The 67,334-nt window shown below is 58.0% G+C and overlaps 7 protein-coding genes across 8 annotated transcripts in view; 3 read left to right on the top strand and 4 right to left on the bottom strand.

The window, feature by feature from the left end:
• Window positions 1–1,190: 1,190 nt before the first annotated feature.
• On the top strand, window positions 1,191–21,434 carry ARHGAP35 (Rho GTPase activating protein 35). The gene is made up of 7 exons (XM_032207145.1): window positions 1,191–1,216; window positions 9,233–13,116; window positions 16,848–16,992; window positions 19,310–19,387; window positions 20,184–20,315; window positions 20,828–20,933; window positions 21,035–21,434. The coding sequence occupies exons 2-7, from the start codon at window positions 9,421–9,423 to the stop codon at window positions 21,393–21,395; spliced, it is 4,518 nt and encodes a 1,505-aa protein (XP_032063036.1). The 5' UTR covers window positions 1,191–1,216; window positions 9,233–9,420; the 3' UTR covers window positions 21,396–21,434.
• A 3,975-nt stretch (window positions 21,435–25,409) lies between these two features.
• TMEM160 (transmembrane protein 160) lies at window positions 25,410–28,029 on the bottom strand (the record flags this gene model as incomplete). Its single annotated transcript, XM_032207146.1, is given in 4 exon segments — window positions 25,410–26,287; window positions 27,112–27,204; window positions 27,923–28,008; window positions 28,010–28,029. Coding segments are annotated over 4 exon segments (438 nt in total), but the record flags the coding sequence as incomplete, so codon positions are not given.
• Window positions 28,030–28,322: 293 nt separating this feature from the next.
• Window positions 28,323–28,842, bottom strand: SDHAF1 (succinate dehydrogenase complex assembly factor 1). Its single transcript, XM_032207147.1, has one exon. The coding sequence runs from the start codon at window positions 28,816–28,818 to the stop codon at window positions 28,348–28,350; it is 471 nt and encodes a 156-aa protein (XP_032063038.1). The 5' UTR covers window positions 28,819–28,842; the 3' UTR covers window positions 28,323–28,347.
• On the bottom strand, window positions 28,840–32,307 carry TBCB (tubulin folding cofactor B). Its single transcript, XM_032207139.1, has 6 exons — window positions 32,170–32,307; window positions 31,457–31,600; window positions 30,342–30,438; window positions 30,048–30,239; window positions 29,490–29,562; window positions 28,840–29,401 (listed from the first exon to the last, which is right to left on the bottom strand). The coding sequence occupies exons 1-6, from the start codon at window positions 32,305–32,307 to the stop codon at window positions 29,287–29,289; spliced, it is 759 nt and encodes a 252-aa protein (XP_032063030.1). The 3' UTR covers window positions 28,840–29,286.
• A 1,553-nt stretch (window positions 32,308–33,860) lies between these two features.
• Window positions 33,861–35,878, top strand: POLR2I (RNA polymerase II subunit I). 2 transcript variants are annotated; one of them, XM_032207142.1, is made up of 6 exons: window positions 33,861–33,946; window positions 34,166–34,220; window positions 34,327–34,400; window positions 35,057–35,131; window positions 35,576–35,627; window positions 35,717–35,878. In XM_032207142.1, the coding sequence occupies exons 1-6, from the start codon at window positions 33,888–33,890 to the stop codon at window positions 35,777–35,779; spliced, it is 378 nt and encodes a 125-aa protein (XP_032063033.1). In that variant the 5' UTR covers window positions 33,861–33,887; the 3' UTR covers window positions 35,780–35,878. The 2 variants fall into 2 exon arrangements, with proteins under 2 accessions (XP_032063033.1, XP_032063034.1); XM_032207143.1 differs by lacking the exon at window positions 35,057–35,131.
• Window positions 35,879–46,906: 11,028 nt separating this feature from the next.
• LOC116501543 (olfactory receptor 10H1-like) lies at window positions 46,907–47,830 on the top strand (the record flags this gene model as incomplete). Its single annotated transcript, XM_032207144.1, has 1 exon — window positions 46,907–47,830. A coding segment is annotated over exon 1 (924 nt), but the record flags the coding sequence as incomplete, so codon positions are not given.
• A 17,436-nt stretch (window positions 47,831–65,266) lies between these two features.
• LOC116501541 (ATPase family AAA domain-containing protein 2-like) overlaps window positions 65,267–67,334 on the bottom strand; it is a gene marked incomplete at its 5' end in the record, with an annotated part of 26,337 nt that continues 24,269 nt past the window's right edge. The window contains one exon of the mRNA XM_032207140.1: window positions 65,267–65,524. Coding sequence (XP_032063031.1) covers window positions 65,267–65,524 — 258 coding nt within the window. The remainder of the gene's footprint in view (window positions 65,525–67,334) is intronic.

Consider the following 67,334-nt stretch of genomic DNA (forward strand, 5'->3'; position numbering starts at 1 on the left):
CCCAATGCTCCCCCAAGGCCCCCCCCATAGGGGCAGTACAACAGGGACCCCCCCCCAAACGTCTCAGCCCCATGGGGCACCCAGACATCCCCCTATAGGGACCCTATAGGGATCCATGGGGCAAACCTGCTTGGGGGGGGGTCCCTGGGGCACCCCAATGCCCCCCCTAAATCCCCCCCATAGGGACACTGCAAAGGGGCCCCCCCCCCAAAACATCTCAACCCCATGGGGCACCCAGACATCTCCCCTATAGGGACCCTATAAGGACCCTATAGGGATCCATGGGGCAAACCTGCTTGGGGGGGGGGGGTCCCTGGGGCACCCCAATGCCCCCCCTAAATCCCCCCCATAGGGACACTGCAAAGGGGCCCCCCCCCAAAACATCTCAGCCCCATGGGGCACCCAGACATCTCCCCTATAGGGACCCTATAACGACCCTATAGGGATCCATGGGGCAAACCTGCTTGGGGGGGGGGTCCCTGGGGCACCACAACGCCCCCCCGCAAGGCCTCCCCCATAGGGACACTGCAAAGGGGACCCCCCCGGGCCCCCCCCAGGCGACGGCCCCACACAGCCCGCCCCCATAGCACCCCCCCGGTGCCGTGTCCCTATGGGATCCCCTATGGGGAGGGCTCCGCAGCGCCCCCCCCCGCCCCCCGCCCCCCATCCCCCCCCCCGGCTCCTCACCATGGCGCTGCCGTCCCTGCCAGGCCCCCCCCCTTCACACCCCGGCGCCCCCCCCACAAAACACCGGATATCCGCCGTGCGCGCGGGGCCCGCCGGGACGCGTAGTTCCGAGCCGCGCCTCGGACTACAACTCCCAGCACCCCCCGCGCGCCTCCCCCCCACCCTTCTCGGGTGTGGGGGGGGGACCATGCCCGGCGGTGTAGAGCGGCGCCCTGCGCATGCGCGCACCCGGCCCCTCCCCCTGGGTGTGCGCAGGCCCCGCCCCCCCCGCCCCTCCCATCCCATTCCCCGCGCATGCGCCGCCGCCGCCGCGCGCCCCCGCGCGCGCGCCGCTGCCCGCCGCCCCCCCCCCGGCACTGAGGGAGGAGGAGGAGGAGGAGGAGGAGGAGGAGGGGGGAGGGGGAGGAAGGCGCCGCCGCCGCCATTACAGGCCCAGCCCGCCCCGGCGGCCCCGTGGGGGGGGAGATGGCGCCGCCGCCGCCCGCCCCCAGCCCCCCCGGCACGGCCCCGCGCCGCCGCCGCCGCCACGGTAAGGAACGGGCAGCGCCCCCCCTCCCCCACGTTAACCCCCCCCTCATCACCGTTAACCCCCCCCCCCTCCCCGTTAAACCCCCCCCCCCCAACCGGGAAGGAACAATGGGGCCGGCCCCACCCCCGCCCAGCGCCTGGGGGAGGGGGCACCGGGACCCCCCCGCCCCGCCCCCCCTCCCCCCCCAGCATCATCATCATTTGGGGGGGGGGTCGCAGGGCGAGGCCGTTTTTAGGGGAGGGGGGGGTGGGGGGGGAACGGGGACCCCCCCCCCCTCAATCACCCCTCTCCGTTAATGGGGGAGGGGGAAGGAGATTTCCCCCCCCCGTGGCTTGGGGGGGGGCGATTTGGGGAGAGGAGACCCCCCCCTAAACGCCCCCTCCCCCCTTTAGGACCCCCTTTTAGGGCCCTCCCCTTTAAGATCCCCTTTAGGACCCCCCCCCTTTAAGGACCCCCCCCTTTAGGACCCCCCCTTTAAGATCCCCTTTAGGCCCCCCCTCCTTAAGGACCCCCCTTTTATGGCCCCCCCTTTAGGACCCCCCCCCTTTAGGACCCCCCCTTAAGGACCCCGCTTTTAGGACCCCCCCCTTTAACCCCCCTCCCCTTTAAGCCCCCCCCTTAAGGACCCCGCCCCTTTTAAGGTTCCTTTAAGCCCCCCCCATTTAACCCCCTCCTTATTAAGCCCCCCCCCAAAAAAAATCCCCCCCCCATTCCCTTTAACACCTCCCCCAGCTGGGTGATGTCTGGGGGGGGCAGCTTTAAACCCCCCCCCAATTATTTTTTTTTGGGGGGGGGCTTCTCCCATCCTCCCCCCCCCCCCCCAGCAGCTGCCCTTTAGCTTAAGGGGACCCCAAAATCCTGGGGGGGGGGGGGGCACAGACAGAGGTGCCCCCCCCAGATGGGGGCTGTGGGGGGGGGGCAGCCCCCGTTGCCCCCCGGATTCGAGGCCCGGTATTTTGGGGAGGGGGCTCAAGGTCCCCAAAGACCCCCCCCCATAAAACAAAAAGCCCCCAGAGCTCCGTGCCCCCCCCCCTTAAACCCCCCCCGGGGGCTCTGCGGCCTCCCTCCGGCCCATCCGGAGGCCTCCGGGAGGCTACTGGGAAGGTACTGGGAGGCAACTGGGAGCCTACTGGGGGGCTACTGGGAGGCTCCGTGCCGGGGTCTCCCCCCCGTTTTGACCCCCCCCCGGCTCCGCTCTCCCTCCGCGAGGCCGCGGCCCCCCCTGGTGCCCCCCCCACCCCAAGGCGGGACCCTCCCCCCCGCCACTCGTTTTCCTTTCATTTCCAGCGATTTTGGGTCCATTTCTGTTTTGTTTTTTGTTGTTTTTTTTTTTCCCCCTCCGGCCTCCTTCCGAAACGGGGCTCGGGGGCACCGGGGGGGGCACCGGGTCCTGGGGGGGCACCGAGTCCTGGGGGGGCACCGAGGGGGGGTGGGGGGGGGCGAGTGCAGGTGCTGCGGGCTGTGTGCTTGGCCCTAAATCCTACAATTTGGCCCTAAAACCTGCCCCTAAACCCTAAAACCTGGCCCTAAACCCGAGCCCTAAACCCTAAAACCTGACCCTAAACCGGGACCGGAGCCTCCACCGGGAGCCCGGCCCCCGCAGGGCGACGTTTTCCTTTCGGGAGGGGGGATTTTAAGACAACTAGGGGGGTTAAAATCCCTTTTTTTCTGTTTTTTACCCCATTTCGGGACGTCTCGTCCCCACCCGGGGGGCTCCTTCCCCTCACCCCCAGCCCCACACTGGGGGGGGGGGGCGGCACCGGGAGGTCCTGGTGCTGCTTTTGGGTCCCGCGAGGTTTTTTGGTGCTGTCCCCTTATTTACATATTTATTGATTTTACCGTTTCCCCCCCGTTTTGCACCAAAACGCCCCGCTTCCCTCGGGGCTGCGAGCGGCTTTGACCGAAACGCGGCGTTTTGGCCCCAAATCGCCTTTCTTCCCCGCGCCCTCGGTGGCTCTGAGCTCCCGCAGGGCTCTCTGCTTTCCCACCTTAAAAAAATCATAAAAAAAAAGGGATTTTCACCCAAATCCCTGTTCCTGGGTGAGGCTTTAGGATGTGGCACGGGGTCTCCTGGCTGGGTCCTGGGTGTTTGGGATTTATCCTGGGTCAGGATTTATCCCGGGTCAGGATTTATCCCATATATCCCGGATTGGGATTTGTCCCGGATTGGGATTTATCCTGGATTGGGATTTATCCCGGGTCAGGATATTCTGGGTCAGGATTTATCCCGGGTCAGGATTTATCCCATATATCCTGGACTGGGATTTGTCCCGGATTGGGATTTGTCCCAGATTGGGATTTATCCCGGGTCAGGATTTATCCCAGGTCAGGATTTATCCCATATATCCCGGATTGGGATTTGTCCCGGATTGGGATTTATCCCAGATTGGGATTTATCCCGGATTGGGATTTATCCCAGGTCAGGATATTCTGGGTCAGGATTTATCCCAGGTCAGGATTTATCCCATATATCTTGGACTGGGATTTGTCCCGGATTGGGATTTATCCCGGGTCAGGATTTATCCCATATATCCTGGATTGGGATTTGTTCCGGATTGGGATTTGTCCCTGCTCCACGCGGTGTTTTTGGGGGCTGATGGGGTGCCCGGGGTGCTCCACGGAACCCGGACCAGAAATTTGGGATTGCTCCGTGGGACAGGGACCAGAAAATTGGGATTGCTCCTCAGAACAGGGACCAGAAATTTGGGATTGCTCCATGGGACAAGGACCACAAATTCGGGATTGCTCCGTGTAACGTGGACGAGAAATTTGGGATTGCTCCACGGAACAGGGACCAGAAATTTGGGACTGCTCCACCAAACGTGGACCAGAAATTTGGGATCGCTCTGTGGGATGTGGCCCAAAAATGGGGATCGTTCTGCGTAACGTGGACCAGAAGTTTGGGATTGCTCCGCGGAACAAGGACCAGAAAATTGGGATCGCTCCCGTGTAACTTGGATCAGAAATTGGGGATTGCTCCACGGAAGATGGACCGGAGAATTTGGGATTTCTCCATGAAACCTGGACCAGAAATCGGGGATTTCTCCGTGTGCCCTGGACCAGAAGATGGGGATCACTTCGTGTAAGGTGGACCAGAAATTGGGGATTCCTCCCCCAAACACGGACCCGAAATTGGGGATTTCTCCCTGAAAAGTGGACCAGAAATCGGGCATTCCTCCCCCAAACACGGACCCGAAATTGGCATCGCCAGCGGGCGACCCGTGGCCACGGGGCCGAGCTTTGTGCATCTGCCCACCCCGACCTCACGAAAATCCTCCAGAAGAAGCAAGCAGAAGCCCCAAAACCCGATGCAGGACCCCATCCACCCCGCTTGGCCCCGTTAATTACCCTCCGAGCTAATTGGAGCGGCCCGGGACGGGGACCCCGTGCCGAGGGCGCAAGGCAGAGCCGGGGAGGGCAAACTAAAAACCCCTAAAGCTCTCTTTAGGGCTTTTCCCCCTCCGACGGGGGGGGCATTTTGGGGAACGCTTTGGGGTCTGCAGAGCAAAACTCCCCCAAAACCCAGCCGTGACCCACGGGGTCGCCGCTGTCTCAGCCCCTTCGCCCATCCCCTCGCCGAAAACCCCGCTCCGGCGAGGTCCGACCGCAACCCGGCGCTTTTATCATCATTATTATTAATTATTATTATTTATTTTTTTTTCGTACTTGGATTTTAACGACCCAGCTGGGGAGGTTTTGGGGGGGGGGGAGAGAGTCCAGGCCGCCTGGCCCCCCGCCAGCTCTTCCACCATTTAAGCTGGGAGCTATTTCGCAGCCCTCAGATAAGGCGGCGGGGCCGGCCTAACCCCCGAAATGCCTGAGATAAGCGAGCCTCGGCCCCGGGACACCCGGCACACGGGGACCTCCCGCGGCCCTAAAGCCCCTAAAGCCCCCCAGGATGGGTTTTGGGGGCTCCCCAGGGGCTCTGGGGGGGGGTTGGAGAGGCTCCGAGCGCGGTGCCCGAGCCCTGGTGAGGATCCCGATGGGTTGAGGACCCCGGGGCTGGGGTTGTTGGCTCTTGGGGCCGTCGTTTTCCCTCTTGGGGCCGTCGTTTTTCCTCTTGGGGTCATCATTTGGCCGTCGTTTTTCCTCTTGGGGTCATCATTTGGCCGTCGTTTTCCCTCTTGGGGTCGTCATTTGGCCATCGTTTTCCCTCTTGAGGTCATCGTTTTCCCTCTTGGGGCTGTCCTTTTCCCTCTTGGGGTCGTCATTTTCCCTCTTGGGGTCATCGTTTTCCCTCTCGGGGTCATTGTTTCCCTCTTGGGGTTGTCATTTTTCCTTTTGGGATCATCATTTTCCTTTTTTTTTTTTTTTTTTTTATCAAAAATGAAATCAGCTCTCCCTCCGCTGAGCCGTGAACCTGCTGCGGGACGGGGCTGATCCCCCTGGGGGACGTGACGTGGTCCCGGTGCGCCTCGGCTGCTTACATTTAAAATATCTACCCCAAACCCTTCATTTTTTGTGTTTTTTTTCCATAAAATGATCCCTCCAGCGGGCACACGCACGGGACGGGCGGTTCCGTGCCCCGCTCCCCCGGCAGCTCCGTGCTCGGGCACGTGGGTGGCAGGAACTCGGTGTCCTTGAGCCGTTTTTGCCCTTTTTTCCCCCAATTTCCCAGCGGGATCGCCGCTCCTGCCGATATTCCAGCCCTGTCACCTCTCCATGCTCGGGACCAGGCGCCTGTTCGTGTCCTGGGAGAGCCCAAAACACAAAAACTCGCAGCTCGTGTTGGAAAAACAAACAAAAAGCAGCACCAAAACCCCAAATTCAGGGTGCCTGGAGCTTCTCCCACGGCGGGCGAGGCGAGGGCGGCCGGTTCCCAGCTTTCAGGTGTTTGAGGCTGGAAAACACCTTTTATTTTTCCTTTTTTTTTTTTTTTTTCCTTTTGGGTCTGCTGCCAACATTTGGAAAAAAAAAAAAAACCACCCCCACACACCCCCCAAAAAACCTCGGTGGGGGATCCGTGAGCCGTGCTGGATTTTTTTTTTAATTTTTTTTTTTTTTTTTTTTCCTCCTTCCTCGTCCTCCCGCGTCACCTCTCCGCCCGGGCTGCTCTGCGGGGAGGGTATTCCAGCGTAAATGAGTAACTCCTGACTCAGGCTTTTAGGGCAGAAAACGAAAGCGAGCTCCTGCGGCCCTCGGGGGGGGGACACCGGAGGAGGGAGCAGCGCCCAGCGGGGACCCCAAGACGCCGCGCCGTAAGGATGGGGAAGGGTCCGGGGGGTGGCCGAGGAGCCCTTGCGGGGCTCCAGGACCCGAGGCTGGGGGGTTTTTAGGGGCGAGCTGTCCCCCCGTCCTGCCTCCGGGGCGATCCGTCCGTCTGCTTCCCCGCCGCGGGCAGAAAACCCGGCGGCGACCCCGCTCCCCGAACCTCAATCCCCCGTTTTTAGCCCCAAAACGGTTTGGAGCCGATCGGCAGGGGGAGGGCGAGCGCCGCTTCCTGCTCTCACCCAGCCCGCCGTGATTTACGTTTATTATGATGCTGCTGATGATTTTTCTCCCCGTTTTCTGCGTCTGATCGGCACGATTTGGGGGGGCGAGGAACCCCGACGGCGCCCGGTTTGGGCGTCTGCCCGGCGGGGGCCCTTTTGGCGAGGGAAACCGAGCGGGACGAAGGCGGCGACGGCGCTGGAGGAGGTGCCCGGCGAGCTGCCCGAGCTGCTCTTGCCTTTTGCTCCCTGAGCCCGTTCGTGGAAACGCTTTTGCAACCGGCTGCCGAGCCCTGCCCACACCAGGAGCTCAACGGCACGGTGACATCGGGGAGGGGAGGGGGGGGACGGGACACAGCCGAGGACCCTCCCTCTCCGCGTATATCGGGGATCTGGAGCGCGGAACCCACCGGATCCCTCCCGGAACCGATCCTCAGCTTCGCCGTTGGTGGCTATTTTGCCAAAAAAAAAAAAAAAAAAAGTCATCGGGAGGGCAGCGGGTTGGGGAGGGGGGTGTTTTCGCGCCCCCCCCCCGCCTTCGAGCAGCCCATCTGCTGCAGCAGATTAAAGCGTTTCGGCCCCAGATGCTCTCGGGGCTCCGATGGCTCTGCCCAGAGATGCCGCTGACCCATTTCGGGCACCCGCTGCGCCCGTGGCACGGGAAGAAAAGTGAGGAGAGAGAGAGGAAACCCACGCTGGTTCCTGGGTTAACGTGGGAAACGGGGCGGTCCCTGCGTCAGCCTGCCTTCTCGGGGTCATTTTTAAAGGTTTTGGTGGTTTTTAAGAGAGTTTGGTGACCCCTTGGCAGGATTACGCCCAGAGGGGCGTCGGGTTGGACAGCGCGCCTCGAGGAACAATCCTAAATTTCAACCCCCCCCACCTCTAGGTTTCGTCGTCCCTCTGCTGAACCTTCCCATCCAGGAAGGCCTTTCGTTTTGGGGCAAATCACAGATTAATTGTTAATCAGACAGCTTCCAGCTCGGGGCTCTCCGGCAGCTCCCCACGGATGAACGGCGCCGCTGGGAACCCCTGGGCACGGGGAAAGACGAAAGGCTCCCCGAGCTGCTCCTCGCCCCGTCCTGCTTTCGGGGGGTTGGGGGGAAGTGAAAGGGGACCGCCGCCGCCGTTGTCACCGCTGTGGTTTCCTTTTGGCAAAGTCTTTCCGCAGCTTTCGCTTCACCGTCGGCGCCCCTCGGCTGCCCGCAGCCCGACCGCTTCCGCACATCGCAGCCGCAGAGGCCGACGTGATTCCCACACCCCAACCAAAACCCTAAAATTGCCTCGGTTTCTCCACAAAACTCGGCGCTTTGGGACCCTGTGGAGCACGGGGGAGGGGGCTCCTGTACCCCGGAGAGGATGGAGGAGAGCAGCAGCACCCCAAAACGGCGCCGTGAGGCCGGGCACCCCCCCCCCTGCACCCGATTCCCCGTGCCCCGTCCCCAAACGGGGAAAAACGGTGAGGCTTGAGGAAAATCGGGGTGCTCCCCCAGGAGCTGCGGGGAGGCCGCGCGAGCCCCGGCCAGCCTCCCAGGGAGTAGCTGCATTCCTTCAAATTCAGCGATGAGTAATTATTCAAAAATAATTAAGGGTTTGACAGCTGCTCGGCAGCATAGTTTACATTGCACCGGTGCTGCGGTTGTTCCGCCCTTTTGCCCGCCGGAGGCTCGCCCCGAGGAGCGCCACGCGCTGCGGATGAGTGGTGCTCCTGCAGGAAGCATCGTGCTCGGGGGGGAGCCGGAAAGGGCGGCAGCACCGAGGGCAGGATCCTAAACCCCCCAAATCCCCACGTTTTGCCCCGATTCCTCCCCTTTTCCCCCTCCTCGCAGCCTCCGGAACCGCGCGGGCCCGTGGCTCTGCCGCCGGGGGCGACCTCGCCGAGGGGTTCGGCGAAGGGCTCGGGCGTTGGGGTAGGTTTTTGGGAGCGTGCAGCGGCGTTTCGGGTTTGCAGCAGCCTCTGCGTGTTGTGCAACCCAGCCCGAGGAGAAGAGAACTGGAAGAACTGCCTGGTCCGGCCACCCCAGCGGGCGCAGGAGAGCCCCGGCTCCCCGGCAGGGTGTCATCTGCATGCAGAGTTAATTCGCCTTTTCCCCGAGCTGCAAAACCCTTTCTGCTCTCGTATTGTAAAACAAACGAGGGCCAATTGCCGCGTTTTGAGGGCGCTAATTGGGATCCAGGGTGCCAATTGGGATCCAGGGTGTTAATCGGGATCCAGGGCGCCAATTGGGATCCAGGGCGCCGGTTGGGAGCGCTCCTTCCTCCGAGGAAGACGCGGCCGCCGCGGCTCCGAGCGCACCCGGGGCTCCTCCGTAGGGTTTTATCCGGATCCTTCTCCTTCTGCCTCTTCCTTTCTAAACCCCTCTGATCCTATTAGACCACGCCGCGGGTGAGAGAGGTAATCCCGCCGGTGGAAGTGGGATCAGATACTCAGCCGCTTGCTCGCCGTCGAAGAGCAAATCCAAACCTCTCATTTCGCTCCTCGCGCTTCATTTTTGGGGCTCAAATCCCAAGAACGGGGTGGCGGGGGAAGGAACGGGGCACGGGTTGAGGAATGCTCGGCGCTGACGCTCCTCTCTCTCTTTTCTCCTAGGGGTGAACGTCGGCCGCCCGACGCCGGGGATCGGCGAGCACTGAGCCGCTGCCGGCGCGCGCGGTATGGGCACGAGGGATTTCCTCGCCCCGGCGCCCCGCCTGGCCTGAGAGCTGCCCCCGCCGAGCGCCGCAGCCGCGAACCCTAATCCTCTCGGAAGCGGTGGGCTGGGACAGGATGTGCGGACGATGATGATGGCAAGAAAGCAAGATGTTCGCATTCCCACCTATAACATTAGCGTGGTGGGGTTGTCGGGGACGGAGAAGGAGAAGGGGCAGTGCGGCATCGGGAAATCCTGCCTGTGCAACCGCTTCGTCCGGCCCAGCGCCGACGAGTTTCACCTGGACCACACCTCGGTCCTCAGCACCAGTGACTTTGGGGGAAGGGTCGTCAATAACGACCACTTCCTCTACTGGGGGGAGGTCGTGCGCTCCCTGGAGGACTGCGCCGAGTGTAAAATGCACGTGGTGGAGCAGACGGAGTTCATCGACGACCAGACCTTTCAGCCGCACCGCAGCACGGCCCTGCAGCCCTACATCAAGCGGGCTGCGGCGACCAAGCTGGCGTCGGCTGAAAAGCTCATGTACTTTTGCACTGATCAGCTCGGGCTGGAGCAGGACTTTGAACAAAAACAGATGCCGGACGGAAAGCTGCTGGTCGATGGCTTTCTTCTCTGCATTGACGTTAGCAGGGGTATGAACAGGAACTTTGACGATCAGCTGAAATTCGTTTCCAACCTTTACAATCAGCTCGCGAAAACGAAAAAGCCCATCGTGGTGGTCCTGACGAAGTGCGACGAGGGCGTGGAGCGGTACATTAGGGATGCACACACTTTTGCCTTAAGCAAAAAGAACCTCCAGGTGGTGGAGACGTCGGCCCGATCCAACGTCAACATCGACCTGGCCTTCAACACCTTGGTGCAGCTCGTCGACAAAAGCCGGGGGAAGACAAAAATCATCCCCTACTTCGAGGCTTTGAAACAGCAGAGCCAGCAGATCGCCGCCGCCAAGGACAAGTACGAGTGGCTGGTGAGCCGCATCGTCAAGAACCACAACGAGACGTGGTCGAACGTCAGCCGCAAGATGCAGTCCTCGGCGGAGTACCAGGAGTACGTCTACCTGGAGGGAACGCAGAAGGCCAAGAAGCTCTTCCTGCAGCACGTCCACCGCCTCAAGCAGGAGCACATCGAGCGCAGGAGGAAGATTTATCTCGCCAAGCTCCCTCAGGCGTTCGATGCCCTCATCCCGGACCTGGACGAGATCGATCACCTGAGCTGCGTGAAGGTGGAGAAGCTCCTGGAGGCGAAGCCGGACTTCCTCAAGTGGTTCGTGGTCCTGGAGGAGACCCCCTGGGACGCCACGAGCCACATCGACAACATGGAGAACGAGCGCATCCCTTTCGACCTGATGGAGACCCAGCCCGCCGAGCAGCTCTACGAGGCTCACCTGGAGAAGCTGAGGAACGAGAGGAAAAGGGCGGAGATGAGGAGGGCTTTCAAGGAAAACCTGGAGACTTCCCCTTTCATCACGCCTGGGAAGCCCTGGGAGGAAGCCCGCAGCTTCATCATGAACGAGGATTTCTACATGTGGCTGGAGGAGTCCATCTACATGGATATCTACAGCAAGCACCAAAAACAGATCATCGAGAAGGCCAAGGAGGAGTTCCAGGAGCTGCTCCTGGAGTACTCGGAGCTCTTCTACGAGCTGGAGCTCGACGCCAAGCCCAGCAAGGAGAAGATGGGCGTCATCCAGGACGTGCTGGGAGAGGAGCAGCGCTTCAAAGCCTTGCAGAAGCTGCAGGCCGAGCGGGACGCCCTGATCCTCAAGCACATCCATTTCGTCTACCACCCGACGAAGGAGACGTGCCCGAGCTGCCCGGATTGCATCGACTCCAAGATCGAGCAGCTGGTCAGCTCCTGCTTCATCAGGCCCTCCGAGCGCAACCAGAAGAACTTGCTGTCGGACGCCAACATCGACAGGATCAACCTGGTGATCCTGGGCAAGGACGGGCTGGCGCGTGAGCTGGCCAACGAGATCCGGGCGCTGTGCACCAACGACGACAAGTACGTGATCGAGGGCAAGATGTACGAGCTGTCCCTGCGGCCGATCGAGGGCAACGTCCGGCTGCCCGTCAACGCCTTCCAGACGCCCACCTTCCAGCCCCACGGCTGCCTCTGCCTCTACAACTCCAAGGAGTCGCTCTCCTACGTCGTGGAGAGCATCGAGAAGAGCAGGGAGTCGACCATCGGCCGGAGGGAGAACCACTTGGCCCACCTCCCCCTCACCCTCATGCTGGTCAACAAGAGAGGGGACACGAGCGGCGAGACGCTGCACAGCCTGGTCCAGCAGGGCCAGCAGATCGCGAGCAAGCTGCAGTGCGTCTTCCTCGACCCCGCCTCGGCCGGCATCGCCTACGGCCGCAACATCAACGAGAAGCAGATCAGCCAGGTCCTGAAGGGGCTGCTGGACTCCAAGCGCAACCTCAACCTCGTCAGCTCCACCTCCAGCATCAAGGACCTGGCGGACGTGGACCTGCGCATCGTCATGTGCTTGATGTGCGGCGACCCCTTCGACGCCGACGACCTCCTGGCGCCCATCCTGCAGTCGCAGACCTACCGGCCCTCGCCCTGCGGCAGCAGCAGCTCCATCCTCCTCGAGCTGGCCGTGGGGCCGCACAGGCGGCGCCTGGAGCTCTCGCTGCTCTCCTACCACTCGTCCTTCAGCGTCAGGAAAAGCCGCCTCGTCCACGGCTACATCGTCTTCTACGCGGCCAAGCGCAAGGCGTCCTTGGCCATGCTCCGTGCCTTCCTGTGCGAGGTGCAGGACATCATCCCCGTGCAGCTCGTGGCCCTCACCGACGGCGCCGTCGACATCCTGGACAACGAGCTGAGCCGGGAGCAGCTGACGGAGGGCGAGGAGATCGCCCAGGAGATCGACGGCAAGTTCACCGCCATCCCCTGCAGCCAGCCCCAGCACAAGCTCGAGATCTTCCACTCCTTTTTCAAGGACGTGGTGGAGAAAAAAAACATCATCGAGGCCACCCACATGTACGACAACGTGGCCGAGGCCTGCAGCACGACGGAGGAGGTGTTCAACTCGCCGCGGGCGGGCTCGCCGCTCTGCAACTCCAACCTGCAGGACTCGGAGGAGGACATCGAGCCCCCGACCTACAGCCCCTTCAGGGAGGACACGGCCGTGCCCGCCCTGCCCAAAGACCACTCGAAGCTCTCCATGGAGCTGGAGGGGAACGACGGCTTGTCTTTCATCTCCGTCATGAGCACTTTTGAAAGCAAGCTGAACAACAAAGTACCTCCTCCGGTGAAACCAAAGCCCCCCGTGCATTTCGACATCACCAAGGGGGACCTCTCCTATTTGGAGCAGGGGCACCGGGACGGGCAGAGGAAGTCCGTGTCCTCCAGCAGCTGGCTGCCCGCGGACGGCTTCGACCCCTCCGACTACGCCGAGCCGATGGACGCCGTGGTCAAGCCGAGGAACGAGGAGGAGAACATCTACTCCGTGCCCCACGACAGCACGCAGGGCAAGATCATCACCATCCGCAACATCAACAAGGCCCAGTCCAACGGCAGCGGCAACGGCTCGGACAGCGAGATGGACACGAGCTCGCTGGAGCGGGGCCGCAAAGTCTCGGCCGTGAGCAAGCCCGTGCTGTATCGGACGCGCTGCACGAGGCTCGGCCGCTTTGCCAGCTACCGGACCAGCTTCAGCGTGGGCAGCGACGACGAGCTGGGGCCGATTCGGAAGAAGGAGGAAGATCAGAGCTCCCAAGGGTATAAGGGCGACAACGCCGTTATCCCCTACGAGTCGGCGGACGGGGAGGACCCCCGGCGGAGGAACATCCTGCGCAGCCTGAGGAGGACGACGAAGGTAAGGGGCGCGAGCGAGGACGGAAACCTCGGGAAGTCTCCGAGCTGAGGGCAGAAATCGCTTTTTTTTTTTCTGCTGGTTTTACTGGGAGGGAGCTCAGCTGCTGCTGGCGTGGGCTGCGGGAGTCCTAGAACCCTCGAATATCCCCAGGTGGAAGGGACGCACGCGGATCACCGAGCCCAGCTCCTGGCACCGCACAGCTCTACCCCAAAATTCAGAGCCTATAACTAAGAGCACAGCCCAGAGGCTTCCTAAACTCCGACAGGCTTGGTGCCGTGACTACGTCTCTGGGGGAGCCTGTTGCGTTTAAAAAAATAAATAAATAAATGCTGTTTGTCCTCTAAGAGAACAACGGCTGGATTTGGAAGCAGTTGGCTGAATTATCACAGCCGAAACTTGAAGGCGTTATCGTTGGAGTCAGTGAAGTCTGCAGTCCTTAACGTTTTTGGTTACTCCCAGTCGCTTCCGAGGGGGTTCTCCCCATGCTCATTACGGGTGTCCCCTCTGAGAAGTGACAATTAGCTGACAAGCTCCAAGGAGCTGCGCTCGGCTGGGCCAAAACGTGCCCGTGTCCGCCTTGTAGGGCGTAAAGTGGGGTCAGCGTTACCCGAGGGGCGTCGCGGGGCGAGCACCTGCAGCACCCCTGCAGATAAAAATAGAAGTGTAAAAATAAAAGTAAAAATAAAAATAAATAAAAGCAAAAATAAAAGCAAAAATAAAAATAAAAATAAAAATAAAAATAAAAATAAAAATAAAAATAAAAATAAAAATAAAAATAAAAATAAAAATAGGAGAGCAATTAAGAAGTGGTCACGGCAGGTAGAACTGGTGGTGGCGCGTGGCTGCCCTGCTTGGGGGTTCTTTGGTGACAGCATAAATCCAGCTCGAGGTGACATAATTCTGCTGCTGTCCGTAAGCCTTCCAGCTGAGGCTTTTTCTCCCTTTTTCAGACAGAAACCTCTCCGTCCTGGGGAGGGAAACCCGGTGCTGCTTGGCTTTCCGGCAGGAAAGCCGAAAATCTCCGTCCCGCCAGCGCAGCCAGCTGGGCTTCTCCGCTGGGGGCAGCCTGGGTGTAACCAGGCTTTGTGGATGGTTTTTACAGGGGGATTTCGAGGTTTTTTGAGGCTTTTTAAGCCGTTTTGGTCCTGGTGCTCGCCCCCTGGGTGAAGGTGACCCCGACACCGTCGGCTGGAGCTGCCCTTTATGGGCTCTGTTGGCAGCGGGGTGGAAAACCACGAGGTTTATCTCCGCGGTTCCTTATCAGCCCCGGCGTGTTTGGCCAGCCCGACCCAGGCGTTCCGTGACTCTGCAGAAAAACGGGGAATTTCGGGGGGAAACAGGAGGTGCAGCCCAAAACACAGGGACAGGAGCGACCCCGAGGGCGGCTTTTTGCTGGAAAAATGCCCATTTTCGGGTCCCAGCTGCCAACATCAGTTGAAAGTTGCGCATTTGAAGCTTTTCAGCCCAAACTCCCCCTTTTTAACTCCCGTTCCTGTGAAGAAAATATTTTCATTGATGGCAGAGGCGAAGCCGGAGGAGGAACTGAGCTAAATATCTCCTAAATATGCCCCAAATTTGGGTATTTTGGGAGTCCAGAGCTTCCGAAAAAGCAAAACCGTGCTCGGCCGCCTGGACCCAGCAGAGGGAGCAGCGGGAGCTGCCGGCGGAGCCCGCTGCAAAAGCAATTAAGGAAATTAAAAGGCATTATTAATTTCCATTGGAAACGGAGGGCAAGCAGCTCTTAAATAGTCACCAAACAGGAAAAAGCAAAGCAGCTTCCAAAGGCGCTGCCCTGCCCGGGTTTGGGGATCCCCAAATGCCCCCCGAGCAGTAATTTGGGTTTTATTCGCCCCCCCCCTGTTTTGGTGACTCTGAAAAATTCCTGTTTCTTGATTTTTGACTTGGTAGCGCCGGGGTCAGCCTGCACAGCACCATCCAGGGCAGGAGCAGAAATGCTTTTTTTTGGCAGCAAACGCTGAAATTTTGGCTAAACCAGACAAAATCTGTGAGGACCGAGAGCGGCGGTGGCAGAATTTAGCCCCGTACCCCTAACAAAGCACTTCAGACCTCCCCAAAACCCCTCCGTTTCGCCACAAATACCCCGTGTAAGATTCTCCCACCACAAATTGCACCTAAATCCGCAGAATTTGGCCCAAAAGCCCAATTCAGGCGGATATTTGAGGTCCTTGGGCTTTCCAGCACTTTCGTCCCTCTCCGTGGGGCTGGGGAGCGGATGCTGCAGCTGACAGCAGTTCCCCCCCAGTCTGTTGTGTTTTTTTGTTTTTTTTTTTAATTTTCCTTCTTCCCTCGATGACTCACTTGATAATTAATTTAATCAGCGGGCAGATTTCCTTTTCCCTTTCCCCCCCTCTCCTTCGGGTCCGACGCGCCGCGGGATGCGCTGCGCACGCCGGGGCCACGGCGGCCTCAAGGCTTGAAAGGGTTGGCGACAACGAGGCCGTGCTCAGCATTTTCCCCAATTTACCAATTAATTGGTAAATTCTCAGGGTTTGCTGGCATTTCCTTGTGGCCAGGCACCGGCACACTCCTCCAAACATAAAAATCCCTCGCTCCAGCCGTGTCCTGCAGGAAACCCAAACCCCTCAGGGTTTGGTGGCACCGGGGGTGCTTTCACCTACAGCTCGCCAGCAGGACAAAGTGCAAAAAAACACCACGGAACAGACAAAATAGGAGATATTTTTACTTTTCTAATCACAAAACTAGGAGATCTTTTAATCACAAATGTGCACCTGATGGCCGTGATTTCTCCCCAGATCCCAGCCTTCATTTTTCACCCTAAAACACCGCGGCGCCGCCCTCCCCTGGCACCTGCAGTTCTGCAGGAATAAGTCCCCCAAAATGATCATTTTTTAATAAATCTCTTTCTAAGAAATCCTTCCCATTTTCTAGGCTGGAGCCTGCGTGGTGGCCGGTACTGCTGAGCTCGGGCTGAAACAGCACCGGGGTTTCTTTTGGGTCACAACAGCAGCATTTTGGGATCGGTCTGAGGATGCATTCCCTACGCCATCCCAGCACGTTGAACCAGCTTTCCATCCCCCTTTTTTTCCCCAATTTCTCCCTTTTTCTGGTGGTTCCTTTCTATGCCTTTCCCAGCAAATGCTCAAAAGGGCTTTTCTAGCAAAAAACCATGGCAAAACACATATTTATAGGAAAAACAGCATTTCTTTTCCACCAAAGACAAACCCCAGGAGGTGCAGCATTAGGTGTGGGCGAGCATCACTCCAAAAGATGAGATTTTCAGCAAAAATACACCTGGTTTCCCTTGAGGGGCAGCTCCGAGCTGATTTGGGGAGGAAAACCCCAAAACATCGCCGCGGTTGGACCTGGGCCTTAATTCCCTGAAAGCTGATGGCAAATTTTGGAAAGGTCCCTGCAGGTTTGTTCGTTTTCCCCAGGTGCCCTTTTCCCCTCCTGCCACCTGTTTTGGGGAAAAATGAGCTTAGTAACAGCAACCCACTCCAAGAAACGTCGTTTTCATCATGGATTCCCTTGGATAGGTCCTAGCGAGGATTTGCCGTGATAATTAGCAGTAATTAATCGAAGGTGCGATCCTGACTAACTGCAGGACGCTTTCTCTCTCCTCGTGGAGCTGCTCGGGGCTGTGGCAGCAGATTTCTCCTTTCTTGAGCCCAAATTTGCTGCTTGTGAATAAGCAGGAGGGGTTTTTTTTTTGGGTGTTGACCCTAACCCCGCTCCGCTTTCTCCTGCAGAAACCAAAGCCCAAGCCTCGGCCGTCCATCACGAAGGCGATGTGGGAAAGCAACTACTTCGGGGTGCCTCTGAGCAGCGTGGTGACCCCGGAGAAACCCATCCCCATCTTCATCGAGAGGTGCATCGAGTACATCGAGGCCACAGGTAGGAGCCTCCTGCGGGGCCTGCTGGGCTCTTGGCGGAAGGTTTTGTGCTCTGGAAACTCAGCAGCACGCCGGTGGCCCTTGGAAAACTTCCTTCTGCCTTAAAACTCAGGGTTTTGGGGTTTTTTTTTTGGAGAGATTTTACCCTCGGGAAGCAGGACGGGTGGCACGTCGTTCTCCTGCGTGTAGCAGGTGACTTCAGAGCTTGAAATATTTTACATTTTCTACCTGTATTAAAAAAAAAATCACCCAATTAAACGTCGTGGATGAGGGGGCTTGTGCTCTTTTTATTTTTTTTTTTAGGATAAAACCAGAACCTTTGGGCATTTTGGGGCATTTGGTTGGCTGCACACCATTTTTGGCAGTATTTGGTTGTTTTCAGAATTAAGGATTTTTCACAATCCCAGCAGAAAGAACTGGCTTTGGAACTGAAGCAACCTGGCAGCGCTGCTTTTAAGAAAAGCAAACACAACGCTCCCCAACACTGATTAAATGCTCCCGTTTTTTGTGTTTTTTTTTGTTTTTTTTTTGGGTATTTCCCACCTGACTCGTGGCAGAGCAGAAATGGGCATTTTTTTTTTTGACCCCGGACCTGCAAAACAGACTCAGCGCAGAGAAATGAAAGCGATTTATTGCATCTTGCTGACAGATCGGGGCGGTGAAAACTAAAATCAAACAAAAACCACCCTGCAGGAGGCGATGGGGTCGGCCAGGCGAGCCCGTGCTGGCTTTCCATTTCCAGCCCCTGCTTCCTTCGGTTTCTGATCCCTCCTAGCAGGACTCCTCCCGCTGCTTTCCCAGGGTGAGAAGTGAGATGAATGGGCCTGGTGTTTCCTCTTGTAGGCATGCATCACTTTAAAAACCCCTTTTTGACCCCCAAAATCTGCTCCTGGAGCAGTGGAGGTGCTGCTCAGCACCAGCCACCTCCGGGAGCCCTGCAGCAGCAGCCACGGGAGCGGGGTTCACTAAAACCCTCTCTTCTGCCCTCAATTTCCACATTGGCTCTCCCTGTGTTCCTACTAGACATGGGCGAGCAAGCTGGCATGTGTACTTTCACCAGCATGGTGAAAAACTTGTTTTTTTTTTTTACCATTAACACCAGAATTTCTGGTTTTAAAAGCCTTCAGTAAAGCTTTTTGGCACGCACGCCCGAAGCGCCCCCCTCCAAACCCTCTCCAGCTTCTGCCTTGATTTCTCAGCCGAGGGTGGGAGGCTCTGCTCTGCCTCTTTTCCTCCTCCTCGGGGGAAAACTCAGCTCTGGCTGTAAAATCAGAGCCCCAGCACATCCCGGGGCTGGCTGATATTCCCAAATCCCCGTGCTGGGGGGCTCCTCTGGCCGGCGGCGCCGCGCGGAGACGCTGGAGGAAAGCTCGGGGCCGGGCGGCCGGTGTGAAAACAGGATCCGAGAGGATAAACACGGAAGGGGATTGCAGGAAATAATCGAGTCGGCTTCTAAACAGCGGCGCTGCCCCGCTGCTCCTGCTGGTGGCGGCGAATTCACGGCGTGCTCTGGGAGCCGTGGCTGCCGCAGAGCCGAAACAGCAAAGAAAATGCCCCCAAAAGCCCCCGACCTCGCGTCCAGGATGCCCTGCCAAGGGGTTTGATCCATCAGCAGCCAATCTGCAAGCAAAGGGGCTGCCAGGGCCGGCCTTGGGGTGAAAGATGGAGATTTTGGCTCGCTATGCCGCCGCCGAGCTTATTTGGAATTCCAGCAAGACAAACGGTGGCAGCTGCTGCTGGGGTTTTTCAGCACGACCAAACACTGAGCCTTTTGTGTCCAGCCCGGGGTTCGACGGTCCTCGAGGCTGGTCCATTAACCTCGTTTTCCTTCCCCGAGGAGGCAAATTGCTTTCTACGACAACAAGGGCGTCCGCGCCGGCTTTTTAGCAATTAGAATTTAGCTTGGAAGCGGCGCGGGGCAGGAGCTCTGCGCCCCAGCACCTGCGGTGCCCCTGCCACCATCTCTTGCACGTTTCCCAAGGTGATAATTCGGCACGTCCCCTGCTCGGGTTGTGCTTTTGGCTTCAATTCCAGTACCAGTGGGTTTGGGGAGGGCCCGCAGGCTGCGGGTGTTGGTGCAACCCCAGGGAAATCTTGTGCCCGCTGCCAAAGAGCAGCTGTGAGGGTTGAAAATCAATGCACGGGGGGAAAGGTGCACGGAAAGGGGTGCTGGAAGCCAGCTGGGACAGGATGGAAGAGGGGAAAGCCAGCAGGGTCTGTGCTGGGGCTGTCCCCAGAACGCGAGCTCGGTGTTTTCTCCCCAAAGTTGCCCGTTTCCACTTGTCCGTGCGCTGATTTTGGCTCTTTTTGCTCTGCAGGGCTGAGCACCGAAGGCATCTATCGCGTGAGCGGCAACAAGTCCGAGATGGAGAGCTTGCAGCGGCAGTTCGACCAGGGTAACACCCGCACCCTAAACCAGGGCTCTGGCTGTGGTGGGGCTGGCTCTGTGCAGTAAAATTGGGGACACCCAAAAATCTGTGCTCGGAAAAACCCCGGCTCCCCCCTTAGGGCAATGATCCCACAGCAAGGGGAGTGTGTTTAGGAGGGATTAAAACCCATTTTAACAGATGAAAACCCATTTTAACAAGGATGAAAACCCATTTTAACAAGGATGAAAACCCATTTCAACAGATGAAAACCCATTTTAACACATAAAAACCCATTTTAACACATAAAAACCCATTTTAACACATAAAAATCCGTTTTATCATGTGTGGACCGCAGCCGCATTAAACCACGGTGATTTTTACAACCCAGACAAACCTGATGGGTCTTCACCTGGTGTTTGCAGCACTGGGTTAGGTTCCAATAACCAGGTCTGGGCATCAGGAGTGTCCATACCCCACGTTTTTCTGGGTTTTGCTTCCCAGAAGCCCGGTTTTATCGTTTTCCTTGTGTGCTCTCCTTCAGCACCCAGTGGCTCAGCCGCTGGGGATCACAAGAGGTTCATCATTTATTAAATGAACCAAACCCGTGGAAATTGGAGCTGTCCTGAGGTCAGCGCAGGCTGCAGGGCTGGGGTCAGTTCCTCTGGGGAGGAAGTTCAGGGCTTTAAGCAACATAAAGTGACAAAACTCCATCTCAGAATAAAACCAGCATCCCCCAGGACCCCGCTGCCCATCCTAAACCCCCTCCGTGCTTCGGGTCCCTCTCCACTCTTGGGGTGTAACCCTGCAGCCCCTTGCCTTGCAGATCACAACCTGGACCTGGCAGAGAAGGATTTCACCGTGAACACTGTGGCCGGGGCCATGAAGAGTTTCTTCTCGGAGCTGCCCGACCCCCTGGTCCCGTACAACATGCAGATCGAGCTGGTGGAGGCCCACAGTGAGTAGCACCGGGGCTGGACCCCGCTGTTCATCCTTCCAGGACCCCAAATTCCTCCCGAACACCGTCAGAGGAACGTTTTGTGCCCCAAAATGTGCTGCTGCTTGGCCCTCGCTGCCACCACGTTCCCAGCACCGTCTGCCCAGGATTTTTATAAAATCTGCCAAAAAAAACCCAAACCACGAGGTGCGTGGGGGAAACGTGCTGAGCATCTGCGTGGCAGCGGAGGAGCCTTCGGGGTGGCTGCCGGCGGCGTCATTTTGATTTTAATTACTGCCTTTTGGCATGATAATTACTTTATCAGCGTACCTCACAGCGCTAATGAGTGGTTCATTAGCGTCGCTTGTTACTCCGGAGTGTTTCTAATGCCTGCTGGTGCTTTTTGAGCCAAATCCCCTCATTCGGAAGGGGTCTCAGGGGGCCAGCAGAGCCGGGGCAGCCCCCGCTGGCTTCCACCTCCGCGTCCTTCCCCGTTTTCCCTCCCTGCATCCGTCCCCTCTCTCTCTCGACAGAAATCAACGACCGGGAGCAGAAGCTCCACGCGCTGAAGGAGGTGCTGAGGAAGTTTCCCAAGGAGAACTACGAGGTCTTCAAATACGTCATCGGGCACTTGAACAAGTACGTACCGGGGTTCGGAGGCGCGAGGGGGGGGGTCTCTGTGGGGCCAGGCTGGGCCGGCAGTGGGATCGTCCCCGCGACGGCCTCGTCCCCTCCCGCAGGGTCAGCCACAACCACCGGGTGAACCTGATGACGAGCGAGAACCTCTCCATCTGCTTCTGGCCCACGCTGATGCGCCCCGACTTCAGCACCATGGACGCCCTGACGGCCACCCGCACCTACCAGACAATCATCGAACTCTTCATCCAGCAGTGCCCCTTCTTTTTCTACAACCGGCCCATCCTCGACACCCCCAGTGCCGCCCCCGGCTCTCCATCCGCCGCCCCCACCGGCGCCCCCTTCCTCCCCGCCGCGCCGGGCACGGCCCAGCCTTCGCCCCCCCAGACCCCTCCGCCGTCGCCGCAGTCGCCCGTCCAACCTCTCCTCCCGGCCCCGCTCCACGCGGAGCAGCACTCGCTGTGAGCCGGAGAAAGAGAGAGAGAGAGAGAGAGAGAGAGAGGGAGGGAGAGAAGAGGGTGGGGGGGGGGAGGATAAAAAGAAAACTTCAAAAAAAAAAAAAGAAAAAAAAAAGAAAAAAAAAAATCTCTCGGTCTGGTCTCAGGCGCCGCGTGGAGACGGGCGGCGGGCGCTGGGCTTGTGCTCGCCCTCTCCTGACCCCACCGCAGACTTGGGGCGCCCGGACTGGCCCCGGGAGGATTTTTGCCCCCCCTTTGGTTTCCGTCAGGGGGCGAGGAGAGGGTGGGGGCTGAGCCCCAGCTTTGGGCTCGGCTGCGGACGTGAGCGGAAAGCCACCGGGGCTCGATGCCGCCAAGCCCCTCGCGTCCTGCGGGCTGCGGCCACGGCGCGAATAAACGGCCTGGGGCTCAGCTGGCGGCGTCTGGTGCAACCCGAGGCTCTCCTGATGTGGTCCAGCGTGGTCCAGCACCCATCCAACGTGGTCCAGCACCCATCTAACGTGGTCCAGCACCCATCCAACGTGGTCCAGCACCCATCTAACGTGGTCCAGCACCCATCCAACGTGGTCCAGCACCCATCCAACGTGGTCCAGCACAGTCCGGGGCTCATCCTCCGTGGTCCAGGGTTCATCTGATGTGGCTCAGTGTTCGTCCAACGTGGTCCAGCCCAGCCCAGGGTTCATCTGATGTGGTCCAGCACCCACTCAACGTGGTCCAGCCCAGCCCGGGGCTCATCCTACGTGGTCCAAGTTTCATCCGATGTGGCTCAGTGTTCATCCGACGTGGTCCGGCACCGTCCGTGGCTCATCCGACGTGGCCCAGAACTCATCTGGTATGGTTCGGCGCTCATCCTACGTGGTCCAGCGCAGCCCAGGGTTCATCTGCCATGGCCCAACGCTCATCCCATGTAGTCCAGCACAGCCCGAGGCTCCTCCACCACACCCCAGGCTCCTCCAGCGTGATGCAGCGCGGTCCCGCCAGGCCCAAGGCTCGTCCCACATGGCCCAAGTTGGGCCCGCGCGGCCCCAAACCAACTGAGGCTCTCACGAGGTGGCCCAAAGCTCCCGCGAGGTGGCCCAAGGCTCATCCAGCGTGGCCAAAACCATCTCAAGGCTCATCCAGTGTGACCCAAAGCTCGGCCAACGTGGCCCAAGGCCCAGCCAACGTGGCCCAAACCACCTCGAGGCTCACCCAACGTGGCCCAAGACTCACCCAACGTGGCCCGAGGCCCAGCCAACGTGGCCCAAGCAACCCCAAGGCTCATCGAGCACAGCCCAAGCCGTTGCCCAACGTGTTCTGAACCACCCCAAGGCTCCCACGAGGTGGCCCAACGCCACCCCAGCACCACCCGAGCCATCCCGAGGCTCACACCGGGTGGCCCACGGCTCCCACAAGGTGGCCCACGGCTCCCTCGAGGTGGCCCAAGGCTCACCCGACGCTTTCCAACCCATTCCAAGGCTCGCCCACCCCGGCCCGACGCACCCCAGGACCCATCCCGCGCCCCGAGGCCCCTCCAGAAGCACCCAGCCCTTGTCTGACCTCCCCGGGACCGACCCAAAATCGGGGCCGTTTCCCTCAAAATCGTGCTGCGAGCGAGCACCAGAGAGCAGCAAAACCTTCGAGGGCGCTCGGCGTTGCCTTTTTGCCGGGAACTCCCCCGATTTCTCCCCATTTCCAGGAATTCTGGCATTAAGCACTTACCGGAGGGGAGCCAGGGGGACCCCACCCCATTTTGTCTGGATTTGTTTGTTTTTTTTTGGCTTTTTTTTTTTTTTTCCCCATTTTTTTTTCCTTTTCCTTCAGAAACACCGGTGCTGATTTTGAAGGGGAGGCTGGGTGGGTGTCGTTTTGGGGAAGGAAACCCGGAATTTGGCTGCCGTGACCGCGGCGAGGACGCCCGAGCCTTCCCCTGCCACCGCCGTCGGCCTCCCCCAGTCCGGGGGCGGCTTTAAACTGGATTTTCATGGTACCACTGGGAGAGCACAGGGAAGGCTCCTCCCGCCCCTCCCGGGTCTCTTCGCACTTTAACGCCGCTGTTTCCCCAGGATTTCCCTCGTTTTCCCCCAGGATTTCCCTCGCCGCTCGCAGGACCCCCCCCCCAAAAAAAAAAACACAAAACCAGAAGAAGGGGGAGGCGCGGGCGGCTTCGTTACGGACCGCAAAAACCCTCAAAAGGGCTTTTTTTCCCCCCCCCAATTCTCCAGATTTTATATTCTCATGCTTTAAAACGAAAGTGTTGGTGTAAATAGCGGCCGCTGGGTTTTTGTTTTATTTTTTTTTTGTTTTCTGATTTATTTTTTTTTTATTTTTTTTTTTACTTTTTAAAAACTGGCAAAACAGAAACGAAGCAAAACCCCGAGTCTCACCCAAGGGAGGTCTTGCGTCAGGGCCCGGGCGGGCGGAGGTGGCCTTTTTCCTGGTAAAAAAGTGGGATTTTGGTGCCTTTTTGCTCAGCTGGAGGGGGCGGGGGGATCAAATTCGTCACTTTTCAGTGCTGACAAACGGCTGGAAAAAAGGCAAAAATAGGCAAAATAAAAAAAAAAACAAACACTACTCGGAGCCCCCGGAGCCAAGTCCTTGGGCACTTCGGGAGCCGTCTCCACGCGGCTTCGCTGCTGCTGCTCCCCTTTCCCTCCCCACGCCCCAAAATGGGGCAAAACACTGCGTTTTAACCATTTCCCCCCTTCCCTGCAGTCCCCTGGGAGAGCTTCGGCCCCGAGGCCGGATCCTGCTCCCTCCTCACCCCCTGCGCCCGCTGCCGCCCTCACCCCGCGGCCAGGTTTGGGGCAGAACGCCCAATTTTTGGGGATTTTTTTTTTAATTTTATTTTTTTTTTGGTCCCGTTCCCTGTGTAATAGGTTTTCCTGTTAGGCTGAAATCCACCCCTTTTTTTTTTTTTTTTTTTTTTGTAACCCCCCCCCCCTCCCCATCACGATAGGGACGTTGTATTTGAAATGTAGCTTTGAAGCAAGACGTAAGTTATTGTTTAAATAAAAACTTCCTTTTTTTTTTTTTTCCTCCGGTGTACAATAAAAAAAAAAAATCAGGACAAAAAAAAAATCCACCCTCAGAAAAAAAAAAATAAAAATCGATCACTACGGGAATAAATTTCTCCAAAAAAAGTTGGATTTTGGGCCACCCCTGGCTTATTTTTTTCGTCTTTTTTGGGTGTTTTCCACTGGCGAAGGAGCCAGGAGCCGCTCCTGCAGGGCCGCTCCCCAAAACGCGGGGTTTCGCAGGAAAAAAAAGCGCCGGCTGCGTGTAAAGAGAAAAACGTAACGGTTCTTTCTTTGTATTTTAGGGCCTAACAAACTCCATCCCGTAGTTCTTGGTGATAGACTTTGCCTTTTATGCTTCTTTTAAGGACGTTTTTAACAATTTGTGGTATTTTCCAGGGCCGATGCGATTAGTGCATGAAAATGTTTAACGCTCGGGGCCAGACGAGCCCTTTTACTGCTGAATTTAAAGAGAAAAGAACAAAAAAAAGAACAAAAAAAAAAAAAAAAAAACCAACAAGAAATGGTGTATTTGCTGCGGCGTTCACGTGCGGGGGCGGTGGGCAAACTGGGACCAGTTCCCCGCCGGGCTTCACAAACTGGGAGCCAGCGGCAAGCTGGGAGCTGAAGGAGTCGCTGGGTGCTTCAAATTTCTGCTGGGAAATTTTGGGGCTGGGGGAGGTTTTTGAGCTTTTTGGGGGCCGGCAAAACCCTGGGAGCCCCCAAATGGCACCTGGTGGGGCCTCCCGAGCTCGGCTTTGCCCCCAAATCAGGTTTTTCTGGGCAAAAATTGTACAAAATCCAGCCGAGGCACCAGTGCGAGCAGCTGCGGCCCCGTCTGCTCTTGGCTTTTCCAGTTTTTCCCCCAATTTTTAACCTATCTGGGCCAAAATGGGGCAAATTGGTGCAGGGAGGGAAGCGGCGGCCACCAGCGGGGTTTCCCCTCGCTCCGCAGGAAAAATCCCATCCTGACCCCACGGTGCCTCCGCTCCAACCCCCCCCCAGTGAGCAAATTGGGCAGAAACGGGGCTTTTTCACCAATTTTATTGCCCAGCCCAGCCCAGCAGGGTGAGGGCTGCGAAGAATTGAGTCCAAAAACGCCCGTTTCCAGTACGGCGCCCGACCCGCGTGCAAGCAAAACCTCGGCGTGCTGCAACACCGGGAGCTCCCCCCACCACCCCCCCTTTTTTTTATTAATTTTCATTTTTTTTTTCCTTTTTTTTAACACAAAACCCAACAGCGGAACCACGCGGACGCGGGTTTTTGGGGAGCGGGAGCTGCTTCGGGTGGATTCCACGTGAACCCCCCCGTTTCTTGGGGTGAGGTTGCGCTCAGGGGGTGTGGGCACAACCCTCCTCCCTCCCCTCCCCAGGTGAGAAAATAAATCCAAAGCAACCAAAATGGGGAGTTTTGGCACCAAACCATGCCCTAGCGCGGCAGGGCAAGCAAGCCCAACCCGGGGGGCGGGAGGGGGAGGTTAATCCATGCAGGTTTGGGGAGATATTTCAGGATTTTTGTAACATTTCGGGGCTGATGCGCTATTTTGGGGGGGGGGGGGGGTTCATGCGCCGTTGCACCCTTTCTGGCGATTTTTTTCGCATCGTTTTTTGGCAGCGTGCTCTCTCTTCAGGGGGTCGTCGTCCCCCCACCCCCCCCCCCCCCCGTTACTTCTCGGGGGGCCGCCGGTGCTCGGGGGGGGGCTCCTCGGGGACGATCTCGACCTCGAGGCGCCCGACGTAGAGGGAGAGGGCGCAGAGCCAGAGCAGGGCGAGCAGCGCGGCGGCGGCGGCGTTGGCGGCGGCCGTGGGCGCCGGCAGCATCATGGGGCGCCGCAGCAGCACCAGGTTCAGCAGGTAGGAGCCCGCCCCGTAGGACACGCACAGGCCCCCCAGGATGAAAAACCCTAAAAACGGGGTTTTTAAGAAAAAAAAAAAAAAAAAAAAAAAAAAAAAAGAATTGGGTTAGGGCGGCGCATGGCTGGGGAGGGGAACGGGGTGGAGATGGAGGAAATGGAGCAAATGGCCCCAAAATGGGTAGGGTGAGAGATGGGGGAGGGTGGGGGGTTATGGGGTGATGCCCCCCCCCCCCCCCCGAGTGGGATTTGGGGAGATTTGGGGGGTTGAGGGGGTTTGGGAGAGGTCTGGGGGGTTTCAGGGAGGTTTATGGTTTTGGGGGATTTGGGGAGGTTGGGGGAGATTTTGGGGGGTTGGAGATTTGGGGGTTTTGGGGGAGATTTGGGGGTCTTGGGGGAGATTTGGGGGGGTTAGGGGAGGTTTGGGGGAGATCTGGGGCGTTTTGGGGGTTTTGGGGGAGATTTGGGATTCTTGGGGAAAGTTTGGGGGAGATTTGGGGGTCTTGGGGGAGGTGTGGGGGAGATTTTGGGGGCTTGGGGGAGGTTTGGCCATGGGGGGGGGGCCGCCCTAGGGGTGGGGCCTTTCAAGGGGTGACCCTTGGGGGGGTGTCCCAAGGAGTGGGTGGTGGCCCTGAGGGGGTGACCCCTGGAGGGGGGGGGGGGGTGACCCATGGGGGTGTTTTTTTTTGGGGGGGGTGACCCTTTTTTGGGGGGGGAAATCCCCGCGGGATCCTTTAGGACGGTGACCCCTGGGAGGGGGTGATCCCAGAGGGTGGTCCTGGGGGGGGTCCTCTGGGGGGTGACCCCGGGGGGGGGTGGGGCGCTGTGGGTGGGGGAGGGTCCCTGGGGGGGTCCCGGTGCCCCCCCCCACCCACCGTAGGCGGCGTCGCGCCCGGTGTCGCTCTGCACGTAGGAGATGACGCCGATGCCGGTGGCCAGGAGCCCGTTGCGGAACCAGGACAGGAGCCCTGGGGGGGGCGGGGGGGTCCCCATCACCCCTGACCACGCCCCTCCCCCCCCGGCCACGCCCCCAATAAAACCACGCCCACATAAGCCCCGCCCCTTCCATTACTCCCACCCCCTACAGCACCCCTGTGCTCTCTGCTCCCCACAGCCCCGCCCCCTCCCTTAGCCCCGCCCACCTCATGTAGCCCCGCCCCTCCGAGCCGCACCCATTGGCCTCCCCCTCCGCAAGGCCCCGCCCCCTCCCTTGTCTCTGCCCACCCCCCTGTAGCCACGCCCTTTAGCCACGCCCCCTGCATTCTCCCATCCCCATCACCTCCTCCCCAAGGCCCCGCCCCCTCCATTAGCCCCGCCCACCTCCCGCAACCCCACCCCTCCACTAACCCCGCCCACACCCGTAGCCCCACCCACCTCCGCTATCCACGCCCCTCTCCCGTAGCCCCACCCACCTAACACAGACCCACAGCACCTTAGCCCCACTCATCCCTGTAACCACGCCCCTATCCCCGCCCACCTCCATTAGCCCCACCCTTAACCACGCCCACCTCCACAACCACGCCCCTCCCTTAGCCCCGCCCCATCTCCTAGCCCCGCCCACCTCCCCTACACCCGCGCTCCCTTAGCCCCGCTCACCTCCCGTAGCCCCACCCCTAGCCCCGCCCACCCCCTCAGCCCCGCCCCTCCTCTTAGCCCCGCCCACCTCCTTTTAGCCCCGCCCCTCACCGCCCTCCAGCGCCTTCCGCAGCAGCCACGCGTCCGCCCGCTCCAGCTCGGTGGGGGGGGGGGGGGGGGGGGGGCGGCGGGGGGCGGCCGGGGCTGTACCGGGACCCCCCCTGCGCCCCCCGCGCCGCCCCCCGCAGCCTCCTCAGCGCCGCCGCCGCCGCCCGCCCCGCGCCTCCCCACCACCAGCCCATGGCCGCCGCCTCCGTCCCCGTCCGCCGCCGCCGCCGGTCCCGCGGGGCCCCCGCTGCCCGTTGGCGGAGCCGCGCGTCCGTCAGCGCCGCCCCGCCCCCGGGAACCGGCCCCGCCCGGTGGCTGCGCGCGGGGCACGCCGGGAGGCCCCGCCCGGTGTCCCGGAGCCGCCCCTGCCCCCCCCCCGAAACGTTCAATAAACGGCACCGGGCGCGGGGAACGGCCCCCGAGGGGCTTTATTGGCGGCGGGAGGGGCCGGGAGCCCAACCGGGAGCGGGACCGGGTCCAACGCGGGTACCGGGAGCCGAACCGGGAGCGGGTCCTGGCCCAACGCTTGTACCGGGAGAGGGACCGGGAGCGGGCCCAGCATCGGGAGCCGAACCGGGCCCGGCTCCGGGCCCAACGCCTGCACCGGGAGCTGCACCGGGCCCGGCACCGGGACCCGCCCCGGTCGCGGCACAGTCACCGGGGGGGGCCCCGAAGACGCCCATGCGGGCGGTGCTGGGGGCCCGGAGCTGCTGCAGTTGGCGGCGGCCCCGGCGGAGCAGGAACTCGGCGCGGAGCCGGTCCCGGGGGGGCAGCGCCGCTCCCCGCCGGAACTCCTGGCGGATCCGCGCCGCGAAGCCCGGTTTGCCGGCGGCGGCTCGCAGCAGCTGCCGGTAGAGGCTCAGCGCCTCCCGCCGCAGGCCCCCGCCCGCCGCCGCCATCCGGGGAGCGATCGGGGCCGGGGCTGCGGGGAAGGAACCGGGGGGAGGCGGTGAGGGGGGGGGGGGGGGAGGGAGGCGCCCCCGGTGCGGCCGCGCTGCCACTCACCGCTGCGCCCCGCTTCCGGCGCCGCCGTCACTTCCGGCTCCGCCCCCAGGGCAGTGATTGGGTATTGGAGTGAGGGGGGCGTGGTCGCTAGGAAGCCCCGCCCCCACGATGGGGCCAGGCAGGGGAAATGGGTGAAATTCAGGGGGATTTGGGGCTGGGGGAGGCACCCCCCCACCTCCCCGCTGCTAGGGGGGCTTTTGGGGCACTTTGAGGGGGGGGTGGAAACAGCGCTGGAGGGGCGGGAGGCGGAGCCATCCTCAATACCAATAATAATTATTAAAAAAAAAAAAAAAAGAAAAAAAAGGACAAAAACGGTGAAAACGGTGAAAAAAGGGGGGCGAGAAGTCCCCGCGCCGCCCCCCTCACAGCTCGTCCAGCCCGTAGTCCTCCTCGGGGAAGTCTCCGGCGGTGACGCTCTGCGGCTTGACGAAGGCGCCGTACTTGGGGGGGCACTCGAAGTAGCGGCGGCCGCCGACACTTGGGGGGGGGGGAAAAAGGGGGTCAGGGGGGGCCCGGCAGCACCCATGGGTGCTGGGAGGGCGTGGGGGGTGCAGGGGGGTCTCACCTGCCGTCGTGCTTGCCCAGGGGCTCGTCGTAGCGGACGCCCACCCAGTGGCCGGGTTTGAAGTCAGTGAGACCTGGAAGGAGGGGAAAAATAAAGGGGGAAAATAAATAAAGGGGGAAAATAAATAAAGGGGGAAAATAAATAAAGGGGGAAAATAAATAAAGGGGGAAAATAAATAAAGGGGGAAAATAAATAAAGGGGGAAAATAAATAAAGGGGGAAAATAAATAAAGGGGGAAAATAAATAAAGGGGGAAAATAAATAAAGGGGGAAAATAAATAAAGGGGGAAAATAAATAAAGGGGGAAAATAAATAAAGGGGGAAAATAAATAAAGGGGGAAAATAAATAAAGGGGGAAAATAAATAAAGGGGAAAAATAAATAAAGGGGAAAAATAAATAAAGGGGAAAAATAAATAAAGGGGAAAAATAAATAAAGGGGAAAAATAAATAAAGGGGAAAAATAAATAAAGGGGAAAAATAAAGGGGAAAAATAAAGGGGAAAAATAAAGGGGAAAAATGGGGAGGTTGGGGACACCGAGGGGGGTGTCGGGGACGTACCCACGTACATGATGGTGCCCCTGCGGCAGGGCTGCCCCGGCACCTGCACCTGGCAGCGGGAGCCCACCGGGAGGGCGGCCGCCAGCGCCGCCTCCTGCGCCCGCCGCTGCTCCTGCTCGGCCGCCTGGCGCCGCGCCGCCGCCTCGTCGTAACGGCCCCACTGCCGCTGCTTCAGGAAGGCCCGCAGGGACTCTGCGGGGACAGCGGGGGACGTGGCACGCGGGGACGGGGCTGGGGGCGTCCCCGTGGCCCCCCTTCCTGGGGTTCCCGGTGCTGCCGCCGCCCGTACCGTACCTGGGCGCTTGTCGTAGTCGCTCTCGGGCATCTCGTATTTCTGCACCTGCGACACGTCCTCGTACTCCCCGATGCGCGCCCCGCTGCGGTCGATCACCTGCGGGGGTTTGGGGGGCGTTGGTTTTGGGGTCCCGCTTCGGGGTGGGAAAGGGGGTAAAGGGGTTGGGGGGGGGGGAAGGGGCAGCAGCGGTTCAGAGTCTGGGTTTGGGGTGAGAAAGAGGGAAAAGGGGTTTTGGGGGGGAAAGGGGGGTTGGGGTGAGGAAATGGGGCAGCTTCAGAGCACAGTTTTGGGGTGAGAAATGGGGAAAAGGGGTTTTGGGGGGGGTAAGGGGGCGGCAGTGGTTCGAAGTTTGGTTTTGGGGTGAGAAAAGGGAAAAGGGGTTGGGGAGGGGAAAGGGGGTTGGGGAAAGGGGAAAGGGGGCAGCAGCAGTTCAGAGCACAATTTTGGGGTGAGAAAAGGGGGAAAAGGGGATTGGGGGAAAAGCAGGCAGCAGGAGTTCAGAGTCGGGTTTTGGGGTGATAAAAGGAGGAAAAGGGGGGTTTTGGGGGAAAGGGGGCAGCAGTGGTTCTGAGCCTGATTTGGGGGTGAGAAAGGGGGAAAAGAGGATTGGGAGAGGGAAAGGGGGCGGCAGTGCTTCAGAGTATGGTTTTGGGGTGAGAAAAGGGGTTTAGAGGGGGAAAGGGGGCAGCAGCGGTTCGGAGTCTGGTTTTGGGGTGAGAAAAGGGGGGAAAGGGGTTGGGGAGGGGAAAGGGGGCAGTAGTGGTTCAGTCTGTTTTTGGGGTGAGAAAGGGGGAAATGGGGGGATTGGGGGGAAAGGGGGTGGCTGCGGTTCGGAGTATGGTTTTGGGGTGAGAAAGGGGGAAAAGGGGTTGGGGGGGGGACGGCAACAATTAAGAACACAATTTTGGGGTGAGAAAGGGGAAAAGCGGGGTCCCTGAGGTGTGGGAAGGGACTGGGAGCATCTTCCATGCGGGTACCGTTACTGGGACCACCATTTAGGGGTGAGAACGGGGGGGGGGAAAAGGGGTTGGGAAAGGGGTTGGGAAAGGGGCGGCAGCGCCTCAGAGCCTGATTTTGGGGCGAAAAAGGGGGAAAGCGGGGAAGTTTGACCCACGTGCACTCGGCAACCGTCGGTCACCGGGTAGGAGCCCAGCAGGGCCTCGTCACAGTCCAGGCGCCCCAGCAGCTCCTCGGCGGGGCCGTACAGCTCCAGCTCCATGCACGACGCGGGGCTGCCCACCACCAGCTCCAGTTTGCACTGCGGGGACACGAAGGCGCTGGGGGACCGGGAACCGGTACCGGGAACCGGTGACCAGCACTGGGAAGCGGCAACCGGGAATGGGAACCGGTGCCAGGGACTGGGGACCAGCACCAGGGACCGGCACCGGGGAACTGGGCACGGGAACCATGGACAGGCAGCAGGGAACTAGGAACCGGCACTGGGGACTGGCACCGGGAACCGGGCACCAAGAATCGGAACCGGGAACGGGAGCCAGGGACCGGCACCGGGGAACTGGGAACCGGCACCGGAGAAACGGCCCCTGGGGACTGGGACCAAGGACTGGGAACCGGTACCGGGGAACCGGGGACTGGGAATCGAGGACGGGGAGACCGGCACCGCGGAGAGGGAACGGGAACCGGCACCGGGAAACCGGCAACCGGGAGATGGGGACCGGGAAACCGGGAACTGGCACCAGGGACCGGGAACGGGACCGGGAACCGGGAGAGGGGCGGGGGCTGGGTTTAGGGCAACGCTCCCGACACCGCCCCGGCCCCGGTCCCGTCACGGGCCCCGCTGAGGCCCGGTCCCGGTCCCGGTGCCGGTACCTTGAACTCGGCGATGGTGAGCCCGGTACCGTAGCGCTTGTGTGCCCGGAAGGCGTTGAGGCTGCTGCTCACCGCCAGCGACACCGCCCCCGGCCCAGCACCGGGCCCCGGGCCCGGCCCCGGCCCCGCCGCCGTCATGGTGCGGCCCCGCCGCCGCCGCAGCCGCCGCTTCTGGAAGCTTCCGCCCGCCCCTCGCGCCGCTCAGCCAATCCCGAGCCGCGGCACGCCCACCGGCAAGGGGGTAGCCAATGGGAGAGGGGAGATCGGGGAGCGGCCAATGGGGAGGGAGGGAGGGGGAGGGCGGGGCCGGGCGGGGCGCGGGAAGGGCGGGGCGGGGCGGGGCGGGGCGGGGCGGGGTGCACAGAGCAGTGCACGGGGTGCTGCAGGGCAATGCATGGGGTGCAGGAGAGCTTTGCATTGGGTGCAACAGGGAAACGCACAGGGTGCTGCAGAGCAATGCACGGGGTGCTGCAGAGCAATGCACGGGGTGCATCAGGGCAATGCATGGGGTGCTGCAGGGCAATGCACGGGGTGCTGCAGAGCAATGCACGGGGTGCAGGAGAGCAATGAACAGGGTGCAACTGAGCAGTGCATGGAGTGCAGCAGGGCAATGCACGGGGTACTGCAGAGCAATGCATGGGGTACTGCAGAGCAATGCACACGGTGCAGGAAAGTAATGAACGGGGTGCAACTGAGCAGTGCACAGGGTGCTGCAGAGCAATGCACGGGGTGCAGGAGAGCAATGTACACAGTGCAGGAGAGTAATGAATGGGGTGCAACTGAGCAGTGCATGGGATGCAACAGAGCAATGCACAGGGTGCAGGAGAGCTTGGCATTGAGTGCAACAGAGATGCACGGGGTGTTGCAGAGCAATGCATTGGGTGCAGGAGAACAATGCACGGGGTGAAGGAGAGCTTTACATTGACTGCAACAGAGCAGTGCATGGGGTGCAGGAGGACAATGCATGGGGTGCTGCAGAGCAATGCATTAGGTGCAGGAGAGCAATGCGCATGGTGCAGGAGAGTAACGAATGGGGTGCAACTGAGCAGTGCATGAGGTGCAACAGAGCAACGTTTAGGGTGCAGCAGGGAAATGCACAGGGTGCAGCAGAGCAATGGGTGGGATGTAACAGCACTGCATGGGGTGCAGCAGAGCAGTGCACGGGGCTGTAATGGAGCAGTGCATGGCGTGCAGCAAAGCAGTGAGAGGGCTGAAGGAGAGCACTGCATGGGGCGCTACAGAGCAGTGCACGGGGTACAGGAGAGCAATGCATTGAGTTCAGCAAACCAATGCACGGGGTGCTGCAGAGCTCTGCATGGGGCTGTCCCAGGGCAGTGCACAGGGCACTACGGAGCAATGCAGGGGGTGCAGCAGAGCAATGTGCAGGGCTGCAACAGAGCAACGCAGAGTGCTGCAGAGCAACACAGAGCAACGCACAGCCTAAAAACGGAGCACTGCAGAGCGTGCAGCAGAGCAGCGGAGCAGCACAGGGGGCTGTAAGGGAGCTGGAACAGAGAAAAGCCCCGGCGGCACCAGGGGGAGGTACAGGGGCGCAGAAAAGCAACGAACGCGCGAGCCAGGACACGAAGCGGTTAACGCGCACGGGCACGAAGGGGTTAACCGCTCCCCCCCCCCTCCCTCCCGGCCGCTTCCCGCCGCTTTTTGGCCCCTCGCGGCCGCCGTAAGCGGGAGGCGCAGCGCGCAGGCGCGGGGCCGCCATGGAGGGGGAGGGCGGCTACGAGCCGGGCTTCGTCGGGATCCGCTTCTGCCAGGAGTGGTGAGGGGGGGGGGGCACTGAGACCCTGGGGGGGGCACCGAGACCCTGGGGGGGGGGCACCGGGACCGCGACCGGGGCCTTCCGGAGTCCCGGACCCGCGCCTGGGGCCGGGCCTAGGCCTAGGCCTCGCTTCAGGCCTTCACCGGGCCCGGCCCCAGCGCCCCCCCCCGTTAACTCCCGTGCCCCCCCCCCCGTTAATTCCGGTTCCCCCCCCCCCAGTAATAACATGCTGTACCCCAAGGAGGACAAGGAGAACCGCATCCTGCTCTACGCCGTGAGCACCCCCCCCAGACCCCCACCCCCGGGGCTCCCCCCGGGCCGTGCCCCCCCACCCCCCCAGCCCTAAATTTCCTCCTTTTATTCCCCCCCCACCACCCCAGTGCCGGAATTGTGATTACCAGCAGGAGGCCGACAACAGCTGCATCTACGTCAATAAGATCACGCATGAAGTGGAGTGAGTGGGACCCCCCCCCGGGCACCAGGACCCCCCCCCCCGGGACAGTACCGGGAGCCTGGGACCCCCCCCTCTCCCCAGGACAAAACCGGGACCCCAAAACACCCTGCCCAGGCCCCCCCCCCCCCTCCAAGGACAGCACTGGGAGCCCGGGGCTGCCCCCCCCCCCCCCCCCCAAAAAAAAACACAAAGCAGCACCGGGACCCCCCCTGGGATGACCCCGGGACCCCCCCCGGATGGTGCCAGGAGCCTGGGACCCCCAGGATTCCCCTGGGACCCCCCCCCCCTGCGGTTTTCCAGCCCGGGGGGGTGGCAGCGGGGCTGGGGGGTGTGGGAAAAGTGATTAAAAGAGGTTGGGGGGGGAGGTAAGCCGGGGTAATTAAGAAGAGGGTAATTAATAAGGGAGGGGTTGGGGAGTAATTAGGGGGAGTAAGGGGGGCTGTAAGGGGAGAGAGCAATTAATTGGGGGGAGTAATAAAGAGGGGGGGGTGGTTCGTAGGTAATTAGTGGGAGCAATTAATGAGCGAGTGAGGAGTGAACGCTGGGTAATGAGAAATAATGAGGGGGGGGGCAGTTAATGAGGTGGGGGGTTTGCTGATAGCCTGGGGGTAATTAAGAGGGGTAATTAACAGCTTCCCCCCCCCCCCCCCCCGCAGTGAGCTCACCCAGATCATCGCCGACGTCTCCCAGGACCCCACGCTGCCCCGCACCGAGGACCACCCCTGCCAGAAGTGAGGGGGGCACGGGGACCCCCCCGGGGACATGGGACCCCCCCCCCCGGGGACATGGGGACCCCCCCACAACCCCTCTGAGACACAGGGACCCCCATGGGACCCCCCCCGGGGACATGGGGACCACCCCCTAGAGACATAGGGACCCCTCCCAATGCACAGGGACCCCCATGGGACCCCCCCCGGGGACACAGGGCCCCCCCCCCCAAGACACGGGGACCCCCCCAGGACCCCCCCCCGGGGACACGGGACCCCCCCAGGGACACGGGACCCCCCCAACCACCAGCTCCAACCTCAGTGTGAGGGACGTGGGGGTGGCCCCCAGGCCTCTGCCGTGTCCCTTCGTGTCCCCACCCCCCCCGTAGCCCCGTTCCCTCCTGGGGGGGGCTCCTGGCTCCCCCTTGTCCCCCCCCCCTGCTGCCACCCTGTCCCCTCTCCCCCCAGGTGCGGGCACAAGGAGGCCGTTTTCTTCCAGTCGCACAGCGCCAGAGCCGAGGTGAGGCCGCAGCGCCCCCTCCGGGGGCTGTCCCCGTCCCCTCAGCTGTGTCCCCCCCCCCTCATAACCCCCCCGTGCCCCCCCCGCAGGACGCCATGAGGCTGTACTACGTCTGCACGGCCCCCCACTGCGGCCACCGCTGGACCGAGTGACGACACTGACCCCCCCACTTCGTCCTGCGGGTCCCTTTTTTTCCTCTGTACCCCTTAAAAATGTATTTTTTTTGGTATAAAAAATGGTTATTTTGGGCACCGGGGCGTTTGTGGGGCTGTGGGGTTTGTGGGGTGGCTCCTGGGGGGCACCCAGGGGGGCGGGGGAAGTTTTGGGGTGGGGGTGGGGGTGGTGAGGCCGCATCCCTGCGGGAACCTTGCAGCTCCCACCTAACTCTGGGGCCCCAAATCCCCTGTGCTAGGCCCCAAATCCCCGCACTTGGCCCCAAAACGCGGCCCCGGTGTCCATACTTGTCCCAAATCACCCCAAATCGCAGCCCCAGGGCTCCCACCTTGTCCCCCCTACGCCCCAAATGGCACCCCTGCTGTCCCCGATTGTCCCCGTGCCCCCCCCCAGGCTCTGTCACCCCCCTGGGCTCCGGGTTCGGCTCCCAGCAGCATCCCCAGAGCTCCAAATTCCCCGTTAGGCGTCCCAAATTCCAGCCCTGCTGCCCCAAATAGCCCTGAGGGACCCCAAATAGCCCCGGGGGGCCCCAAATCACCCGCTGGGTGCCCCACGTGGTGCCCCCCGTGCCTCCAGGCTGCCTTTTGGGGCTCCAGGCTGCTCTCCAGGTACCAGAGGAGCCCTAAAGGGCCTCAACTTGCATCGCCAACCCCTGCAGGGCCCCAAATTGCTCCCCCAAAACCCCAAATCACCCCCCAGGTACCCCAGATTGCCCCCCACGTACCCCAAATTGCCTTCAGGGAGCTTCACATCACTGCTTGGGGCAGGCAAATGGCGCCAGCAGAGCCCCCAGCCCCACCTGGAGCCCCCCCATGTCAAAGCCTCCCTGGTTCAGCGATGCCATTTAGGGTCAAACCCTCTGGTTTTGGAACAAAACCGTTTATTGGTGAAGAACCCTGAAAACCAACTCACGCCCCCGTTCCTGCTGCCAGGTGGCTAAAACCCCCAAACCCCAAACTTTGGAGCTAAAACCCCCAAACCCCAAACTTTGGAGCTAAAAAACCCCAAGAAACGTCCATCTCAATGCCCTGAAAGAGCTTAAAAGAGCAAAGTTCCTAAAAAAAACGAAGGGAAACCACGGAGGGGGGTCAGGCTGTGCCCCCCCCCGGGGCTGCCACCCTGCAGCCGCTTCCGGACCATCTCCAGCAGGGACTCGGAGTAGGCGCGGAGGAGGGCGAGGGTCTGGGGGTCGTGGGGGGGGATTTGGGGGTCGGCGTCAGTGCCGGGGTCGCAGGCGCTGCTCAGGGAGGCTCGCGCCCGCCCCGCGTCCTCCTCCGGGCCCTGCATCACCTGCGGGACACAGCCCCCCCCTTGTCACCCCCATTCCGGAGGTTACACAGCTCCACCGACCCCAAAAGAGGTCATTTTTGGGGGCTGGAGCTGCAGAAATGGTGAAAGGAGCGGGGAACGCGAGCGGTGGGGGCTCCACGGAGGGAGGAACGAGCCCCTGCGCCCCCACAACCCCTCCCGGATGCTGCTCCCCTATAGGATTGAGGCCGACGTGGGATTTGGGGAGATTTTGGGAGGTTTTGGTGGCACCGACCTGGTCGTAGAGCGCCAGCAGCTCCTGGAAGTGGGCGCGCAGCAGCTGCAGGGCGGCGCTGAAGGCGTCCGGGGGCGGCGGGGCTCCTGTAGGGGCAGAGGGGGGGGGACAAGGGCCCCCCCTTCCCGGCACCTGGCTGCAGGCGAAGCCCCAAATCTGTCCCTGCTGCTCATCCTCAGCGCTGGAGGCGGCGTTTGGGCCCGGTTCTGGAAGGTTCTCAGCCGGAGGGGTCTGGAAAGGGGGGTTTATGGGGTGCTGCCCCACAAAACGAGGCTGCGGGGTTTGGCAGCCCCGTCCTGCCCCAAATTCGGGGCTGAGCAAAGCACCGGGGGGGCAGCAGCTGGAAAACACCCCCAGGGGAACTTCTTTTTCCACTTTTTTTCCCTTTTTTTCCCGTTTTTCCCCCCAACCCCCTTCCAGCCACCGACTTGCCTCCGGTTCCTGCAGCTCCGCGGCCGCTTCCAGCTCGGGGCTGTGCTGGGGGGGCTGCACCCTCAGGGGGCAGGCGGCCGCCAGCCTGTGGGGGGGGACAAAAGGGGTCAGGACGGGGAAAGGGGACAGGGAAACGCTCCCCAGGGCAGCACCCACCTGCCCGCTCTGCGGCAGCGCGAGAGGAATCGGGTGGAAATGCTCAGGCGCGGGTTCAAGAGCAGGGATTTCTCCTCCTCCCCGGGCTCGGGGGGCTTCAGATCCTTCAAGGAGCCGTCGAACCTCTCTGTGCAGCGAGGCCGGGGGGTGTCAGCATCAAGCAGGACCCGGGGAACCGGTGCAGACCCCCCCCAGTGTCCCCCCGTCCTGTTACCGGTGCAGGGGGCGTCCGCCAGCGTCTCGAAGTGCTGCTTGAGGAATTTCTCCTGCTCGGGGGAGCTGCTCGGCGCCGGGCCCTCCTCTGCCTGCCCCAGCTCCGTGTCCCCGTCCTCGGAGACCCCGGAGTCGTCGTCTGCCACTGAGGAGCGGGGCAAAAGCCCCCCCGAGGGATGAGGGACGTTAACAGGAGCCCTCCAAAAGCCCCAGCGCGGTGCTCGGGTGCACCCCGACAGCCCTGGGGGAAATCCCCGAGTTCCTAAAGCTGCTGCCGAGCATTTTTTAGGGTCGTGCCTCTCGGCCAAGCCTTACCTTGGGCACGGGGGGGGCTGAGGCTTCCTCCTGGGGCAGCTCCTGCAGGAACGGGGGCTGCAGCGGCAGCGCCTTCAGGCCAGACCTGGGGGGGAAGGTGAGCAGGTCACAAAAACCACCAAAAACCCGCGTCCAGGAGCAGGCAGAGGGGCTGAGGGACCAGGGGGGTGCCCACAGGATCGAGGGAACCCCAACCCTGGCGAGATGGGGCTCGGGGCGGTGACACGAGGCCGAGTCCAGCCCAGCAGAAGGTCGGTGCTTCAATGGGGTGGCTCAAAACCGACCCTAAAAAAAAGCAGCCAGCAGCTGTGGGTCCTGAGGCAGCCCAAAGGGAAACGTTAAACGAAATCAGCGCCTGCTGGTGACGTTTTGAGGTGGTTTTGGGGTGGCAGAACCACGACCCAGGCTGGACCAGGTGGCAGAAAGCGGCACCGAGGCCGCTCCCACCCAACACAACCCAGCAGGAGCCGTTTTTGGTGCTGCCCAGAGGAAGAAATCCCCCCCCCAGCACGGAGGGGAGCCCCTTCCCGTGTCCCCTTGGGGCAGAAGGAACCTGCTGGCCTCCGGCGTGCCGTGCTGGGAGCAGGGCTCGTCCAGGCTGGGCTCGGTCGTGTCGGGCAAGTCCAGCTCCCGCTGGGTTTCATCCTCCAGGAACAGCTCCGAGCCTTTGGAGCTCTCCACGAGGCTGCTGGGGGAGGTGGCCGCCTGCCAGAGGGGGAGACGAGGCGAGGGGCTGAGCCCTGCGGGGGGCTCGGGACCCTCCCCGACCTCCAGCAGCAGCTGCTCCAGGTTCCTGGGCTCCAGCTCGGCGGCGCCTTCGAGGTCGCTGCTGCTCTTGATGGGGGTGAAGCAGCTCGGCTCTGCCTCGGGCAGGGTCTTGATGGGGCCGTGCTCGGCGCACGCTGCCCACCTCCCCTGCGGCCGGTAACCGCCCCGGGGGCTGGGGGCTGCGCCGTCGGAGCCGTCCGCCTCCCCCAGCTGCGAGGGGAAGGGGGGGGACACACAGTTTGCCTCCGTGCTGGGTGCGAGGGTGTCTCGCCCCTTAGAACACCAGGGGTTGAATTAGGGGCAAAGGGGGGCTTCGTGCGGCTGCAGTGGCTGAATTCAATCGGATTCAATCCTCCCGTGCGTGCCCCTGCCTGACTTACCAGCCTCTTGGCCCACATGGGCAGCTTGCCGTTGGTCAGGATGCACACGGGGGCTGGGGGAGGAGAGAGGGGTTTGTTTGCGGCAGAAATTGGGGTGGGAAAGGGGAAAGCAGCTCCCAGGCAGGCTCTGGAAGCGTCTGGGCTGCCTTGCCGCCCGCCCAGCCGGGTCCCTTCGCCCTCCCCAGGCAGGGGCAGAGCCTTGCAGAGCTGCACAGCGAGAAAAAGAGGGGCCAGCCACGCAGGGTGGGGGACAGAGAGAATCTTGGGACTCACGCGGCTCCAGGTCCTCCTTGGACGGGGTCTGCGTGGTCGCGGCCTCGTCCTGCTCCACGCCAGGCTCCTCGTCGCAGGGTCCCCCTCCACCACCGGGGACGGCCACGTCCGTGTCCCGCCTGCTGGAGAGGGGCCGTGGAGCCGGTCCCGAGGGTGTCGGGGGGTGGGAGGTGGGGGTGGGGGGCCGGAGGCACCCCCAGGGGCGGACCACGCATGTTTTTCCCCCATCCTGTACCTGACGGGCACGGGGAACGCGGGCTCCTTCCCCCTCGGGGGCTGCAGCTGGTTGAGCTCCAGCAGGTGCTGCCTCATGCTGCTGGTGAGCTCGGGGCCCAGGCGCCAAATGAACACGCAGCTGGGGCAGAAAGGTGGCGTTGGGGGGCAGGTTTCCCCCAGATTTGGGGCACGAGGGCTTTACTTTAACACCCTGAATTCCATTAACTCCCCCAGCATGGGTGAATTAATTCACCTGCCGTGTGCGCCCCCCCCCACAGCTCTCTAAAGCTGGTTCTTGCGAGGCACGGGGCGTGATTAACCACAGAAATCCCCCCCATAGCCCCCCGAGCACGGCTGCAGGAGGACGGGGGCTTTTCGGGCGCTCGGGTACCTGTCTCCTGAGACGGTGATGAGATGCTTGCAGTCGTAGGTGAATCGCATCCCCGTGACGATATCTGGGACAGAGAACCAAAGGCTGCTGCGAGGCCAAACTAGCCCCGCTCCGCTCATTAAGCCTCCTTAATTAGTCCCCGAAACCCCTGCCATTTCCCACCGTGCCCTTTCGCTACGTCTGCCAACACGCTCTGTGTTTTGCCACCCCGTTGGTGTGAGCGGGCACCTGAAGCGAGCAGGATTCCCAAAGATTTTCCCCAAATTCTTCGAATCAAACGCAAACTCCCTGATTTTCAGACACGCCAGCGCCAGGAAACCAACCTGAGTGCCCGAACATCTTGGCCATGCACTCCCCCGAGTGGAAGTCGATGATGGAGATGCTCTTATCGGAGCAGCTCGTGGCCAGGAAGGTGCCCGAGGGATCCAGCTGCACCTGGGGAAAAGAGCAAGGGGATCGCAGAACCCCTCGGCGTGCCCCGAGCCCTGTGGGACCGCGGGCTGCTGGAGCTCTCCGCAGCTCTCCTGGGGTGCCCTGAGCTGGGACTCCCAACCGCCCCTGAACGTGTGCGGGATTTACTGCTCCACATGGATCCGTGCAACTCCATGGGTCCGGCTTGAATTCATCCCAGGGTGCTTAAAGAGCTGGCTGACGTCATTGCGGGACCTCTCTCAATTATTTCTCAACGATCTTGGGAATCTGGAGAGGTCCCAGTACACTGGAAGCTGGCAAATGTCGTGCCAATTTTCAAGAAGTGTAATAAGAAAGAAGACCCTAGCAATTACAGGCCTGTCAGTCTCACGTCAGTGCCTGGTAAAATTATGGAGAAGATGATCCTTGAAGTTATTGAAGCGCACCTGGGGGACAATGCAGTCATTGGTCCCAGCCACCATGGGTTCATGAGGGGTAGGTGCTGCCTAACAAATTTGATTTCCTTTTATGATAAAGTCACCCATCTAGTTGATCAAGGGAAACCAGCTGATGTGATCTTTTTGGAGTTCAGCAAAGCTTTTGACGCGGTTTCCCGTAGGATCCTACTGGACAAAATGCCCAGCATACAACTTAACAAAAACATCGATGGGTGAGCAGCTGGCTGACGGGCAGGGCTCAAAGGGTTGTGGTAAATGGGGCCACATCTGGCTGGCGGATGGTCACTAGTGGGGTCCCTCAAGGCTCCATTTTAGGGCCAGTCCTCTTCAATGCTTTTATAAATGATTTGGATGTAGGACTAGAAGGTGTTTTGAGGAAATTTGCCGACGAAACCAAACTTGGAGGAGTTGTGGACTCGGATGAGGGTGGAAAGGCCTAGAGGGGAAGACATATGAGGAGCGGCTGAGGGCACTGGGCCTGTGCAGCCTGGAGAAGAGGAGGCTGAGGGGGGACCTCATCGCAGTCTACAACTTCCTTGCGAGGCGGAGTGGAGAGGCAGGTGACCTATTCTCCGTAATCACCAGTGATAGGACCCGTGGGAAAGGTGTTAAGCTGAGGCAGGGGAAGTTTTGGCTGGACATCAGGAAGAGGTTCTTCACCAAGAGGGTGGTCACACACTGGAACAGGCTTCCCACTGAAGTAGTCACTGCACCAAGCCTGTCTGAATTGAAGAAGCGATTGGACTGTGCACTTAGTCACATGGTCTAAACTTTTGGGTAGACCTGTGCGGTGCCAGCAGTTGGACTTGAACGTTATGGGTCCCTTCCAACTCGGGATATTCTACGATTCTACGATTATTTCTTCATTATCTCTAATTCAGGAATGTGTGCAATAGTGCAAAGCCACCTGCAAATTCCTTTCCCACACAAGACCCACAAGGATCATTGAGTCAAATGCCAGGCTCCACACAGAACCGCCCGATATCAGAGAATGTTAGAGCGTTGTGCAAACGCTTGACTTGTCTTGACTTCCTGCAGGCTTGGAGCCATGCCCAATGCCCTGGGCAGCTTGTCCCAGTGCCCAACCACTCTCTCAGTGAAAAACCTTTTCCTAACACCCAGCCTCAGCCTCCCCTGTCCCAGCTCCGTGCCGTTCTCTCGGGTCCTGTCACTGTCCCCAGAGAGCAGAGCTCAGCACCTGCCTGTGGTGCAATCGCCTGAAGTAACTAGGAAAATAAAACTAACATTCACATTTTAAAGAAAATGCACAGCATTGAAAAGGCTTTCAGGGTAGGGCATAGCTGCATTACCTGAGCGTTCCCTAGGCTTCCAACCTTGGATGCTATTGCGCTAGGGGAACCTGGTGTGCTAGCTCTAAGGAACAGTATGGAGCATAGAGCAGAGTGGAGACACCACGGCTAGGCTCTGTGACCAGGTGGGGACTCATAGAATCATAGAATCCTAGAATATCCTGAGTTGGAAGGGACCCTTAAGGATCATCAAGTCCAACTCTTGACACCGCACAGGTCTACCCAAAAGTTCAGACCATGTGCCTAAGTGCACAGTCCAATCTCTTCTTAAATTCAGACAGGCTTGGTGCAGTGACCACTTCCCTGGGGAGCCTGTTCCAGTGTGCAACCACCCTCTCTGTGAAGAACCCCCTCCTGATGTCAAGCCGAAATTTCCCCTGCCTCAGCTTAACCCCGTTCCCGCGAGTCCTGTCACTGGTGTTAATGGAGAAAAGGTCTCCTGCCTCTCGACACCCCCTTACGAGGAAGTTGTAGACTGTGATGAGGTCTCCCCTCAGCCTCCTCTTCTCCAGGCTGCACAGGCCCAGTGACCTCAGCCGTTCTTCGTACGTCTTCCCATCCAGGCCTTTCACCATCTTCGTAGCCCTCCTCTGGACACTCTCCAACAGTTTCATGTCCTTTTTATACTGTGGTGCCCAGAACTGCACACAGTACTCGAGGTGAGGCCGCACCAGCGCAGAGTAGAGCGGGACAATCACTTCCCTTGACCTACTAGCGATGCCGTGCTTGATGCACCCCAGGACACGGTTGGCCCTCCTGGCTGCCAGGGCACACTGCTGGCTCATATTCAACTTGCTGTCTACCACGACCCCCAGATCCCTCTCTTCCAGGCTGCTCTCCAGCATCTCATCGCCCAGTCTGTATGTGTAGCCAGGGTTTCCCCGTCCCAGGTGCAGGACCCGGCACTTGTTCTTATTGAACTTCATGCGGCTGGTGATCGCCCAGCTCTCCAACCTATCCAGATCCCTCTGCAAGGCCTTTCCACCCTCATTCGAGTCCACAACTCCTCCAAGTTTGGTGTCATCAGCAAACTTGCTCAAAATACCTTCTATTCCTACATCCAGATCGTTTATAAAAATATTGAAAAGTAGCGGCCCTAAAATGGAGCCTTGAGGGACCCCACTGGTGACCGCCCGCCAGCCTGACGCAGCCCCATTTACCATAACCCTTTGGGCCCTGCCTGTTAGCCAATTGCTCACCCATCGTATGATGTTTTTATTTAGCTGTATGGTGGACATTTTGTCCAGTAGGATCCTATGGGAAACCGTGTCAAAAGCCTTGCTGAAGTCCAAAAAAATCACATCAGCTGGTTTCCCTTGGTCCACCATACGGGTGATCTTATCATAAAAGGAAATCAGGTTAGTTAGGCAGGACCTACCCTTCACAAACCCATGCTGGCTGGGACCAATGACTGCTTTGTCCCCCAGGTGCGCCTCAATAAGTTCGAGAACCATCTTCTCCATGATTTTACCAGGCACTGACGTGAGACTGACAGGCCTGTAATTGCTAGGGTCTTCTTTCTGACACTTCTTGAAAATCGGCACAACATTTGATTTAGTAGCTTAGTGGGTAGTATTGGTGATAGGAAGACAGTTGGACTAGGTGATCTTGATCTTGATCTTGAAAGGTTGTCCTTTCCAACCCTATGTTTCTATGATTCTGCGATTCTATGACAACCTTTGAGAAGTTGTCAGGATGTCCTATTCCTAGCAGAGCACTGGATAACTAAACCCAGTCCCAGAGAGCTTGAGTAGATATTCTCGCCGATACTGGAAGTATTTGTGATCAGGCCATCTGTCCAGAGGCTTGTTCTGTGCACATGGTCTGTTTATGAGCTGGTCACCCACACGCTCTACACAGTCAGCACAGGGACACGAGGTCCTCTGCATCCTACCATGATGTGGAATGAAGGGAGGTGTGCCCATGGTCCCTTGCCGAGGCCTTCCCACCTGTCTGAGGACCTGGGGATCTAGCCCAGGTGGAGATACTTCCATGTAAGACTTCTGGAGTTAGGTGCGCTGAATCCTAACCTTATGGCAGGAGAGGGAAACTGAAGAGGCCTGATTCGCCTGCCCATCCATGGATTTCCACTGTTGTAGAGTCGCCCAGAAAAACATCTGTGAGAACCCCCCCTTGTGATTTGTGTCTCTTATTGCGTTTTTCAGAAGTAGTCCTAAAACGAAGTATTAAATGACCTCAGACACAAGGAGTGGCCCTGTGCCACCCCAGAGAGACCCGGGCCTTATAGGCAGAGTGCCTGGTGCTCTGTGTGATGAGGGGTTGGGGAGACGGCAAGAGATGGGGGACGGCACTTCCGAGCTGGGCTATTTGAGCACAGTCCTGTGCTTCTTTCTGAGGAGAGCTCCAGACCCTCTTCCCATGAGTTAAACATCATTTAAGCAGATGTTTAACTGCTGCTTAAAAATCCAGGGCTGCACAGCACCGACCTCTGTTTGGCTACGTGTTGGGATTCCTGACAACGTGGCCTCCTGTGGGATGCTTCACCTCAGGAAGCACGAAGGAGGGAGCCGAGTCTCCACCTCCCCAGCCTGTTTCTTCAAGCCCCAGTGCCAGGCTTGCAGTGGGGAAGAGGGACAGGGGCTGAGCTCCTACTCCTCCCTATATTCCTGCACCAAGAGAGAAGGAGATCTGCAGCCCCTGCTGCCAGCCTGGCACCTGCGCTGCCTGCAGGTAAGAGCCAAGCAGAATTCTGCCCTGGATAACGGTGCTCAATCCACCGGGGGTGCCCACAAGCTATTTAAGACCCTCCGTAAAGCCATGATTGTGGCTCAGCACAGAGAGAACGGGCACACGGGATCATCACGGGGCTGACGGGCTGCAGTGTGGTGCAGTGCATCCGTCCTTCCTGGGAGAGTGAGTGCTCATCACCTCCTCATCGGTGTCCAAGGGAGATGCTTGCCTGGGCAGGCAGCAGAGTCCTGCTGAAGGTCAGTGAACACCTCTTCCTCCTGCAGCCGGCGGGTCAAAAGCAGCAGGAGGAGACATTGCCTTGGAGGAAGTTTTAAAGGTATTTTCCTCACCCTTTCTTGCTGCGTCTTGTCTGATCCGGGATTGCACTGACTTGTGGTTAACGATGCATTAAAAACTCAAGCAGTGCAAAATGTCCAGCGAACGGGACAGAGCTGGGAGCTGACAGTGCAGGTGCGGTCCTGTGTTAAAGCCTGGGTCAGACCTTGTTTGAAGAAGCCAGGGTAATATCCCACTGTTCTCACTGAGATCAAGACCACCCCACACATGCCATCCATGTTAGGGGGGCACCTTGAAACAACACAGCTCTAGGAAGGTATCCCTACAGTTCCAAGGCCATCACATCAAATGGCATCTCCCCCAATTTCCAGCACCACAAATGTCTCTGGGCATCCCCTGAGCTGTACCTCCTGGAGCACGAGCACCCCTGGAGCAGTATGGGTCACACCCTCTGAAGGTAAAAGACTGATGTGATCAGACATCGCAAGAAATGTCTGTCCCCATCTAGGAGAAAAAGACACAAACGTGAATGGTGGATATCCAGAGGTAGGTGAGACAAGTTTCCCCTTAAGATACAGCTCGGTTGACTCTCCTAGAGTCCTGTGGGAGTACTGAACGTGCTGCTCTTCCCTTAACCATGCCTAGATCTGCTAATGAGATGAAAGACGCTTTCATTACAGTTCAGGATAAATCAGGCGACTACCCTTGTCCTCTCCATCAAGACCCATGGTTAGCTACAGTGGGTGCAGATCCTAGGAGTCAAAACATCTCGGGAGAGAGCGGAAGGGAGGGTGAGCTGTCTGCCTGAGGTGTCTGCAGGTAGGTTCATCCCTCTCAGTCCATGCAAAGCCCTTGGAGCTGCAGCCCATGGTGGCCAGGGTTCAATTCTGCTCCTCCCTGGATGAATGCCAGTAAGAAATCCTCACTTCTCCCTTGTGTGCAGTGTGCCCTAAGCCTGCTGAGGAACTAATGCCACTTCTGTTCTCTTCTTTCTTTTCCAGCTGCAATCAGTGCTGCTGCACACCGATGGGCCAGTGTACTCCTTTAGCTAATGCAGCACAACCCTTGAAGGCAAGCAGCAGTGGAGAACAAAAAGGCATGCTGTGCTTGGCATAGGATTGAGAGTGCAGAGAGAAATTCAGCCTTAAAAGGGGAATGCTCAAAATCTTCACCACTGCCGTCCTCACACCAAGATACAGCTGCTGCTGTTAAAATATTGCTCTTCTTGTGCTCTTCTCAGACAAAGCACAAATGAGAAGGGAGAATCAAACCATTCCAACAGGGTTTGTTTTTATTGGGTTTTCCTACTTTCCTAAACTCCAGGCTGTGCTGTTTGTGCTGTTTCTCCTCATGCACGTGGTGACCCTAGTTGGAAATATTATGATAATGTTTGTTATCAGGCTGAATCAGCAGCTGCACATGCCCATGTATTTTTTCCTAAGTGCTCTATCCTTCTCAGAAATCTGTTATACCTTCTCCATCATCCCAAAGATGCTGTCCGGATTAGTGCTGGGAACTAGAACCATTTCTTTCTTGGGCTGTGCTGCACAGATGCATTTCTCCTTCATGTTTGGATTCACGCACTCTTTCCTCCTGACAGTGATGGGATATGACCGGTATGTGGCGATCTGTCAGCCCTTGCATTACAGCACCGTGATGACCTCCCGAGCCTCTACCCAGCTGGTGGCTGCCTCATGGGCAGGGGGTGGTCTCCTGGGGCTGCTGGTGACCAGTGCTGTGTTCCAGTTACCGTTCTGCCAGTCCCACCGCATTGACCACTTCTTCTGCCATGTGCCCCCCATACTCCAGCTGGCTTGTGCTGGTGGCGAGGTGGTTGGCACTGTAGTTGGCATCTTTTGCATTACTGCCTTGTTGGGATGCTTTCTGTTCATCCTTCTCTCCTACGCCTTTATCCTTGGCTGGATCCTGCAGATGCCATCAGCCGAGGGGAGGCACAAAGCTTTCTCCACCTGTGCCTCCCACATCGCCGTAGTGGTGGTGCACTATGGCTGTGCCTCTGTCATCTATTTGAAACACCAGTCACCCCGTGCTGCAGGAGCTAGTGTTCTGATTGATGTGTCTTACACTGTCTTCACCCCCTTCCTGAGCCCCATCATTTTTAGTCTGCGAAACAAAGATTTAAAAAATGCCTTTTGGAAATCTCTGAAGAAAAGCTTCATCATCAGGAATGTAAATATTTGTCCAGGATTTAGTTTCAGTTACAGGAGTGATTATTGCTAATTTTTATTTTTATTTTTTTTTTCCTTTGGTAGTTCCTTGCTGCTTTCGAAAGAATAGCCATACTTTTTTTCCAGGCAAATGATTCATTCCTGCAGATGTGACACCTTTTGCACTCACTGGGCATCACAGGCTGCACTGCAAGGCTTGGCTGGAGCACCTAGGTGTAACTTTTAATGCTGAAAATTCAGCATCATGCAGAAGCAAGAGTGGACAAAGCTCTCAACACTCCCAGAGGAGACACGAGCCACTTCTTGAGGAGCAGCAGGTGAATGTCTGAGACCTGGTGCAGTAGGCTCTTGTCCCCACCATAGGCACTCTGACTGATCCTCTAAGTATGACTTTGTCTCTTCTGGTGCTGACTGTGAAGCTGGCCTGAGAAGGCTTTGGACTGATTCCCTTTTGTCTTGTTCAGCTTTTGACAATTTGCAAACTCAAAAGTGCTCACTTGAAGACAAACACGTTTTACTATTCTGCTGTTTTGAAAAACTCACTTCTCTAAGGAATTTAGGTGTGGATTTAAAAAGGTAGTTTTAGAGTATAAGGATTTTGTTTGAGATAAAAGTATTTATCTATTTATTTATTTCTCCAGGTATTTGCACTCCTGTTTATGCAAAAACAATCAAGCATTTAAACAGTTTTCCTACATCTGGATAGGTGCAAAATCATAAAATACCTTGGTTTTTCTGAACACTGATTTTCAGGCACAATTTCTCCCCCCATGACATACGTGTAACTTCAGCAGGACTATGTTCTCTCCCAGGGCTACAGACAAAAGACAGGGAGATCTCTGAATCCACTTGCTTTAATTATTAGCTTTGTAATAAGTAATTAACCTACCAGTGCTCTTCTGTACTCAGAATGAAAAATGAAGGAAGTGTTATTCAGTAGTAGCACATTTGTGCATGATTGTTACTGCAAGTGAGAGGACACCACTTGAATGTGCTTTCAACAGAACTAAGGAAAAAAAAAATACTGGGTAAAAGTCATTGTACTTTGCACAGACCAGTAGATATATTTGTTGGCCCAGCCATAGCTTGAGGAACAGGCAGACTTCCAGGGTCTAACATCCAGGATATGAAACACTGCACTGATTTCATAGGGACCGTGACAATGATGTACAAAAAAAAATGCACAGAAAGATGTCAAGAAGGTTGTGTGGGGTTGTTGTCTCCCCATTTCATCCCATCAGTGCACAGGTACCCTTGGGGAGACAGATCTCAGAAGGGAAGGATAAGAAAGAGAGAAAAACCCATCAAAGTAGCCTGATACCAACAGGCAGTGAGCATAGCCAGGAGAAGAGGAGCTTTGGACAGGGGTGTGCCAGTGCTGCCCTGGAAAATTCAGCCTGCTTTGTGCAAATCTGACAGGACTCTGTTTAAAAAGAAAGTCCAGGAGCCTGCTGAGCTCAGATCTGAAGGATAGGTCTGCCCTTGGCCTTTTGGACAGGTGGACAGGGGCTGGAGCATGGGGTGGTAGGAGTAGAGCTCTGGCCATGTTGGCACGTTTCACTTTGTGCCTGGCTGATTGCATGCCAGAGCTTGGCCATGTCACTGCTTATAGCTGGCTTTAAAACGTCAAGCTCAGCAGAAGCACCTGAAGAACCCCCTGAGAAACAGACATTACCTGCTAGAGTTCCCATTGCACCAGGCCTCTGCTGGAGCAGCCACGAGTGCCCCTGTGCTGCTTGTGCCTGTGCTTCCTAGCAGAGATGAAAGGTGATTCAGATGGAAATATGTATCCTTTACATCCATAGAAATAAATGTGGCATAGCACATGTTGGTAGTTTTTGTTGTAGTTTGATTATTTATTTCTTTGTTATTTGTTTTTTAAACAGCTTTCTACTTTGGTTTCTGCCTGCGCAGAAATCCAGAGCAAGGCACAGGTTGGTCAATCTAGCTCTAAACAGGCACCGACTGTCTTTGTATTGCATTTTATATGGACTTTAGGACTATAAAACTCACCTCCTCCCTTCCTAACACTGGCATTGCTGCAAAGGGCAGACACTGATGGCAGTGGTGGGCACTCAGACACACATCTCATTTACCCTTGGGTCCAAACAGCTACAGCTTGGCCCTGGGAGAGATCTGCCCTCGAAGCAGGGACCAAGATGCTGTCCTTGTTTCTGGTACTGTCCTTTTCCTGTAACATCGAATTTCATATCCATCTAATAGTCCATTTCCTACTTCATCAAGTAAAGTTTCATCCTAATTTTGAGATTTGCTTTAATTCACTATAATTATTATGGAACTCCCAGTGGACATTTGCCCAGATTGAAACACAGGAGGTTCCACCTGACCATCAGGAAACTCTTTACTGTGCGGGTGACTGAGCAGTGGAACAGGTTGCCTATCTCCTCCTTGGAGATATTCCAAAGCCACCTGGACATGGTCCTGGCCCTACTTGAGCCAGGGTTTGGACCAGGTGATGTCCAAAGGTCCATTCCAGCTCAACCATTCTGTGGTTCTGTGGGTATTACTGGAAAGTGCTGTTCTGGACATACCTTAGCATCTGGCCTTCTGTTTCTCTGGCCACCTACAACCATTTTCTTGCTTATGGATGCCTATTTACAGCTTCCTGAAAATGGAAATTTTCCTGGTCTTTGCATGGTGATATGCCAATCACAAGGCATTCTATGATTGTTTTCTGAAATTCTTTCACCAAAGAAAAGCCTGGACTTCAGAAAGACCTTTGACACTGTTCCCCTATCAAATTCAAAAGAGAAATGTGGCTATACTGGAACAAGTCCCATGTAGGGCTCAAGGTGATTGAGGGACTGGAGCACCTCTCCTATGAGGAGGAGAGGCTGAGGGAGTGGGGGCTGCTCAGACTGGAGAAAAGGAGGCTCCTATCAATGTCCTTAAATACCTGAAGAGAGTGCAGAGAACACAGATTCCAGGCTCTTTTCATTGGTGCCCAGTGCCTGGAGAAGAGGCACTGGGCACAAACTGCAACAAAAGAGGTTCTGTCTGTATGTCAGGAAGTGCTTCTGTGCTGTGTGGGTGGTGGAGTACTGCAACAGGTTACCCAGAGAGGTGCTGGAGTCTCCTCCTGGGAGATCTTCAAAAGCCATGCGGACATGGTCCTGGGAAACCTGCTCTAGGTGCTGGTGCTAGAGCAGCAGGGTTGGACCAGATGACCTCCAGAGGTCCCTTCCAACCTCAACCATTCTGTGGCTCTGTCGTTCTGTGAAAACAGATGAGGAAGCTGCCTCCTTTTAACACTTGCAAGATCCAGTGGGGTAGGTGGTCTCTGATGTGGCAGCAGATTCCCCTGTGTTATTTACAGCCATTTGCATGGGCATCTCAGTATTCTCGGGGAGGAAGGAGAGACTGTCCAGCGTGAAGAGGCAGAGCAAAACATCAGATAAAACCTTTAGACTTCTGCCACCCACGTCCTTTACGTCCCATGCTCAAATCTTATTGAGTGACTAACAGATACCTTCTTGGGTGGAAAGGACTTCTCACCCAAGACCACAGCCTCAAAAGCCAACTTCTGTCCCATACAGGAGCATGTAAAGGACTCTCTGTCCTCCAGGTGCTGCTGTGGAAGTAGGAAGGGCACTGCAGAAGGGGAGCTACCCTCCATATTTAGAGGGATGTACCAGAGGACCTGCTTCTGCGCGTTATCCCGCCGCTTATCCATGTCAGTGCTGTTCCAGTCTTCACTAACACTTCTCTAATCTGGATTCTGCATAATGAAATACAGCAGTGAAAAGGTCTCTGTTTCTTTGCCTTAGACTCTTCCTGCATCTTCCTCGCCCCAGCCCTGCACATGGACACATTTGTACCTACAACTCGTCCTGCTCAGGCAGAGCTTTAGAGGCATTTGCTTTGGGCTGCAAGGAGGCACCAGGAGGCTGGGTGTCTGTCACTATCTGCCCATGTGAAAAATCACTTTCCATCTTTTTTACAAACTACCTTTGATTGCTAAAAGGTTGCAATGAGGTCTCTCTCCTCTCGTCACCTCGCCTCATCTTGCCTCTCCTCTCCTCTTCCCACCTCTAAAACATTTCCAGTACTGTTATCCCCCATGGAAAGTGGCCTTCCATGGAGACAATTTGTACTTCATGTACCATTGAGGAATGCACCTTACATTTTATTCAGCTATACCATGTTTTCTCCTTGTTCATTCACAGCCAAGAGAAATCCTTCTGTGTGCAGTTAGTTCTCTAAGTAAGTTCTCTAAGTAAGGTAAGAACAGGCATATAGAGCTGTAACTCTCAGCTATGGACTGCAGTAGAAAATGCACAGATTTGAGAGAGTTCTCTGAGTTGCAGGTGGCTGATAAAAGTGGGGTGAAGGGGTGGCACTAAAGAGTGCCCATACATTGTCCAATGGCGAGGGTCCTCCTTTTCCTCCACATTCAGAATTCAGCAGGAGATATTATGAATCAATAACAATTATAGAAAGCTGGTATTGCTTATTCTTTAAGTTGTAAAATAAAGATATTTAACAAAGACAGAGAAGTGTTTTTGTTTGTTTGGTTGGTTGGTTTGGTTTTGGTTTGTATATGCATTGATATCTTCCCTTTTTAGCTACACTCCTGATATTTCTCCAATTGGCCACACAGGACTTGAGGGCAATTATGGGCAGAGTCGTAGCTAATTAGGACTTTTTTTTTGTGTGTGTGTGTGTTTTAATAAGCACTCTGGTGCATTTGTTAAGATACTGACAGCCTTCATCTCCAGAGACAGCTTTTGGCTAAACAGGAAACTCATGACTGAGCTCCAGTGCAAAAGGGCAATCTATAGGAAGTGGATGCAGGGAACAGCTGAAAAAGAGGAACTGAGAACCACTGTTTGAGCACAGAATTTGGAAAGCCAAAGCTCTCCCAGAGCTGGCTCTTGCAAAGGACATCCATGGTGTGCATATGAGCTGCTACTGTTTCTTTTACAGTAAAAGAGGAAGCAAAGAAAATGTGGGTGCACTGCTAGATGGGATGCAGAATGTAGCAGGGGTAGATGCAGATAGGTACTCAGTGTCCTTGCCTCAGTCTTTACCAGCAAGGTCCTTTAGGCTTTTGTTCTTACAGAGAAGACTCAAGGAAGAGAAAAATGCAGTGGATGAGGATCAATTCAGGGGCTACTTGAGCAAACTCAGCCATGAGGAGACCATGGTCTGGAAGGGCTGCATCCAAGGGTGATATAAGAACAGACCAATGACATACAGACCATTCTGTACCATCTTGGAAAGCTCATGGAGATCAGGAGAACCATCTGTTCATTGCCAAAAATGGGCACACGTGATACTGCTAGGGGAAACCTGGGCAGTATCAAAACGGACTACAGAGCTCTGAGGGCAGTAGTCAAGTGCACAGGGACCCAGGTGGTATTCTCCTCAGTCTTGCCAGTGAGGGGAAAGGTGTGAGAAGGACGGCACTGGTAGGACAGCTCAACAATTGGCTGCTGAACTGGTGTTGATGACAACTGGACCCAGTTTGAGGACTGGTGTCTGCCATGGAGAGATGGGGTGCATCTTTTCTAAGCAGGGCAAAGACATTTTTGCCAATAGAACGGATGACCTCTTAAGGAGGACTTTAAACTATGAAAAACAGAGGAGAGAGAGGGCAACCAGTAGCTGTGTGAAGGAACAATGCACAGGGCTGGGGTGATGTGATGGGGAGGGATCACAAGTGAGAGTGGTTGTGGTGGAGTTTAGCTGCCCAGCAAGGTAAAACCACCACAGTCCTTTTAGGTGCCCAACATGGTGCTCAAAGGGTTGAGATAACAGTAGATTTGACCAGAGCGCTTCAGAGGGAATTTACAGTTATCATACTTAGTTAACAGTAGTCACAATTTTGTCTGTTTTGCACTTAATATTTTTCTGTGATCCTGCTTTTTATGGTCCATAACATGTACTTCCTTTTACTATGTATGAGATCTGAGAGTTTGCTAAGGCTGTGTGTGTTTTTTCAGATCACTGTGCTTGAGCCTAATATTGCATTTGGGCCTTGAATTTGCTATCTTCCCTGTACTTTGGTACTGTCCCTTGGAGAATAGTGGAGAATATGCTTAGCCATAAGACTGGGAGAAAAAAGGAGGACGGACAGAAGTTCAGAGGGATGGCATTTGTCTTCCCAAGAAACCCTGAGGTTTGAGCAGCCCTACTTTCCTGGAAGTGGCTGAGCACCTGCTTGCCAATGGGAAGTAGTGAATGGAGTCCTTCTTTTGCTTTGCTTGCATGTGCATCTTTGGCTTTTCCTAGAATGTTATATTTATCTTGATCCATGAGCTTTCTCATCGTTGCCCTTCTGATTCCCATCGCCATCCTGCTGGGACAGGGTGGGCAAGTGGCTGTGCAGTGCTGAGCTGCTCGCCCACCCAGCCCAGAAGCGTGTCACAGTGTAACCCTTTGTGACCTCACTTGATGACACCCCCATCTGCTACCAAAAATGCAGCTGTGACCCAGACCCTCAATGTCCGTGCAGGACAGTGACGGGACAGGGCAGGAGCACAGAGCCTTTAAGGAGTCTAAGTGCACAGCCCACGTCCCAAAATGCGGTTCCGACACCGCCACCACTGGAGAAGACACCGTATTATCGTGGGGAGGTATCCTTGCAATCATCGCTTCATTCCTCCATCCCGCAGGGTGGTAAAGACAACCCAGCCCTGCTCCACGACGAACTGTCAGGAGACCTGGTCTCCTGAGGAGAGCAGATTTCCGCTGCACTCCTTGGATTTCCTGCCACCGAATCCCAGTGAGTGAGCATCCCGTGGGGTTGGGAACGTTGGGGCCAGGCAAGCATCCCTGCTTGAAGCCAGGATGTCTTTCCTGGCACGCCAGCAGTGGGATCCTGTGGGTGGGGGGCAGAATGGCACCTGGATGCTGGGGGTGCTGGGAGCCCAACCCAGCATGGCCTCGTCCCGGGTTGGGAGGGAGCTTAGAGGGGGCCCAGATCCTGCTGCCTCAGCACCCTCAGAGTATAGAATTTGTTGCTAATTGAATACCTAATTGAAATCTACCCTCCGTTAGCTTAAACCTGTTAGGCCTTGTCCTGTCACAGCACTCCTGAGAAAGAGTTCCTCCCCAGCTATCCTGTCGGCCAGGCCCACCTCTAGGTACAGGAAGGCCGCTCTAAGGGCCCCCTGGAGCCTCCTCTTCTCCAGGCTGAAGAAGCCCAGCTCTCTCAGCCTGTCCTAGGGGAGGTGCTCCAGGCCTCTGATCTGCATCAGGGCCTCCTCTGGACCTGCTCCAGCAGGGCCGTGTGTCTCTCGTGCTGGGGGCCCTTCCTCTCCTCGCTCCTGCCTTCAGCCCCTCACTGCAGCACTGCTCGCTCTTCTCCATTGCTAGATGCCTGGTTATGGGATTTTGGCAAAGAGGAAGCCAAGAACTTCATCCAGATTTTTGTCAGCACAAAGAAGGTAAGGGCAGCCACTTCTGTCGTGGCTGTGCTGGTGTGTCCTGACGGGGCCCTGGCCCTGCTGCCAGGCAGCAGGAGCGCTGCTGGCTGGGCAGAGCTGCTGCCCTCTGTGTGTCTCAGACAGCACCGCACGTCGCAGCACTCCAGTGCTGTGGGCTCTGGTTCTCCCCCCTCACGCTCCCCGTGCTTCTCTCTGTGGCTGCCAGGATGAAGAAAAGAAAATGAAGTTCCTGGAGAGCATCTGCACCATGTGCAGAGACTGTTCCTTGTTGGAGGACATGGACGCCTTCTGCCGCGAAATGGAGCTGGCAGAGAACATCAAGGTGAGGGGACGCGTGGCGGGTTGGGGAAGGGGCAAGGCCCCTCGAGCGCCAGCCCCCTGTGAGGCTGGGGCAGGGGGGCTGGAGACAAACCATGCACAGGTGGAGACAAACCAAGCTGCCCAAGGCAGGACTGGGTGTGCTGCTGGGCCTTCAGCAGCAGGCACTGGGGGCGAGTGTCTGCCACGTCCCATCCTGGTTGTGTTTTGCAGGTTTTGCTGGAAGAGGAGCCCACAGACAGTTTGCACACAGCGTTTCGAATGAAAGCCATGCTAACTATTGCCACGCTCAGGTACCTGCTAAGCCCCTACTTTGGCCAGCGCATCCCTGGGCAATGTCCTGGTGGCCCTGAAGCTGGCGGGAAGGTTTCCCATCCCTCCCAGGGATGCCTGTCCATGGCAAGACATGTCCTCCCAGGGACATGCCTGTCCTCCCATGGATGCCTGTCCTCCTTCCCTAAGCCTTGAGGCACCACTCCAGCACCAGCATCCAACAAGCTCCTATCTCCCTTCTTAGCGCCACAGTGGAGTCAGCACTGGATGGCAAAAAGGAGAGTCTCCTGCATGCCTGCTTCAAGAGCGTCTTCTTTCTGCCTCCCTATTTGGACATGTCAGCGGCAGAAAAAGATCTCTACACCAAGGTATGTGCTGGGTGAGGTAGCGACACCCCCAGTCCTGCTGGGCTGCTGCCATGCTCCCACATGCTGAGACAACCGGACAACCAATGCAGGGCCGGGGCCCAGATTTGCTTTCCCAGCCTAATCTCTTCTTCCCCTTCCCCTTCTCTGGCCTGATCCAGTGCTCTCAGGAGGTCTCCACACAGAAGTTGTTTAGCCCCAAAGTCACCCCCGGGCTCTGTGAGGCGGTGCATGTGTCCTCCCTTGCTGCTGGAGGTTCAGTCAGCTCCTGGGGGTGAGAAGGAGCTCAGAAATGCTTCTCTGATCCTCTGTCCTCCTTGCAGACCATGAACGCCATGGAAATCATGCTGCAGGCCTTTGTACGCAACTGTCCAATCTCCAGTGTCGGCGAGGAGTTGCACAATATTTTGCAGGTCTGGCATTTGCAAAGAGTTGGTTTCCCAGGAGTGGTTCCACAGCTGGGGGGGTAACGAATGTCCATGCTGCAGTGGATGGCCCACCCCTAGTGCTAGGACTGAGCATAGTGCAGGCAGGCGCCCACCTCCTTTGGGGAAGCCCACCAAGTTCTTCTGGGAGCCTGGCATCCCCTGGCTGTGGTCAAAGACCCTTTCCCCTCTGAAGAATCCTCTCATGTCACAGCAAAACCTTGCCCATGGCACTTCTGGGCCAGCCCCTGCAGACCCCAAGAGATCACCGTGTGCCAAAGCAGTGGGAGAATTTTAGCCCACTCCTTGGGCACCACAGTGGCGGCAGCTGGAGCTGCTCTCCTCCTTTCCCCCAGTCCCTCCAGACTTCTCTTGCCAGGTGTGAATGGGGCAGAGATCCCCAGGGACATGCCCATCCTGCACGGGAGCGTGGCCCTGATGCCCTGATCTCCTGACTGTCCAGTGGCTGTATCCCTGCTCCATTGCGGACTCCTGGTTCAAGCCACAGAAGCCAGCCTTCACGGAGAGGGGACAGAGGGCCACGTTCTGGGGGAGGGCGCAGGAAGGAGCTGAGGCTGCACTGGCAGGTGGCATCTGCCTGTCTGCCTGACCACAAAGTTGGCTGGTGGATCTGTGGCAAGCCTGCAAGGGAACCCAGGGGCGGGAACCCAGGGGCAGGAGCCCTGCTGAGGGCTTTGCTCCACCTTGGGGGAAGCTTTGATGGACGGCGTGAGCACAGCCAGGGGTTCAGCAGTGCTGCTTCTGCTGGAGAAGGCATCAGCTCCAAGGGCAGACCAGCAGCTTCTCTCCTCACAGGCGCTGCTGCACTATGCCACCTCCCATAACACAGCTGTGCGCAAGATTGCCCTGCAGAAGATTGAGAGGATGAGTGATTTCCTGGTCACATATTTGGGGAAGGTAAGATGCCAGGAACCTTTCAGCCAGCCTGTCTCCCCTTCCCTACCTTCCAGAGCATCCTGCAGCTTGGGGGTGCCTGTGCAGCAAGACTGGGCACAGGTGGAGGCCTCAGCAGAGCTCTGCCCTGAAGAAAGGGTCTTTGTCTCTCCTTTGCCCTTGCTCTTCCTTCCCCAGGTCCTGCTCTCTGCCTCCACTTAACCCTTCTTCTCTCCTCTCTCCCTCGCCCAGACCTTGTTCACTGCTAGAAAATGCAAGGGCAGCCCTGGCACCCACAAAGAGGTCCACATCCCCATCCTGGGACAGCTGCTGGGCCACCTCTTCATTTTCAGCGGTGGCAAAGATAGCACCAGGATCAGAGCTTTGGATGCTCTTTATCACTTCTATGCATTCCTCACAGAAGGAAGAGGTAAGAGAAGGTGTGGTGGGTAGCATCCGTCTGCACGCAGACATCTGCTGGTTTGTCTGCTTGTTCTCCCCGAGTATTGTGAAGGATTGTTTTTGTGCTTGGGGGAGGCTGCCCACGGAATTCTGCCAGGTTCCCTGACCTCCTCTGCTCCTCACAGCAGCTTCCCGCAGCATTCTGGCTATCGTTTTCCGCAGAAGCTAGACGCTCACCTGCCGTCCAGGAGCAGTTCTCTGCTGCTGTCCTTCCCAACCCTTCCCAGATCACCTACCATGCTGTTTTGTGGTCTCCCCCAGTCTAAGCCATCAATCGATGAGCACTTCCCAAACCGCATCTTCCCCGAGGAGTGAACAGCAGAGCCAGCCGTGCATCAGCAGGGATGGTGACGCCCTCCAGAATTCTCCCTGACTGTTTGCTCCCTGCCGTCTTGCAAGCAGGTGTCAGGGGGCTTCCTGCACATCCTGACCCCGAGCAGAAGGGGGTCTGTGACACGCTGCTACCCCCGCGGCACCCAACGCCATTGCTTCTCCTCCTTCTGCATCATCCCTGAGGTCCCTCTTGCTCCCAGCACTCCTCGCCTTGTGCTTTACATCCCTGCCCATCACTCTCCTCACCATGGGTCTGAGCCTCCCTCCTCAACCATTCCTAGTGAAAGTGCTTTTCACCATTTGGCAAGCTTGTTGGCAGAGATGCTCTTCCCTACTGACTCTTCGCTGTTTCCCACTGTTTAGAAAGCTCACTGACAAAGGACATGGAAAATTATGTGCAGCGCTGCAGGATATTGAAGGATACAGAATTTCCATTTTCTATAACATCAACTCCCTGTGAAATTGCCAAGGTAATGAGCTCTGGCCTTGCCGGGGATCTTGTCCGCAGCATCAGCAGGCATCTGGTGTGAGCAAAGGGGTCCAGAACCGGTGGGGCTGGCACGGCCTCACTCGCCCTGGTGAGAGGGTTCCTCTTGTCCCCAGGCTGGGGCTATGCGAAGGCTGCTCCCCTGTGTCCCGGCAGCAGCTCCAGCCCTCCTGGCCACCAGCAAGCCCTGGTTACCTGCAGGGCCAGCACTCTGGCCCCATATGCCCCATCCTCACCCCTTCCCCCGAGGGCCTTCTCTCCGGAGCTGCCCTTGCTGCTCAGCTAAGCAGCACCTTTGGGACACTCAGTGAGGCATGTCTTCGCTCCTCCTTCTTCCCACAGGGGTTTGGAGGACACCTCTTCCCTGCTGAGAGGCTGGACATCATCCTCATAGCCCTTGAAGCTTTACCAGACTCCAGCATCCATGACAAGGAGGGGGCCTGCAGTGTGCTGGACGCAGTCTTGGAGGACCCTGACTACTGGCTGACAGATGTAAGTGGCCTGTGGCCATGGCCCTGCCCTTGAGCTCTTCCAGGCATTGTTCCTCTCTCCTTCCCTGACTCCCTCCATGCCTCCCTCGCACATCGGGGTCTCCTGTGCTCCAGAAGCCACCTGAGCAATGGAAGGGGCCAAAGTTTGAGTGGCAGCTGTGGAAATGGCTGCAGTCTGCTGGTAACACCATTCCCACTTTGTCCCCTAAGGTGCCAATGATCATAGAGTGCATCAGGAAAAACCTGGGCAGCATCCGCACGGCATCGGCGCGGCAGTGCCTGGACTCCCTGCTTCTCCAGCTGACCAACAAGATGTCCAGGGAAGAAGTCAAGAACCTGCTGCAGTTCTCTCCGCCATGTGACAGGTCCTGGCCTTGACATCCTTGAGGGCTTGTTCCATGTTGGGAGATGCACCTGGAGACTCTCTGCTTGCCAGAGCCATGGCAAAGAGCAGGACATCCCCAGGGAGCACAGCCCTCCTTCCCACCAATGTGTTCCAGCCCTACTGGGCCAGCCAGGGCTGCAGCAGCCCAGCTGTCCAAGGCAGCCCAGAGTCCCCCTGCCCCCAGGGAACACCAGCTCAGCCCCCTCCTGCTTGCCCAGGCTGGGCCCTCAGTGCTCCCCAAGTCACAGGGGCTGCAGGACAGCCTGGCTCCTCTGGGGCTGGCCCAGTTTGTGGCCCTGCGGCTGAGGCAGCCTCACTGACAGAGTATTCTGGGCTTGCAGCACTGACCTGGGCATGTGGGAGGTGATCCTGGCCATGCCGCAGACGTTGGAGAAGGTTTTAAACACCATGATGGAAGACTTGCCGCTGTGCGGCGTGTGCACTGGAGTAAAAGAAGACACCTGCATCCGTCGCTTGGCTGTGAGTTCCCAGATGAAACCTTGCTCCCAGCAGGGCTACGTGTGTCCCTTCAGGCACACAGGCACAGCCCTGTGCCCATCTACCCCCAAACTGCCAGCTCCCGCAGGACGTACGGACGCATGGTCCCTGGGGCCGGCAAGCCCCCGTAGCTCCCCGCGCCTGGTGCCTCTTTGGTGCCAGCTGGCGCTGCCCCATCCCTGCCCAAAGGTGGGAGAAGAAGAGGCTGCAGGGAGCCCTGCAGGCCCTGCCAGGCTCTCACTGCTCTTTCTTGCAGATGCTGGCCCAGAATCACATTTCTGAGGAGGAGTTTGGTAACCCAGTGCACCTCCAGAGCTACCTGAAGCACCCAAGCCCAGAGATGCGCTTGATGGTTCTGAAAGGGCTCTGCACCGTGTCAGAGAGCCCTGAGAAGGTGAGTGGGCCATCGTCAAGCAAAGCCATGTTGGCAGCCTGGGCCTTTGCTCTTCTGCCCTCCCGTCCCTCCCTGCTGCCAGGAAGCAAGGCAGGAGGCTGGTGCTCAGGAACCAGAGCCCTTTGCCCAGGGTGGTCTCTCAGTACTTCACGGAAGGGAAATGGTGTCTTTCCTACAGGCAAGAAAACTTCAGGTTGTGTTACCAGCCATCGTGGAGGCCCTGCAGGACACCAACACAGACGTCATGCTCAAGGCCCTGCGTGTCCTGAGAAACATGATGGCTCATGTGGAGAGGAGGAAGGCCAGTGGCCCGGCTCTGCAGCTGGCTGAGAAGCTCCTGCCACTCTTTGACCACGTAAGTGTGCTGCGGGAGCCCGAGCCCACAGCTGGGCCCCCTGTAACGAGGGCTGCCCTTCAGCCCGGCCCTGTGGGCAGCACTCAGGCAGGGCCTTCCCAGTCTCCTCGTCAGCCCAGGCGCTGGGGAGCTCTGCTTGGGCATGGCTGGTGCTGCTGGTGGCGAAAGTGGGGTGGCTGGCGGGCAGCCTGCGATGGCAACCGATTGCGTTGCCCTTCACGGGCACCAGGCCTTGCAGCTGCCCCGAGCAGCTCCTCTGGGAAGGATCCAGCGCTGAAGCATCTCACAGTTCTGTGAGCTCCCTTCACAGCAGCCACGCTAATGCTGAAATTCCTCCTGTCCTCCTCCCTGCCAGGAGTCCAGCCAGGTGCGGGAGCACTCCATCTGCCTCTTCCAAGCTGTGACGGAGGCTGTGCTGCGGCAAAGGAAGAAGGAAATGAAGACGAGCGTGCAAAGGAGCCTCCTCCCACTCTTCTTTCGTATGAAAGACCAGAGTGAGAGGGTAGCAAAGGTACAGATCTCAGAGCTGAGCAGGGGACAGAGGGTCTCCTTCCCAAGGCTGTGGTGCTAATTCCCAACCTCTGCTGCTCCGCAGGCCTCTGGGGAAGCTCTCGCCACGGCTGCAGAGTTTCTGCGACGGAAAGAGCTCAAGCGCTTGGCCATAACAGAACAGACGTGGAGGATCGGGGAGTGCTTGGTAAGGACCCAACTTGGTTTGCCCCAGCTGGGCAAACGTGCCCGGCCAGAGCCCGCTGCCTGCAGCCGCATCCTCGCTCCCTTCCTTCCAGCACAGAGCCCCAGGGGGCTCTTCTGCAGGCCCCTCTGCCCTCCCTGCCCCCAGGATGCTGGAGGAGACCCTGGAGAGGCTGTGCAAGCCCCGTGACCTTGCGTTCTCTCTCTCTCCAGCTGCAGCAGGACAGAGGCAGAGTAGAAGAATACCTGCAGCAGAGCCAGCCCTACCTGCAGGACACTCAGACCAACTTGCGACTTGAGGCCGTCAGATTCATTGGTGAGCCCAGCCCCTGGGTCCCTCTTGGGGCAGCCTTTGGCAGCCCCAGGCACTGCCCTGGCAGTGAGGCACAGCCCTGTTGCCCCCAGAGCCCCCCGACTGGGCCCTTGCTCCAGGGTGCAGGAGGGGGCACAGCCTGGCTGGCCAGGCCAGGGGCTGCGCTGCTGGGAGCGTGCTGGGGAGCGGGGCTCTGATGGGATCTCTGTGTCTAGGTCTTGCTGCGCGCTACTGCAAGGACCAGAGCGAGGAGAAGCTGAATGAAATCCTCAGCGGTGAGTGAGGGCAGTGGGGGGTGTGCTAGGGCTGGGGGGACAGCGGCAGAGGCCCCCGTGCCTTGCCCTGCTCCAGGGAAATGCTGAGGAGGGCGGAGGAGCAATGCAGGCATAGGAACGAGGGAGAGGAGACGGGGTGGCCTGTGGTGTCAGGGAATGGCCTCCCAGCCTGGAGCTGGGCAGTGCCGCTGAAAGGGTTGAGTGTCCCTGAGGAAGAGTCAGGGGAAAGGGCAGTAAGGCTGACAGAAGGTGGGAGCCTGTTGTAGAGCACGCAACCAGGACGAAGAGGGAGATGAAACAGCCTACAAGCAGCTAGGAGCAGGGTCATGATTGCTAGCCCTTGCTCTCATGGGGAAGCACAATAGCGAGAGGAAAGAGTCCAGGACATTCCTGGAGTGTGTGAATCCTCCCAGGGGGAAGGACTGGTGGGTGCATTTGGGACATTGCTGAGCAGCAGCTTTCAACAGATTCCTTTGTCCCTCCTGCTCCTCCTGGCCTGGGGAAGAGTCGAGTGGGGCTGGCATGGTCTGCAGGAGATGCCTGGGGATCTCTGCAAGGAGTGGGTTTTCATCTCTGCTCTTCTTTCTTTGGCAGCCCTCCGGCCTTCAGACAGCGACCCGGAACCCATGGTCCGTTCCCTGGCAGTTCAAACCACCCTGATCCTGACGTCAAGGCATAACACAACGTCAGGACGGAGATTTCCACTGCTGTGGTGCTGCTAGCCCCGCAGCAGTCCTCAAAAGAGCAATATATATTTTAATAGAACTAGGCTGTTGTCTCATTATTCCAGCAGCTCTTTCAAAGTGACTCAGTGCCATGACGCTGAGCTAACTTGGAGGCCACCAAGGACATCTTTTCCCTGGGCCCGGTGACTGCATGGCGCCTACTCAACCAATGAAAGAGTCACAGAACCCTTGCGCTTGGAAAAGGGCCTTCAGCTCAAGGCCAAGCGTCAGCTAACACTACCAGGCCCACCACAAAACCATGGCCCTTAGCGCCAAGTCCACGCATTTCTTTAATAGCTCCAGGCCTGGGGACTCCAGCAGTGCCCTGGGCAGCTGGTTCCACCCTTTCCATGAAGAAATTCTTCCTGACATCCCATCCTGTGAGTCCACCTGTGGTAGGTGCGCCCAGGTAGAAGAACTGCTCAGCCTCCTGGCAGAGCTTCGGGAGGAGGTGGGCAGGCTGAGGAGCACCAGGGAGTCGGAGAAGGTTGAACTGTACTCTGCCAGCCCTGGGACAGATGCGTCAGGCAGACACAGCAGAGGAAATGGAGGATCCCCTACCCTCTGTCCGTCAGGCAGAAGGAGTGGATCTCAGTGACGAAGGGATGGAAGTTGAGATCTGCTCGGGGCAGCAGGCGAACCCCTCCTTGCCTACCTCACCTTCTTTTCAGGTGCCCTGAAACAACAGACTCTGGAACTAATGGACACACAAACAATGATGTGCATGAAGGTCCATCCAGGTTGGAGGGGTTTTAGTTACAGAATCACAGAATTTTCTAGGTTGGAAGAGACCTCAAGGTCATCGAGTCCAACCTCCAACCTAACGCTAACAGCCCTCCACTAAACCATATCCCTAAGCTCTACATCTAAACGTCTTTTGAAGACTTCCAGGGATGGTGACTCCACCACTTCCCTGGGCAGCCTGTTCCAGTGCCTCGTAACCCTTTCAGTGAAGAAGTTCTTCCTAACATCTAGCCTAAAACTCCCCTGGCTCAACTTAAACCCATTCCCCCTCGTCCTGTCACCAGGCACGTGGGAGAACAGGCCAACCCCCACCTCACTACAGCCTCCCTTGAGGTACCTAAAAAGAGCGATAAGGTCGCCCCTGAGCCTCCTCTTCTCCAGGCTGAACAAGCCCAGCTCCCTCAGCTGCTCCTCGTAGGACTTGTTCTCCAGGCCCCTCACCAGCTTCGTTGCCCTTCTCTGCACCCGCTCAAGTACCTCGATGTCCTTCTTGTAGCGAGGGGCCCAAAACTGAACACAGTACTCGAGGTGCGGCCTCACCAGAGCTGAGTACAGGGGGACGATCACCTCCCTAGCCCTGCTGGTCACACTGTTCCTGATACAAGCCAGGATTCCGTTGGCCTTCTTGGCCACCTGAGCACACTGCTGGCTCATATTCATCCGACTGTCCACCATCACTCCCAGGTCCTTCTCTGCCTGGCAGCTTTCCAACCATTCCTCTCCCAGCCTGTAGCTCTGCTTGGGGTTATTGCGGCCCAGGTGCAGGACCCAGCACTTGGCCTTGTTAAACTTCATGCAGTTGACCTCAGCCCATCGGTGCAGCCTATCCAGATCCTCCTGCAGAGCTTTCCTACCCTCGAGCAGATCGACACACGCACCTATCTTGGTGTCATCTGCGAACTTACTGAGGGTGCACTCGATGCCCTCGTCCAGATCATCGATGAAGATATTAAAGAGGACCGGCCCCAGCACCGAGCCCTGGGGGACGCCACTAGTGACTGGCCTCCAACTGGACTTGACTCCATTCACCACGACTCTTTGGGCCCGGCTATCCAGCCAGTTTCTAACCCAACGAAGCGTGCGCCAGTCCAAGCCAAGAGCAGCCAGTTTCTTGAGGAGAATGCTGTGGGAGACGGTGTCAAAAGCCTTGCTGAAGTCAAGGTAGACCACATCCACAGCCTTTCCCTCATCCACCCAGCGCGTCACTCTGTCATAGAAGGAGATCAGGTTCATCAGGCATCTAGGCATCTAGTTTTCTAGGGCAAGTCAGCCTTCCCCCATTAGTCAGAACTTCCCCCAGAATTTCGCGCAGGCACGGCGAGCAGGTAGGGCTCCTTGCCCATAAGAACAAATCCTCTAATGGCTGTCTTCTCACTAGGTAGGCTACAACGGTCTACACCAGGCATAGAACTCTCCCTAGGAGGTCTGTATCCACCCAGAGTGAGTGCCCTCTCAAAAATGTAGCAGTTCAGGTCTACAGATGCAGGGAGTGCCTGAGCCTGTTGCTGCCCTCTGGGGCGGCGGAGACACTGTGTGTGTGAGGTGCTGGCAGGTGGATGACCAAGGTCACAGGACAGCCATCATCGGAGGCAGCTCACACTGCCGGCCAGAGATCCCCCAGAGCAACCCTGTGGTGTCCGCACAGCCTTGCCCACGTAACTGCTCAGCTCTGAGATCTGTACCTTTGCTACCCTCTCACTCTGGTCTTTCATACGAAAGAAGAGTGGGAGGAGGCTCCTTTGCACGCTCGTCTTCATTTCCTTCTTCCTTTGCCGCAGCACAGCCTCCGTCACGGCTTGGAAGAGGCAGATGGAGTGCTCCCGCACCTGGCTGGACTCCTGGCAGGGAGGAGGACAGGAGGAATTTCAGCATTAGCGTGGCTGCTGTGAAGGGAGCTCACAGAACTGTGAGATGCTTCAGCGCTGGATCCTTCCCAGAGGAGCTGCTCGGGGCAGCTGCAAGGCCTGGTGCCCGTGAAGGGCAACGCAATCGGTTGCCATCGCAGGCTGCCCGCCAGCCACCCCACTTTCGCCACCAGCAGCACCAGCCATGCCCAAGCAGAGCTCCCCAGCGCCTGGGCTGACGAGGAGACTGGGAAGGCCCTGCCTGAGTGCTGCCCACAGGGCCGGGCTGAAGGGCAGCCCTCGTTACAGGGGGCCCAGCTGCGGGCTCGGGCTCCCGCAGCACACTTACGTGGTCAAAGAGTGGCAGGAGCTTCTCTCATGTGAGAGAAGCTTCTCTCTTCCAACCAGCCTCTTGTGCTGGCCTGGGGAGTGGGACTGGCCCTGTGGGGTGTAATACACCATGAATGTTTGTTCATTGTCTTTTGTATTATAAAAACAAGGAGTTCTGTTTGAGGAGCGGGAGTTGCGAAAGCTCCCTGTCTGAATTTAAGAAGAGATTGGACTGTGCACTTAGTCACATGGTCTGAACTTTTGGGTAGACCTGTGCGGTGTCAAGAGTTGGACTTGATGATCCTTAAGGGTCCCTTCCAACTCAGGATATTCTAGGATTCTATGATTCTAAGTAAGGAGCTGTATAATGCTTGGCTAGACACTATGAAAATTCTTTTGCTTAATGTAACAAAAAAAGAGAGCCCCCTCCCCTTCTCTCCCTCTGCATCTCAGTTGCCTCTTTTGTTCAAAGACACTGTTGCAAAGCTCATGTAACCACCTCCTGATAAGTTGCTCAACTAGTGTATCAACATCCTGCCTTCCTGTCTCATGCTGGGCCAACATGACCAAATAAAACAAGAAGTTGCACCACAACGCCGAGGAAGACTACTGCCTTCATCTTCACGACCACCAGAGGGACAGAGACGACCCCCTAGCAACAGCGCGCACAGTCGCAGAATATCCCAGGATGTGCTGCGTAATCCCGGAATTACCAAGATATAAAAAGGGACCCTGGCAGGGGTGAGGTGCGCACCGTTGGCGGAGCCGAGACTCCCCGGCTGCCCAGCACTGTTTTGCTTGCTGTTTGCTTACTCAATAAATTCCTTTCTATGATTAATACAATGCTTTCTGAAAATTAATTAAGGGGGCAATTTATAACATGGGGCACAGGCACTCTGTGCTGGGGATCTCCCAGGCAAGAGACCAGGGCTCCGGCAGCTTCACGGACCTCTGTTCCCTGAGCCATGGCTGGCCCCAGCACGGGGGCTGCTAGGGAGGCCCAGAGCCGCCGTTGTCCCAGCAGCTGTGGTGCCTTTCAAGGGGCAGGAGCTGTGGTGGCCATTCCCAGAGCCCTGCAGCAGCCTGTGGTTGGGCCCTGCCCTGGGTCAAGCCCAGCCTGGGCTGCTGGGCTGGGCTGGGCTGGGGAGAGGACAGGGAGGTGGGGAGAGGTGGGCAGGGGCTGGGCTGGGCTGGGCAGTTCCCAGCACAGGGCAACAGCAGCGTCAGGGAGCGGTGGCAGCATTTAGGGGAGGGATCCCAGCAGGGCTTGGTGCTGCAGAGCCAGGGCTGCACAAAGGGAGCCCAGAGCTGCAGGGGCAGGGGAGAAGAGGCCACTCTGCGCCCTTGCTGGCCTGGGCAGAGCAGGAAGGGGGCCCAGGGCATTCATCCCATCACCGCAACCTGTCAGGACCTGCAAGGCACTCATGGAGCATCCAAAGCCAGGCTCTACAGTGTGGCCACAAGCCCTGCCTGC

This window comes from Aythya fuligula, unplaced genomic scaffold (assembly GCF_009819795.1).
Source record: "Aythya fuligula isolate bAytFul2 unplaced genomic scaffold, bAytFul2.pri scaffold_31_arrow_ctg1_2, whole genome shotgun sequence".
Classification (NCBI taxonomy): Eukaryota; Metazoa; Chordata; class Aves; order Anseriformes; family Anatidae; genus Aythya; species Aythya fuligula.

Coding starts and splice junctions, on each gene's coding strand:
- ARHGAP35 (XM_032207145.1), top strand. CDS start 9,421: ATGATGATGGCAAGAAAGCAAGATGTTCGCATTCCCACCTATAACATT. Junction 19,388..20,183: donor GCAGCGGCAGTTCGACCAGG/GTAACACCCGCA, acceptor CTTGCCTTGCAG/ATCACAACCTGGACCTGGCA. Junction 20,316..20,827: donor CGAGCTGGTGGAGGCCCACA/GTGAGTAGCACC, acceptor CTCTCTCGACAG/AAATCAACGACCGGGAGCAG.
- SDHAF1 (XM_032207147.1), bottom strand. CDS start 28,818: ATGGCGGCGGCGGGCGGGGGCCTGCGGCGGGAGGCGCTGAGCCTCTAC.
- TBCB (XM_032207139.1), bottom strand. CDS start 32,307: ATGACGGCGGCGGGGCCGGGGCCGGGCCCGGGGCCCGGTGCTGGGCCG. Junction 30,439..31,456: donor CCGACGGTTGCCGAGTGCAC/GTGGGTCAAACT, acceptor AAACCCCCGCAG/GTGATCGACCGCAGCGGGGC. Junction 29,402..29,489: donor CTGGGCAAGCACGACGGCAG/GTGAGACCCCCC, acceptor CCCCCCCCCAAG/TGTCGGCGGCCGCCGCTACT.
- POLR2I (XM_032207142.1), top strand. CDS start 33,888: ATGGAGGGGGAGGGCGGCTACGAGCCGGGCTTCGTCGGGATCCGCTTC. Junction 33,947..34,165: donor ATCCGCTTCTGCCAGGAGTG/GTGAGGGGGGGG, acceptor CCCCCCCCCCAG/TAATAACATGCTGTACCCCA. Junction 34,401..35,056: donor AAGATCACGCATGAAGTGGA/GTGAGTGGGACC, acceptor CCCCCCCCGCAG/TGAGCTCACCCAGATCATCG.